The 72,089-nt window shown below is 41.3% G+C and overlaps 1 protein-coding gene across 1 annotated transcript; it reads left to right on the top strand.

Moving 5' to 3' along the window:
- The first annotated feature begins 50,127 nt into the window (after window positions 1–50,127).
- Window positions 50,128–71,252, top strand: LOC145391987 (uncharacterized). Its single transcript, XM_080266489.1, has 4 exons — window positions 50,128–50,555; window positions 50,867–51,050; window positions 57,224–57,292; window positions 70,034–71,252. The coding sequence occupies exons 1-4, from the start codon at window positions 50,128–50,130 to the stop codon at window positions 71,180–71,182; spliced, it is 1,830 nt and encodes a 609-aa protein (XP_080122615.1). The 3' UTR covers window positions 71,183–71,252.
- Window positions 71,253–72,089: the final 837 nt, after the last annotated feature.

Here is a 72,089-nt window from a genome sequence, read left to right as displayed (position 1 = left end):
TGATATGTTATCATTCGAGGAGTAAGTTCAAATTGCACAACCAAGAATACAGTATACTCTGTATATTTTCATCTCAGCGAGGTCGGGTGCCCCTTGGGCAACTTCTCCAGAGAAGGATAATGCTATTGTCGCTGCGGCTGTAGAAGACCCCGTAACCAACGCAGTGGCCATTCGTGATAACCTACACCTGGAGGTTTCAGTAATGACCGTCAGACGCAAATTTCATAATGCAGGTATACATCACAGGACTCCTGCGACGAAGGAGATCTTGACGGACCGACACAAGACAGGAAGGCTGGAGTTTGCTGAACGTCATGCTGAGCAAGGCATGGAGTTCTGGGGCCGGGTTGTGTTCATGGACGAGAAATGTTTTTCGTCCACCGCGCATGGCAAGCTTCACTGTTGGCGGCGAAATGAGACACGGTAAGATGACTCTAATTACGTAGTCTCTATAAATTTGTTCCTCTTTGTTGCATCATGGCCTGTTTCTTTCGACATATGTAATTGGATATGCTAGCTTCCTTATACATGTTTTTCATAATACTGTGGAGGGTGTTCTCTGTTCAAAACCTCATTGCACACATATTACCTTACTGTGAGTGTGTGTGTGTGTGTGTGTGTGTGTGTGTGTGTGTGTATCTATCTCTGTCTCTATCTCTCTCTCTATATATTTTCACCTGTATCTATATCTATATCTGTCTGTCCATCTATCTGTCTATCTATCTATCTACATCCATCCATCATCCAATCCTACGTTGCCCCATGAGGAGCGTAGGAGCCCGGGGCTAGTCAGTTGGTCCCGACATTTAAGATGAGAGTGACCAGCCTCACTCATCCCTGCGTGGCATTACATGAGCAATCAACCCCAACCATCCCTTGGATATAAACCTTCACCGGCTCAATCCGATTGCAGCGCAATAATTACCCACTAAACCACCAGGTGCCAAAATTTGGTTATGTGGTTACCACCCGGCGTAGTAAGTGGTTTCCTGGTGTACAGGAAATCATTTGGCTTGTCACTCAGTGTAGAGTCACCCACAGGCAGAAGGAAAAGGAAAGAATGAAGGAAAGAAAGACAGAACGGGGAGTGTAAAGTCACCCGTAGGCAGAGGGACAAGGAAAGAATGACCGAAAGTAAGAAAGAAGAAGATGGAAGGAAAGAAGGATGGAGAGGAAAGGGCAGACAATCGACACCAGCACTACATCGAGTGAGGCTCACCAACCACCAATCTATCTACATATATATATATATATATATATATAACCTTTACCGATTCCCCATTATTTTATAATTACACATTGGTTTCTTACTTAGATACGACCCCGCAAACATCGTTCAGGTAGCCCGTTCCGGTCACACCACCTGCAGTGTATGGGGTTGGATGTCACTACATGGCATGGGGGGCGTCTTCCACATTGAGGGACGATTTACAGCAGCAAAATATGTGGAGCTGTTACAAACCTCCTTCATGCCTTCTCTTAAGGAGAAAGATTACCCTTTCCCAGAGGGACCCATTTTATTCACGCATGACAGGTGCCCCATTCACGCCGTTCATCATGTTAAAGAGTGGTTTCAGGAACAAGATAGCGTTCAACTTCTTGACTGGCCAAGCAAAGAATCTGATATAAATGTTATTGAACATATATGGGCTCAAATGGTAAATACCTGGAAAATGGGGCACGAGGGAACACCTCAGCAACTCATGGATCACGTCAACGCCCAGTGGGAAATTTGCAGAAATAGGCCTGAACAGATCCGCACCCTTGTGTATTCCATGCCTGACAGACTGAGGGATGTTATTGAGAAAGGAGGTGGATGGACGCAATATTAGTATTACAAATAAAGGCTGCATTTTGTTTCACTTAACTGCTGTAGTTACGTAGGATTTCCTCGGGAATTAAATAACTCTTACTGTCTGTATAGAAGTTATGTAAATATTTTCACGAATATTAATTATGTTTCACCCGTATTATTAGGTACAGTTTGTCACCCTTCATATGATCATATTCAATTGACGTCTTGATTCGGTTCACACTGTCCCGTAAAGAGGCTCGACTGTGTGAACTGGTGGGCGGGGCTAAACTCAAGTACTCGCCGCACAGTAAGGATGGACCGGTTGCGGTGCCCCGATGTGAAGTGTGGTACCAATTTCTGTGTTTAACTGTACGTCTTCAGCCTTCACGGACATGAGAATGATCTCTCTTCAGAACACGATGTTGCTGGGATGGTAGCTAGCAGCTTGGCTGCCATTGAGAAGTGGGGCAATGTGGAACACAAAGAATTGGAGACCAAGTACTTCACGACTTCACTAGCAGTTTTGGATTGACGATCAGTTTCGAGGTTCTGATAAACAGCTTGTTTAGCCTTCAAACTGTCCTCATCCAACATGTATGAATCACCTACAACTTTGTAGTTCTCATCATTGGCATCTCTTGTCACTATTTTCACCAAAGACGTACTGTAAGAATGACTGAGCCTCAACTATTGAATCTTTCTTTTATATCTGTGACAACCTTGTCCAGTACATCATAATAAAGCTCACATCTTACTCTTTGCTCATCTGGCATCGTATCTCTGTGTCCTTGGCTCTCTCCTGTTACAGCCTGCATCCTCCTTGATGGCTTCTTCTTTCGGGGAGCGACATTGCCACAGGTTGCATATCAAATGTATGGTGGTTAATCGTTTCTGCGATTGCCTGTGCCTTATTCAAGAGTAACAAGCTGCATTTCATCAGTGCTGTGATGGTAGCTTCGCCAGCAACTTTAGCTGACATGACATTAATGTTCTGCCCCTGTAAGTGCCTTGAAAGCGCATTGGTGTTGTAGAAAATGACCTTCAACACTTCTAAGCCAATGATAAACTGCAAGTCACATACAGACGTCAGTAGGTACCTGGCATGAACAGATGTCTTCGCATCTTTCATGTTGCTGAGTTCCATCAAGGCTAGTACTATTTTCACAAGTTGTTGCTCCACTGCTTTTGCAGCTTCCCACGGACACATCCACCTCGTCTCACTCATTGATTTCAGTTTAATGTATGGCTGGCACTCACCTTCCAGCAAGGCTATGCTCTCCAGGACGTAATGCCTCTTTGAATAGTTGAAGAAGTTGTACAGCAATTGAACACCTCCAAGGGCATTTCTTATCACATAATTCTCCTCGAGTGTGTCCTGAATTACCAAATTCAGCAATGTCCGTAACAATGTACAGTCGTGGTCATATATAATCACCTATCCTCCAGTACCCCGTGCCTCAGGGTGCCTCGTTTATGCGCAGCAAGTCACAGTGGAGCAAGAGGGGCTGGGAGGGAGGGGCCAGAGAGAGAAGGGAAGGTGGGTGGGGGGACGAGAGATGGTGCTGGGGTGGAGTGAGGGAGGGGAGGGAGGGGAGGGAGAATGAATGCGAAGTGGTGGTCATATTTTTTGTCTCAATTTTTTTTTTTTTTTTCATTCAGGGCATGATATAAATGAGTTAAAGTTCGGTAGATAAGGATGCACTACACCTTATTACCGACGTCAGAAAACAAACTTTAGATAGGTGGTGATATCAACGGCTGGCTCGTGAGAGAAATATACTGACTTGACAAATCAAAATTAATATTATTGCAGAGCCAGATATTTCTGTTTATCAATATATTTTGACTTCGGACACAGAATGGAGTCTGGATGGCTTTGACTTCCGTAATGTTTAAGAAACCTCCTGTACTCTTACGTGTAGTTAATTTTGAAACTAAATATCATATGCAACCTGTGAAATGGCTGTGTCCTCAGTAAATATGATCATCCTCTCGGTATACACTCCCTTTATACAGTCACCATCATGTCAACTATTTTATGGCATCTCATATGGAAAGGCTGTTTCAATTAACTGTGAATAAAACGTAAATAAATTTGATGTCTGTGCTCATGGGTGGATATAAAAACGATATCTCCCATAAAATGTTTGAAGGAAAATGAAACAAAATCCTACCCAAACTCTCAAAATATATTTATGTCAATGTTTCCTGACACTGGTAAAGCCAAAGCAACCAGGAAAGCCTTAGTAAGTAATCCAATAACCTCTTGCAATCTTCACGGCACCGAGGAAACAATGTTGTCGATGGTTTGCTGGTTTCGTCTGAACAGCTCCCACTCGTCCTTGGTGTGCTGGAGGAGGCGGGCCTGTGTCATCTCGTTCTCAGGCACCCACGCGTTGACAATCTGGGCCCACACAGCCTCGATGGCTCTGCACTGATGTTTGTCACAAGCCAGCCATTGATATCATCACCTGTCTAAAGATTATTGTCTTACGCCGCAATACAAGATGTAATGCAGCATTATCTACCGAATATGAACTCCTGTATATCATGCCCTGAATGAAAAAAAAAACAGACAAATAATGTGACCACCACTTCCCATTTCATTCTCCCTCCCCTCCCTACCCTACCTCCCCTCCCCCCCTCCACCCTTTCACCATCACTCGTCCCCCCACCCACCTTCCTTTCCTGGTTGCTTTGGCTGTACCAATGTCAGTAAAATTGACATAAATGATATATTTTGGGAGTTTGGGTAGGATTTTGTTTCATTTTCCTTCAAACATTTTATGAGAGATATCGTTTTTATATCCACCCATGTGCACAGACATCAAATTTATTTACGTTTTATTCACAGTTAATTGAAACAGCCTTTTCATATAGAGATGCCATAAAATAGTTGACATGATGGTGACTGTATAGAGGGAGTGTATACCGAGAGGATGATCATATTTACTGAGGACACAGCCATTTCACATGTTGCATATGATATTTAGTTTCAAAATTAATTACATGTAAGAGTAAAGGAGGTTTCTTAAACATTACGGAAGTCAAAGCCATCCAGACTCCATTCTGCGTCCGAAGTCAAAATATATTGATAAACAGAAATATCTGGCTCTGCAATAATATTAATTTTGATTTGTCAAATTAGTATATTTCTCTCACGAGCCAGCCGTTGATATCACCACCTATCTAAAGTTTGTTTTCTGACGTCGGTAATAAGGTGTAGTGCATCCTTATCTACCGAACATTAACTCATTTATATCATGCCCTGAATAATATATGTATATATATATATATATATATATATATATATATATATATATATATATATACTGTATATATATATATATATATATATATATATATATATATATATATATATATATATATATATATATATATATATATATATATATATATATATATGACCACCACTTCGCATTCATTCTCCCTCCCCTACGTACCCTCCCTCCCCTCCCTTAGTCCACCCCCGCACCATCACTCGTCCCCCCTCCCCCCACCTTTCCTTCTCTCTCTGGCCCCTCCCTCCCAGCCTCTCTTGCTCCACTGTGACCTGCTGCGCATAAACGGGGCAGCCTGAGGCACGGGGTACTGGAGGATAGGTGATTATTTATGACCACGACTGTACATATATGACCAGTGGCGCAACCTCTTGTATTCTCGCAGCAACACCCATGTTTGGGCCACTCATATTTGATGTGCCATCAAAACACTGACCTACAATATTCTCCATAATGAGACCAAGAACTTTCAGTGCTTTCGGTATCAATTCAAATAGCGCATCTCCTTCTGATGATTTTGTCTCATGAAATCCTACAAAAGTTTCAGGGATTTCACCATTGTGGACATACCTGAGACAAATAGAGACTTGTTCTTTATTGCTGGTATCAGACGTTTCGTCGATGATGATACAGTATTTGCCAGCTTCTTGCACAGTTCCCGCAATATCTTGCAATACAAGATCAGATTCAATCACTAATATTTCGTTTTGGATTTCAGGTGACAGCCATCGTGCATGATTCCTCCCATCACCAAGCAACTTATCTGCAAGCCAGGGAATGTCTTTGTAACAGAGATGCATAAGTTCCAGAAAGTTTCCCTGGTTCACTTCAGACGATACAGCTAGGTTGGTTCTATTTTCTTCGTGTCCTCAAAGAGATAAATTTTGTGCCATGAATACCAAGTACTTGATTATTACTTTCAGATAGTCCTTGTTCTTTTTAACAATATCTTTGAGCATAACTCAACAGTGACAGAATGGATATGTGTCTCTTGTGGTTGATTAGTCTGTGATCCATTGTCATTGCCAACTTATGGATTTTGCTTTGAGCATGCTTAGCTAATCTTTTAGGCTTTTTCCAGTTGCAGAAAGAAAATGAATCATCATTTCCATCTTTCTGGCAAGAATAACACCCTATTGTTTGTGCTGACTGGTTGAAGCTAGTCCATGGATACTTCTTATACAGCTCAGGATTGAAGCCTTGCGTTCGTTGCTCGTTGCCAATTCTTTCCCTCGTGCATTCACTTAGAAGAGGTTGATTTGGGCCTTCCAGAAGTTCTGCATTGCAGATTGGATGTGGATCTGATTCCAAACGAACTGATGATTCGCTGAATGAAAAGCCTTCATTTGCAGCTTCTTGGGTCACTGAACCAACTGAAAATTGGTTGTGCTTGGCTTGCTTTTCCAGAGACTCAGTAGGTATTTTATCACTGTCTGGATTTAGACCACTGGGGAACCTCTCGAATCGCATTCTTCAGCCTGTTGCTCTTGGTTCAGTGCACCATCACCACGGACTGTGATGTTTTCTTTGCCAGTTGGCAGAACTTCCATAGATGCCGTGTTATCTTCAGGGGCAAGCTTGGATGCTGGATCTTCATTGGGGTTACTCAAAGACTCATTTGGTAATTTATCACTGCCAAGATTTAAACCATAAAGGGAACCACTAGTATCACATTCTTCAGCCTGTTGCTCTTGGTTCAATGCACCATCACCATGGAGGGTAATGTTCTCTTCACCAGTTGGCAGAACTTCCTTACGTGCTGTGTTTTCTTCAGGGACATGCTTAGATGCTGCATCTTCATCAGGGTTCCTGTTTGTTTGTGTTTGTTGAACACTCGTCAGTGCACTAAAACAGAAGGATAATTACCGTTGCTTTGAGTCAGTTACTGGCACAAATGTTACATCTTGACCATCATGTGCTCTTCTTATATGCTCCTTCTTATAGTCAGAATCAATTTCTTTTCCACATTTAGAACAGGTAGTTCTATTCCTGTACAGTCTTTTCCTGGATTTCTTCATTTTCAACAAATACTCCTGTAACTCCTATGAAATAGCAAGAAGAGATCAGTCAGGAGGGGTTTTAAAAAGTGTCAAGTATGACTGCTATCTGCCACCAGGGGCCTTGCTGTTGCCTATCTGCATTCAGCTGACTGCGGAAAAAAACATTAAAATAACAGTTCTTCACAAAAATAAGCACACAAAATAGAAACTATATTTAAAATACAAAATAAACTAAAGTCCTATTAAACTTATGCATCTGGTGTTTACTAATTAGTATTATAATCTACTAGAGACGCAAAAACGGCGTTGCGTGTTAATACTGTATTTTACACAAATAATACTATGACAAGCTTAGTATAAAACACCGTTTTTAAAGTTTACTAAAGTTACACACAAAATTTTAGCATTGTTTTATACGTACTATTTTAAGATTTTATTTAGTTGTACATTTTTATTCAAACAGTGCATTAGTATAGTTTCAGACAACCAATTTGATTAGTAAATTATAACTCATAATGAAATTCTTTTGAACATGCCCTGGTTATTAGAATAAGAGAGTCTAGTCCTGATTCATTCCTATACTAAACCAAGCTAAAATCACTTTATACAAATCATAACATCAGCTATTGGAATCATCTCGCCACCATAAACTGGCCTTCATTATAAGTTATTCGACACTCAAATCATCATCAGTTTCATAATTTGGGAATGAAACAAATGCACATGATAAGAAGCACCATGCTGTGCTAAAGATGTGCAACGAAGAGTACAGAAACTTGATAATCGCACTTAATACTCTGAAAATAGGTTTTCTGCTTAACTCTCAATTATATTTTTATAGTTAGGAGACAGAGTTAAGGTTGGCATCATGCAGTACATCAACTGACTAGATAGGGGACACCAGAAGCTGAATGAAAGTTCAGTATAATTTGGATTTGGGCCTATAGGCAACGACCTTTCCCAGGAGGACTTGATATTATATATGTGGTCTTTGAATCAAAGTTCAGTACTTTCACATGATTGTAAAGCTCTGTAATGCTTTCCTATACACTATATCACCTAATTTGATACACCCCTTCCCTCAGCGCTACTATATATAATTAACAAACCTAAGATTACTAAAAAATCCTAGTAAAGTTCAATTACTGGAGTAAGCAAAACCAAGCCCAAGCAGAAAATAGTATCATATATAGACAGGAAGTTTGTCAATGTCGGTTTCATATAATTAGAAATTCACCAGATTTCGCACAAATGCTTGAATCGGTACCTACACTACAAACTGTAAACCTTTAGTCAACATTTTGTGGTGCTCCATTTATGGAGAAATATATAAAATACGCTACAAAAGTTTAAAGAAATTGGCTATCTGCATCATACTGTGTCAGAAGAACTGGCAGCTCTAGATTGGTAAGGTATATCGGCACCATGTATTATACCTCATAATCATTTATGGGCTCACATGACGCAATAAAACACACCAAACAACATTGGAATAACCCAGTCAAGCGAGGTTAGTTTACAGAAAAATATCTGCCTGAATTTTTGGTGAGTTCTGTCCGAATTTAGCTCTTGATTAAAGACTGGGGGGCAATTGCCCCCCTGCCCCCCAGCTTTCTACGCCTATGGATGGCACTGAAGGCATTACTAATATCCGTTGTTGCGGAAAGTGTATATTGTACGGGTGTTATGGAGTTGATCCTGTCTGATGCTTGTTGTGTGAGATTAGTCAGTAAGGTGTTTGTTGAGTGATGTGTTCTAAGTCCGTGTTGGGAGGGTATAAGGGGGACATGGGGTGTGATTTCGTTGAGAATGTGTTGAACTATTTTCGATGGTGTGTTAAATAATCTTATGGGACTGAACGAAGGGTGTGTTTGGCCCTTGTTTGGTTTAAGTTTAGTAATAATTCCTTCATTTTGCCAAGCACTTTTTTTTTTTTTTTTTTTTTTTTTTTTTTTTGCCTGTCGACCATTGAGGCCGGAGCCCCTGGTCATTAAGACAAAATTATATATATGTATATATATAGACACATATATACGTATATATATACATGCATACATACACACATCCATGCATATGAACATACTTTCATGCACACGTACATATATATATATATATATATATATATATATATATGTATATATATATATATATATATATATATATATATATATATATATATATATATATATATATATATAATAATTTTTATTTTATTTTTTTTATTTTTATTTTTATTTTTTTTTGTATATTTTTATATTTTAACCTTATATTACTTATAAACAAAAATGCTTAATATAAAGACCCTAAAACTAATCACCTAACAGACAAATCGCTAACCTATACAAAGTCCTAAGAGACAAATAACTACACCTACACTAATGGTAAAAAAGCCTCGACGAAGAGAACACCATCGACTGCAGATATGTAATGCCTTTCTACATTACATACCTGCACTCATCACATGGTGACTGTCAGTCGAGGCACAACCTAATATAGGGGACATCAATATATGAAAGGGAACCAGACGAGTCAGGGACATTTCCACATACGTCAGCTGTCGGCCCTAATTAGAATAACTTAAGCAAGATGGTATAATGTATTTACATAATTTGTACAAAAAGTGTAGAACCTCGCCCAGCAGACCACCATCGACTGCAAGTGCCCAATACCTTCCTATATTGCACACTTGCACTCATCAGCTGGTGACTGTCAGGCGAGGAACGTGGCTTAATGTAGGGGACATCTATATTAGAAACAGATCAGTGGGAGGAGGAACTATTTCAAATATGTCAACTGTCAACCCTAATTAACCCTTTAACCGTGGGTGTCATCCCAGAATGACATTGCAAAAACTGGACCAAACCGCGGGTGTCATTCTCGAATGTTTGTGAATATTTTGAATACCCCGCGTTTTTTCTGTGCGCCAATTGTTTCAAGGGAGAGTAGCTATTAAGTTCTTTCACTCCAGTCGACCCCCCACCTCCCTCCTCCCACCCCCCAGGCCCCCCACCCCACCCCTGACCAACACGCGTCAGTATCTGTCCAGCTGTGAGTGACAACACCGCTGATGTGGCAGTGAAGTGCAGGCAATTACAGTGCCTTTTACCTGCCTCAGTGAACACAGAGTGGGTGTTTATCGTATGTGCAGTGTTCATATATGTTTATAGTATTATTATCAGAATGAGGTTGGCATTTGGTAATGGTGTGTGAGCAAAAAATAGTGATTTCAACACCGCTGATGTGGCAGTGAAGTGCAGGCAATTACAGTGCCTTTTACCTGCCTCAGTGAACACAGGGTGGGTGTTTATCGTATGTGCAGTGTTCATATATGTTTATAGTATTATTATCAGAATGAGGTTGGCATTTGGTAATGGTGTGTAAACGAAAAATAGTGATTACAACACCGCTGATGTGGCAGTGAAGTGCGGGCAATTACAGTGCCTTTTACCTGCCTCAGTGAACACAGAGTGGGTGTTTATCGTATGTGCAGTGTTCATATATGTTTATAGTATTATTATCAGAATGAGGTTGGCATTTGGTAATGGTGTGTGAGCGAAGGTAATGGTGTGTGAGCGAAAAATAGTGATTTTAGATCGCTCACTTCTAACGGCACTGCCCATCCAGTGATAGTCAACGAAATCATGAAACCTACATCATTGCAAAGCCGAAGGTTAGTACTTTCTAATGGTACCTTATTTTTCGCTCTAGATTTATTCTGTGCAGAGTTAAAATGGTTTAAAGTTTGTTTACATTTTGGCTGAAACCCCCGCGGGAGAGGCCAGTCGGGGTAAAACAATGCCTGTGGTTAAAGGGTTAATATTACACTATATACATATTTACCGTTGATAAAAACCATAACCACACAGTAAAAAAGTCACATCACTCTGATCAGTCCGGTCTCTCTCAAGAAAGCCATCAATTTATCAGTCATAACAATGTCCCCATCACCCAGGATGGTGGAAAGGGTGAAGGGGGACGTCTACTGCGCCGTAATAATTTATAAGTGAAGCACGTTCACGAATAAATTGCCGATAGCGCAGGATGATATGACTGATAGATAACACCGCATCACAGATGTCACAGTGTGGCGGGAATCGTTTTTCCATATAACGTTTCAAATGTGTTAATATGGTGGCATTAAGCCGTAAACGAGCCAACACCTTTTCTTCTAGGCGACTGGGATGGTTGGCAGTGTCCCAGTCGCCCAGGTATGGCTTACAGGTTGGAATATTAAGTCTGGCCCACTGACCTTGCCACAGAAGATTTATTGATTTCTTTCCGAGAGAGAGAGACTTGACCGTAGATCACGAGGAACGTCCCAAGTCTCCTCGAGCTCTACAGCCGACTTTGCAAGTAAGTCAGCCTCCTCATTGCCGTAGATACGACAATGACCAGGCACCCAGATCAGCGTGAATGACTTGTTGCATGAATGCAACTTATTAACGATGCGGCCCTGGATCTCGTGAGAGTCCGTAGTGCAAGATGCAATTGCCTGAAGGGCTGATTTTGAATCTGAAAATATGACAAATGAGTCATGCCTAGAATTGAGAGCATAGTCTATGGCTTTGTCAATAGCGAAAAGTTCTGAGGTAAACACAGATGTATGAGTCGGCAACCGATACCTGAGGGCACATTCAGTCGACCACACACTTGCACCCACACATGCACTCGACTTGGAGCCGTCGGTGTACAAGTGGTGGGACCCCAAGTGACGAATGATGATGTTACGAAACAAGTGGTGGACCTCTGGCTCCGGCGCCTTGGCCTTTGGTGCTGGGAGCCATGTAACATCAACTGTAAAGCCAGGTGCCTCCCAAGGCGCTATATTTTTTAACACCAACTTGTCACAGTCACTGGGGTCCACACCAAGCTCCTGAGTCAATAAGTGGAGGTGAACGGCAAGTGGCCGACGCACCCCCCGCAGAAGGTGGTGATATTGACGCAGGGGGGTACAGGCCACATTGCCGATATTACTTTTCCTAAATGTCCTTACGCCGTAGGACAAGGCCAGGTGGTCACGGCGAATACGGAGGGGAGGCACATTCGCCTCCACTTCCATACGAGCCACACGGGTACACCGGACGGCTCCAAGACACATTCGCAAACATTTATCCTGTAGCACATCCAATTCTTTCACCATGGCATCAGATGCCGAGCCATACACCTGTGCGCCATAGTCTACCTTCGATCGAATAAGGGACTTATACACCATTAATAAAGATTTTCTGTCGGCACCCCAGGTAGTACCCGCTAGGTACTTGAGGATATTTAACGGTTTATCACAACGAGCAAGCAAAGTATTAATGTGAAGTTTAAAATTCATTCTATGATCAAAATGTATTCCTAAAAATTTTACAGAATTTTGAAAAGGTACCACCTGATTATCCAAAGTTAAGCACAAATTAGGTACGTTACGATTAGTGGAGACTACGGCGGCACACTTACGGACAGAAAACTTAAATCCCCACTGCAAGGCCCATAGGTGGACAGAGTCAAGCGCTGCTTGAATCCACCCAGCCGAAAATTGTGCATTACGGGAAGAGTACCATATTGCACAATCATCAGCGTAGAGCGAGTATTTAAGAGCTGATGACAGAATATCATTGATCATAATACTAAAGTAGGACCAAGCACACTTCCCTGCGGCACCCCGTTTTCCTGGATAATTATATCCGATGTTACGTTACGGGGCAATTTGACAGAGAAAGTCCTGTCCCTTAAGAAATTTTAAATAAAGATAGGCAAATTTCCTCTTAACCCTTTAACCGCGGGTGTCATTCCAGAATGACAGTGACAAAACTGGACCAAACCGCGGGTGTCATTCTGGAATGATCGTGAATATTTTGAACACCGCATGTTTTCCTGGCACGTAAATAGTCTCACGCAAGAGTAGCTGTCGAGTTCTTTCACGCCAGCCATCCCACACCTCCCTTCTCCAACCCCGAGGGGGCCCCCCCCACCCCTGCCCTGACCCGCGTCAGTCAGTATCTGTCCAGCTCTGTGCGTGATAATGGCGCTCCGTCCCGACTCATCGTCGCTCGCTTCCTCCTCTACAATGATTAGTGCTAGTGTTCCCTCTACCTCTACACCGGTAAAGGAACTGCCGACGGCGAGGCAGAAGGGGTTGAGCACTCCTGAAATTAGAACTGAGCTGGACAAAACTGTAAGTACTACTCTTGATTGTGGCAGTGAAAGTGACACACTCACAGCAAGCAGTGATGATTTGGCAGTGATTGGTGGTGAACCATTTTCCATTGATAGTGACAGTGATGAAAGTGATCGTGTTGATTCCCCCCCACCACCCCCAACTTACTCTGGGAAAGGAAAGGCTCCTATGGGCAAATCTGGTATTGCACGTGGGAAGGGAGTGAAGCGCAGGCTCACGTCTCCCACACCAGGGCCTAGTACGCATTTCCCATCAATTTCCCGTTCCCCTAGCCCTATTGCCCTCACATCATCATCATCATCATCTGTCGTGCCCTCTCCTCAGTCTACATCATCTGAGGAGTACGAATTACCAAAGCCTGCAAAGCGAGGGAAGGCAGGCCGTGCAGGCAGGCCTAGAACAAAGGGGATGCGTGGCAGTTGGAGGGCAAAGCTGGGTGATAAGCGAGGTGATAAGCGGGGTAGAAAGGGTCAAGTTTCACCACTCACCAGGTCAAAACCCCCCCCCGCCTGCCCCCCGCTCAGTTCCCTCACCCGTGCCACCCCCCCACTCACCGCCCCCACACTCACCCCCCTCCCCGTTGCCTCCTGCCTCACCCACCTCCCGCTTGCCTCCTGCCTCACCTCCTGCCTCACCCATTGCCTCCACATCAGCTCCTTCTCACGGGGAAACGAGTGGAATGCAACCTGCCCCTGCCACTGAACCACGCACAGGGCAAGTGGATACATTTGTTTGGTCTGACGGTGGAGATTTCCAGCCACACAATCCACCGTTTGATATGACAAATGCTGGAATACAGCCTGCCTTCCCATGCAACGCAGGTGATGAGTTTGTTGATTACTTCCTGGCCTTCCTTGATGATGAAATTGTGCAGCATGTCAGCGATGAGACCAATAGGTATGCAGCTCAGTGTGCAGCAGAAGGGCTGGGACCTATTGGCTCACCAAAGCAAGTGTCGTGGTTGCCTGTTGGGATCAGAGAGCTGTATGTGTTTTTTGCACTAATGTTTTTGATGCCCCATATAAAGAGACATGAGTTGAAGGAGTACTGGCTCGTGGATGACATAACTACTATCCCAATATTCTGGAAGTATATGTCATGGGATCGGTTCCGACAGCTGCTTGGATACCTGCACTTCGCTGACAATGACAACCCGTCCCAAAATGACCCTTTGTGGAAAGTGAGGGATTTTCTCAACAGGATTAGGGATCGATTTATGCGATTTTCCAGGCCTATGCAGAAAGTCGTCATAGACGAATCCCTGGTATTGTTCAGAGGACGTCTCAAATTCATGCAGTACATCCCCAGCAAACGCCACCGCTTTGGGATAAAGTTCTTTGTGCTGTGTGACTGTGAGACGGGGTATATCCTGGATTTTGTCATTTACTCGGCTAGCACAATGGATGTGAACAGGAAAGACCCCCTTGGCTTCTCTGGCTCCGTTGTAAAAGTGCTGATGGAGAGGTATTTTGGTGGTAATCATGTGCTGTACACAGACAATTATTACACAGCACCGAAACTCTCCAAATACCTTGCTGAACATGGCATTGGCACTGTTGGCACTGTACGGAGCTATAGGAAAGAGTGGCCTAGTTTCCCCGAAGCATCATCATCATCCAGGGGAGATGTTCACCTGAAGAAGTCAGACAAGCTTCTTGCGATCAGGTGGCATGACAAGAAGGTCGTGAATATGATCAGCACCATCCACAAGGGGGAATTGAAGAGAACTGGGAAGGTCAGCTACAGGACGGGAGAGCCAATCATGAAGCCTGATGCCGTCATTGATTATAATGTAAATATGAGACTTGTTGATAAGTCTGATATGATGATTGGCGAAATCGACTGTCTCAGGAGAAACACCTGATGGTACAGGAAGGCTTGCCTGCACATGCTCGATATGTGCATACTCAACGCCTTCATTCTCTACAAGACACAAGTCGGGGGCATAAGGCAACCATCACTGAGACAGTTTTCCAAGACTGTCGTGCAGCAGCTACTTGCACGATTTGGTCAGGTGACGGCATTGATCCCGAGGTGACACTCTGACACACAACCTGACCGTCTTGAGTGCCGCAGTTACATGAGCCAGCACCAGCTTGTGAAATTGCCTCCTACAGCTGGCGGCAGGTTGTCACAGGTCCGCTGCAGAGTATGTTCTACCACCACACGGAGGCCTAGGACGAGAAAAATGAGCACACACCAGTGCCTTGAATGCCAAGTCGCTCTATGTGTAACTCCGTGCTTTGCCGAGTACCACTCTCTGAGTAAATACTGAAAGTGACAGTGATATATAGTGATGCGACAGTGACGTGCTTTGCCAATAATTGTATAATGGATAATGTAGTAATAAGGGATATTTTGCCTAGAAAAAAAGGAAATATTGGCCAGTATAATAAGTGATATTGTAATAAGAGAATCTGCTGCACTTGTGGAATTCTGCGGCACTTATGTAATTCTGTGATGCGCCAGTGACGCAATATAGTAATAAGTGCATTGTAAATATAATGTATATTGCCCATATTATATGTAAAATAATATTAGAAGTTAGAAAGAATGAAAAGATCGCATGAAACGTCAGTGAGCGGGTGCTGCCGCAGTGAAGTGAGGCGCAGCCGCAGTGAAGAGCAGGCGCAGCCGCAGGGAAGTGACTTTTACCTACCTCAGTGAACACAGAGTGGGTGTTTATCGTATGTACAGTGTTCATATATGTTTATATTACTATTATGAGAGAGTGGTTGGCATTTGGTACTGGTGTGTGGGGCGTAAAATAGTTATTTCACACCCCTCACTTCTAACGGCTCTCCCCGTCCTGTGAAAGTCAACAAAGTCATGAAACCTACGTCAATGGAAAGCTGAAGGTTAGTACTTTCTAATGGTACCTTATTTTTTTCTCTAGCTTTATTTTGTGCAGAGTTATTAAGGTTTAAAGGTTTGTTTACATTTGGCTGAAACCCCCGCGGGAGAGGACAGTCAGACCAAAACAATACCCGCGGTTAAAGGGTTAAACCATAAGCATAGAGCTTCATTAGTATACCGTGTCGCCATGTCATGTCATAGGCTTTATGGATGTCCAAGAACACCCCTATCATAAATTCTTTATTGGCAAATGCCTCTGCAATACAATGCTCCAAATTCATTAAATGATCTAGTGAACTTCTGTATTTACAGAAGCCACATTGTTGATCGTTTAACAAATTCTTCGACTCTAAAACAAAAAGAAGCCTATTGTTTACTATACGTTCCATGACCTTACATAGACAAGAAGTCAACACAATAGGACGAAATGAAGTGGGATTCATAAGACGACCAGCCTCTTTGGGTATCGGTATGACGTGCGCAAAGTGCCATGAGTTTGGGAACGTTCGAGACGCCCAAATCTCATTGTACAATGCTAACATCTTAATCAGGTTGTCCTGATTAAGATGCTGGATCATACCGTACGTGATGGTGTCTGGTTCAGGGCTGGTGTCTTTGCAGGATTTCAGGGCAAGGAACAGTTCATCTAGCATACACACTTTGTTGTATGGGGAGTCTATGTCTTCTGTGGCAAAGTCTAATATCTGTAGCTCAGCCGTGCGTTTATGGTGTTGAAAACGAGGGTCATAATTGGCTGAGCTACTTACATGAGAAAAACTCCTGGCAAGGATGTTAGCAACGTCCACGGGCTCGTCATAGATGTTATTATTAACCTGAAGAGTGGTGATCGGGAAATATGGGCCTTTATTATTTAATATTCTTATGTTGAACCAGACTTTACGTAATGGTGTTGTACGAGTCACCGTGGACAAAGGACCGCCAGGAGTCACGTTTGGCCCTTCTTATTATTCTCCTTGCCTCAGCCCGTGCCTGTTTGTATGCAATAAAATTTTTCTCAGTGGGCTGACTATCAAAAATCCTGTATCTCCTATTGCGTTTTCTTAATGCTTGTCGGCATTCCGGCGTCCACCAATGTGCTCTATGCTTTGCATGAACTGTAGAAGTCTTGGGAATAGCAGCCTCAGCTGCGTGTAATATAGATTGGGTTATATTTTCGATCTTAACATCCATGGTCTCCCCACATATATCTAAATTGGCGATCCTTGAGAAGATCCCCAATCTGCTTTCTTATAGTTAAATTTTGGAGGTGCAGGGTCCGAAACAATGTCGCGTGTATAAGAAAGACAGATGGGTAAGTGATCACCTCCCAAGGAGTCGTCATAAGGATTCCATAAAAAATCTTGATGTATTCCAGGGGAGGCCAAAGATAAGTCAATGGCCGAAAAGTTACCAGTACGATCATCTACACGAGCCGCTCTACCATCGTTCAGAAGACAGAGGTTGGACTGTAGTATTAGGTCGGCTACTTGCTTCCCACGACCATCAATCCTCAAGCTACTCCATTGATAGTGATGAGCGTTAAAATCGCCCAACACTAACTTATTCCCAGGGAAATGTTCAACTAGTGAATTTAAATCATTACTCTTAATGGGGCCGTGTGGAGGACAGTACAGAGAGCAAATAGACTGATACGTGTTATTAAATTTTACTCTGCACGGGACCGCTTCCAGAGTAGAATTTAGAATCATTTCCGTTTGTGGGTGTGATTTGTGTGTGTATTTGGCGACTCCGTGACCTTCATATCTTCTATACGAGTGGTAGTGTTTTAACTGTGGAGGATCATGGTGATCCTCCAGGCACGTCTCCTGTATACAAATAACGTCTGGCCTGTGTATAGAAAGCAAGATTACTATATCTTGTAATTTATTCCCAATACCTCTACAATTCCACTGTAATACAGTGAATGCGGTGGTTTAAGATTTACCTTGGGGGCCAGTGTGCTTGGTCTTTTTTTGTCGCCCGCCAGCATGCGAGCGACTACCGGGGGACCTATCCCGGTGCTTGTTTACGGAAACCTCCATATTGTCGTCAATTATTAGGTTCCCTGACTCCCCCGAGGAAGAGCTAACCTTCCTCTCCCTCGCTGGAGTGGGAATTGGAAGAACATGAGGACGAGACTGTTTTGTGAGGGTGGTCATGTTACTTTTACTAGACTTGTTGGGCTTCGCTTTAGGCCGTACTGATGGAGAGGCAGCAGCAGCCTGAGAATAGGTTGAAACCTTAGGGATGTCAGTGAGAGAGTTGGAGCGGACGGGAGGTCGAGGTGGAGAGGTACTATGAGTGGCAGGAGGGAGAAGGACAGGATCAGTCTGTGTCACACGTCACAGGATGGGACATTACCGCCGAAGCATAGGACCTATTTGGCGTGGGAGTTGCATGCAACTCCTTCACCTTTTTCCTAGCTTTGTAATAGGAAATGCCCTCAGTTGCCTTCATTGAGCAGACCTCCTTCTCCTCCTTCCACTTGGGACAGTCCCTAGAGGAAGTGGAGTGATTGCCCTTGCAGTGAAAGCAACATACCGTCTCAGATGTATAGTATTCCGCATCATGACCTTGGCTTGCACACTTGCCACACACTGGCTGGGAAGCCCGACAAGTCATTGCACCATGCCCATATAACTGGCATTTCATACAACGGAAAGGGTTGGGGATGTATGGCCGGACATGAACAATTTCGTAGCCGATTTTTACTTGGCTAGGCAGTGACACTTTACCAAAAGTTAGAATGATGGTTGCAGTCTTTGTCCTGACACCTTATGAAAATCTGGTGATAAATCTAGCATCGATGACATCTTGCTGAGCGAGTTCCTCTATGATCGCTTCCTCACTCATCACCATGAGATCCCTGCAAGTGATAACACCCTTTGCAGGAATTTATGGAAGTTGGGATCTTGGCTTCGACATCATAGATATGAAACTTGCGCAGCTTCAACAAGTCCTTAACCTGGGAAGAATTGCAAGTCTTTACGATTAGGTCTCCGTTTGCAAGTTTTTTTTACTTGTTCCACCTCCCCAGCACAGCCATCAATAACCTTCTTAATCATGAAGGGATTGAGACTGCTCAAGGGAGTGGAACCTAGAGCATGGACGAGAACGAATTCAGCATTATTTACATTTATGTCACGGGGCAGACGAGTCTGGGGCCGTTCTGTCTGGAGGCTGTCAGTCCGTGGTTCAGTCGGGGGTCGGTCAGGACCACCTCCCCCCCTTAAGGGGGGGGGAGGCAGTAGGGGCGTCCGCCAAAGTACCACTCCCCCCTAACGGGGGAAGTGGGAAGGAGGAGAGAAAACAAGCAAGGGCCAATCAACCTGGGATCAGACACCTATGTCTGAGGTTGCCCTTTCAAACCACTCCAGGGAGGCCCGACCGTGTCAATTCACGCCCCAGAGCGATCACTGGGGGGGACCCCTCCGTGGGCAATAAGCAAAGGTAAACTCAGTATAGTAGAACAGACACCTACTGTTCTAACTAACAGGGAGAGGAGGAAAATGAGTACTAACTATCCTATCGACCAGCAGAAGGGTGAAAAAAAAAAGAACTGAAGCCAGTGAGGCAACCCTACAAACTAGAGAAGAGCTCAGCACACGTCCGCTCTCTTCACAACTATGCATCAAAGTCGCACAGTATTAGAATTGCTACTGTATGCGTATGAGTAGGTGCTGAAGTTTGTTAGAGTTTGGATAAGTTGTGGTCTTAAATGTTTTAGGTGCAGAAACTGTTGATGCCATCTGGCCCTGTGCTTGTATTTTTTTTTTTTCTTTATAATATTGTGTGCCTCTTTTGGAGTAGAGCGTTGCATTGTGAAAATGTTGATAATTCATGCCACAGTGAGAGGATCAGTGCTTAATTGTCTGTTTCTGTTGATTAGTGTATTATACTTATGCAAGGGAAAAAATGAAGACAATGCAGTAGTATCGATTTTCAGTGACAATGCCTGCAATATTTTATGTAGTATTCAGTTTGTGTATTTGTTAGATTTGTTCAGAGATAGATAGAAAATAGGTTGATGACATTTTACAGGTTTTTGCGAACATGTACAGCTTTGTTATGATATATTAATTTATTTGCTTTTATTTATTTAGGTATATTTTTGGGTAGGTGCTTGAAGTTGGTTGTGCGGTAAAAGTGTTAGTGCTTTGGTGACTGCTTGTACTGGATTTTTATTCAATGATTTACATGGCATTTCAAGGAATTTGCTTTTTATGCTCGTTTAGGGATGTATTTTTAAGTTTTTACAATGTTTCACGACCTTACAGGGCCACTGCCCACTTTCTCCTGTGGAGAGCACTTGAGCATAGCACTCGAATCTCAGTTATTTGCAGCTACATGGTTTCAGTTGCAATCATCATGCAATTGCAACAGAATGGCTGAATATATGGGGAATCTGTTTTCGCAGCAGAATATGCAACATATCACCGGTGCCAAGGATGCAAAATTACATTTTTACATTTTAATATCGTGGCAAAGTTGTGAGTTGAAGATGACCAGTTTTCTGTGATTCATGTTTTCCCCTTGCCTGCTGGTAGGTGTTCCAGTTACAGACGACTGGCTCAAAAACTGTGTATCTATATGCTATAGATTTGCACCATTGCAAGCAGATTTGTACATCGATATTAGTGATATATATTTTGTTTGAAAAAAAAAAAAAAAAAAGTGCGGCATTTGACTTGGTCAATTAAATCCGTTTTCAATCAAGCCTCATGTTGCTCGAAAATTGAGGGATAACTGCGTTGACGCAGGACAACCCTGCTCGATGCGTTCTACTTCATGTAAAACCAATGGAGACAATTACTAAAAAAAAAAAAAAAAAAAAAAAAAAAAAAAAAAAAAAGGAATACAGAAATTGAAGTAGGCCCATCTGTGACAGAATTACAACCATCCAGCCTAATTTCATCCCAAATCCTTTTTCCACTTTCTACTGTGCTACACAGACAGACTGACAGATTGCCATGACAAGACTTACAGAATAATAGATTCAAATATCCTTTCTTATTTTTTCAGATGGATATTGAATACATTTTTGTAATGAATTAATTAGTGCGTAGGTGTCTGTCTTTTATAAGAAGTACCAGTCTGCCAAACATGTGCAGTAAATAGAACAGTGTGTTTTAGTTACTTTTGTGTAATTTACTCTGGAACATATTTAAAATTGGTTGAATCGTGACAGGAGTACCACTGTCACATCTATTTGTCATTTCTCATATTTACTCTCATAATAGTTTTTTTTTTTTTTTTTTCTCCCACAGAACAGATGTTTAAAATCATCTGTGCAGTGAGAGGGTTACTGCCTCGGCATCTGTTGGCGCTTAGAGATGTACCCAATTTGACCCCGCACACCCCTCACATCCACACCCACACATCCAGGTAATGGCCTCTCTCTCTTTCTCTCCCTGGGGAAGGGAGGAAGAATGTTTCTCTAGTATCCCTGCTTGTCAAGAGGCGACTAAAAGGAGCCCTTTGAGTTCGTACTAGAAAAACTAGGGACCAATACTGACGAACGTGAGTGTCTGGCATGCTTGTTTTTAGTTTCATAAACAAATCTGCACTTCATACCTGGCATTCATAACCTGGTTAAAAGAGTATTGAAATGTGACGGGTAATGCCACCAGAACTCTCCCCCCCCCCTTTCATGTTACAAACTTAAATATTCATAAATAATAACTTTCATTTCCATTTATAATCACTGAATAATTCAGAAATAAAATTATCCATGGGTGACTAAATATCTGAGAAATGCAGGGCTATTTAGAGAATATACAAAACGTTTCTGTGAACGAATACGAGTAGGCTAAACAAAATATTCGTGGTGTGGTGGCGCGGTGGCGGCGTAATGCTCAGTTAGTTATATATGCTTCTATGTCAATTTCAGACTCCTTGTGTAATTTCTTAATAGATTTTTGAAACGGCAACAGTCGTAAAGTTTGTGTTAGCCAAGTCAGTGCTGTTGTTACCATATTTGAAGGGAGGCCAATAAACTGCCTCCAGTCCAAGAGTGTCCTTGTGTAAAAATTTTGGAATTGAAAAATCATGAAACACTGAGTAAGAAGAGGACAATGAGCGCAAATATGAACAGCATCTTTATTACAAACGTTTCAACATTTAGAATGTCATCATCACTGATCTAAAACGAATGATAAAATAATAAGACTAAACAATAAACCATTTTACAAAAAAAAAGTATAAATAAAGATAACCATGATTTGAAACCAATTTGAAGGGGGAGGGAGTAAAGCAGAGTTATGCACCATAAAGGGATACTGCAGATGTAGTGTTGATTCGAGATGGGTCATGGCTCTAAATATGCAGTGACTCAAGCAGTCTTGAGCTACTATTTGATGTACAAAATAATATTTATAATACTATTATTTTAAGTATAATACCAGTGGGTACATAGTGATTACTTACTGCTGAGTGATAAGGGGACCTGAGTCTTCCACCTGTTCTGCTCGGTTGACCCATAGATTTGTCCTGACCTGGAAAGCAATGGTTGTGCTACCAGTATACCCGCCCTGGCAACCTGGGCAAGTGAAACAATAGACAGCAGACGAACATAGGTCAGTCGGAACAAGATCCTTAACCTGAAAGACTAGTTTAGGGTGCCATACGTCTGGATTTTCCCGGACATGTCTTGCCTTTAGTTGTCAAAATCTTTGTCCAGGAGGAATTTTAAAATTTCTCCAAGGGTTCGGAATTTCAGCTTCCGTCACTTTTTCTTTAAAAAATTAATATATTATTAAACTCTGTAAAGTTTAAAGAAGGCACTGCAATCGATTTGAGCTTGTGCAGGTTTATATCCAAGGGATGGTTGGGGTTTATTGCACACGTAATGCCACTCAGGGATGAGTGAGGCTGGTCACCGTCATCTTAACCCCTCCATGGCCGCAAGCGTCAAATGATGTTTATGCGATAAATGGCCGCAGGCGTCATTTGAGCGCGGTGTATAAAAAACTGCAAAAATTTTGGTGAAGTGAATGAACGTTCTGAACGTCCTCAGACTGACCTACACTACACTCCCATACACCTCATCAAGCAGTTCAGAGCCTGCCGCTGTGATGAGTGGATTCTCGATTTTTTCGCTCATGTCAATGCCTAAACAAGCACAACTACACCCATTATCTCGACTCAGGTAGAAAATATCATCTTTGTCCTCTCTTGCAAAACACACACAACCACCTGTTTACGATTATGAATTAATACAGGAACAAACACAAAAACATGATAATAAATTAAAAATACATTTTTGTCTTAGTATCTTTACCTATATGCTCAGGTTTGTTGTAATGGTTTGGATCATTTGATGCTGTGCAACTTGTAGAAAACTGTGAAAACTTTCGGGAAGTGAACAAACATCTGGGACATGAGACTGACCTTCACTTCACCCTCTCGCATAAAATCTGTCAGTTCACCACCTGCTGCCATGATGGGTGGATGTACGATTTTTTTGCTCGTGGCCATGCCTAAAAACATAGTTACACCTATTATCTCGACCCAGACAAAAAATATAATCTTTTTCCTCCCTTGCAAAACACACACAACCACCCTGTTAACGAGACAGCAACATATATTGTGAAAATAAGGTAAAATGATAAAGGTGAACGTGTTGTTATGGAAAAAAAATACGTTTCCCCCCGTCTGTAAACGTATTTATTTCTGCTTGGTCTCTGTATTCGTAGTAATTAGATTTATTGGTAGTTTTGAAACTGCATTACAATTCTATTTTCAGCCATGCATGTGGTGTGGTGGCTGGAAGTTGCGACTCAACTTCTGTGTTGCTAATCAGATATGACCCTCCACTTTCACCTCCCGTGGGAGAGCCTAGCATCGGAGGACGGGCAGTTTTCTCGTTTCGGACTGAAAATTTAACCCTTTCACTCCCTTTTCCAAGCATGGGCACAACGATAACCTAAAAAATAACTCGAAACTACCATAAACATATTTTATATAAAAAAGGTAAAAAATATTCATAATAATGAAAAAATATTCATAATATTTTTTTTCAGCCATTCCTAACATATTATGTACTGAAATTATACAATATCATCATATCTCATATATGTGCAACATTTCTGCACCATTCGCATTGTTTTGGGGGGTAAAGAAAAAATAACAACACCTGCAAAATTGCACTGTGGCAGCACCTCTGGGTGGCAGATATTGGTTGCCGATATTTCTGCAACTTTCGTGCTCCATTGCAAGCCACAGAATGGGTCTGGGAAGCTGGGATTTGCACTGTTAGGTGCGTCTGAAATTTCTCTTCAATATGGCAAGGAAAAAAAAAAATCAAATTTCAAAACTTTAGAAAGTGGCCCCCACGTCAGACTGGGGTGCACGTAAAGTTCCGGACCCACAGCCATGGAGGGGTTAAATGTCAGGATGATGGATCATGGATGGATGGCTGCAGTACAGTGGCATTGATGTACAGTATAAACATATATATATATATATATATATATATATACAGTAATCCCTGTACTATCCGGACGCCCACTTTCCGGACACCCCACTTACCGGACATTTTGGTCCAGGGACCTATATTCCCTAAATTGCCCAGAAATCGCAAAAAAATAGAAAAAATTCGCCTTTTTCCCCCCCCGGTAATTTGAAATTGCCACGCAGCGCCGAGCAGCTGTTAAACCATGGCCCCTTCACCCCTTCCTCCTTCCTCCCCCCTCCCCTGTCAGGGTTGCCATTTGGTATTTTTCATTACCAAATGTGGGCCAATATGGTAATGAAAAATTCGTTTGGTAATGAATCAGAATAATGCATTACCAAATGGATTTTTCACATGTATGAGGATACACAGGGTGAAGATGGTGGATTGTCTGCTCTCTGATTAATATGCAAGCCTACATAGCGTGAAAATAATCAACATGCTGTTAATTATAAGGAGAGTGAATTCATGTATTTCCACTTGTATATATACTTAGAGAAGAATAAATGCTAGCTTTACGAATTTGGTAATGAAGAGTTAAATTTGGTAATGAAAATGGAGTGGTTTGGTAATGTGGCTGTTGCGATCTGGCAACTGTGCTTCCCCATCAACAACAATGCCTGCTTAACTTCGATGGTGAGTGGATGTTTATTGTAGTGGATGCCAAACGTACTCGTTTTTTTTGTGTGTGTGTGTGAATAAACTGCAATACCTCGCCACTAGAACAAACGGGAATTTACAGTGTTGTGCAGTGTTAAGAAATTAGAATTTAGAGTGCAAAGGATTAACTGTGGAGTGCAAACCTGGCCTTTGAAATTGGCGGTTAATGCTGGCATGGTGCAATCAACAATGTGCAGTGTTAAACAGTTATAACTCACAGTGCAAAGAATTACTGTAAGTGCACCACAACACTGGATTACTGTACGTGCTTCAAGAGCATTTTCACCAGTGCCAAAGCCTTAAGAAGGTGGCCATAGACGTGCTGTAAGTACCCTGGCTGTGGTACAGTCACTTCTGTTTCCTCATTCTTGGGTTCCTTTTAATTTATTTCATGCTTTATGTCCATTATTGGTATGAATAGGGTCTTAAATAGGTGCTATGCATCTCCAGTAGGGAGTTATTTAGGTGGCTTTCAAAGTTAGGCTGGATTAGGGGCCCTGAAGTACCAGTCAAATAGGCAGGTGACCACTGTCCGGATGGGATCATTTTCCGGACATGCCTTTGGCTCTATTACGTTGGATAGTGGAGGGATTACTGTATATATAGATATATATATATATATATATATATATATATATAAACATATATATATATATAAATATATATATATATATATGTATATATATATATATATATATATATATATATATATATATACAGTAATCCCTGTATCATCCGGATGCCCACTATCCGGACACCTCATTTACTGGACATTTTGGTCCCGAGACTTGATAATCCCAACACTGCCCCAAAATTGCAAAAAATTAGAAAAAATTCGACTTTTTATTTCCCCCCCCATAATTTGAACTCGGTGCATGGCATGGACCAGCTGTGTTTTGGTGTGTAGTTCCGCCGACGTCCACTAGAGATGAACCAGACTTCAAGGCATCTGAGGGATGGCTCTTTGCGTTCAACTTACGGCATGGCCTTACCAACCATAAGGCCCATGTCAAAGCTTTGGTCGCCAATGAGGATGGAGTAGAGGAGCTTCAGCACAAGGAGAAAGGCTTGATTGACAGGGAGGGCCTCACTCATGGTCAAGTCTACATCGCTGGTGAAACTGGTATATTCTGTCACTCTTTGCCAACGAACACTCTAGCCAAGGAAACGGAGAAGCATGTACCTGGCCACAAGTTTCCAAGCAACGGATAACTGCTCTGTGTTGTGCCAATGCTAACAGCATGCACCGGCTCAAGCCTGTTATTATTGGCCGTGCAAAGCAGCCTCGGTGTCTTTGTGGGGTGATGGATGTCCTTCCTGTCATTTGGTACCATTTTGTGAAGGCTTGGTTCACAGCCAAGATCTTCTAAGACTGGTTCCACCGCCATTTCATCAAGGAGGTCGTCCATTACCAGACAGAGAAACTGGGAATCCCGTGAAACCAGGTAAAGACCATCCTTCCCTTGGACAATGCACCTGCCCACCCTTGAGACAAGGAGTTGGTGGTTGAGAATTACCTACGTTTGGTGCATGTTTATGCCACCTAATACAACTGCTCTCATCCAACCAATGGACCAAGGAGTGATTATGGCAGCGAAGAGGCTGTACTGAAGGAAGTTCCTGGACGAGGTGATGATTGTTTTCGGGGATGAGGACAAGCGCAAGGAGGAACGGGACACGCAAGGACAATGGACTTTGGAAAACCTTCGCCGCTACAGCATCAAGTCTGCAATCTACACCTGGGCCAGTGCATGGAAGGAAGTCCCTGTCAAGGCTAGAAAATGGTTGGTCTCATCTGCTTCTTGGAACAGATGAGGAGTACGATTTTCTAGGTTTCGATGTGGATGACTTCCATGCACGTCTGCATGTGCATGGTGACGATGTTGATGCGGACGAAATGTGTGAATGGTTGGATGACAACGAAGGTGATCCTGGGTAGCAGACCACGTCTGATATCGAGATCGCATCTTCAGTTGCAGGTGTCGGTACCCAGCTTGAAGATTCTGACGAGGACAGTGACGATGATGTGGACTCCTCTCAGTGTGACACTACTCCAGCCATCTCCAAGCTGATCGCACTCTGGGAACACATAGAGTTCGTTCTCAACTACCTGGAACACCTGGACTGTGACAGGGAGATGGGGCCCTTGGGACATATGGAGGATGTGCGCGCTTTCAGGCAGTGCATCATTATCGCCAAAATCGTCGTTCCTTGTGTCAGTCAACCATTGACAGCTTTTTGCGTTCCAGTGTGTGCATCTTTTTCCGAGGTAAGCATTTGACAACACTGTGACTGCTCTGATGAAACAATGCGTAGCAGAAATATCTCGGTATCTCATGATCAGCTGGGCAGGAGAGTAGCGCAGCTGTCAGCATCCCTTTAAACTCGCCATTTTCCCCCTCCCACCCGAGGCAGAAGCCACTATTGAAATATTGTGATTGTACAGTGTATTTTACTATAATGTGAAGTGATTGTGTCTGTGGAACATAGATATATTGCCTGTAAATCATTGGGGCCCGTTATCAGCCGTTAAACCTACAGGCAGGAGTGTGGTTTGTTATAACGGGGTTTCCACTCTGCTTCACCCTGCCCATAAATGATGTGAGTATTTTACCTTTATAAAGTGAAGCCAGTACTTATATTTGTGAAACATATAGTGCCTGGATTGGTGAAATAACTGACCTACCATAGCAGGCATTATGCACGTCATAGAGATATGCAACAGTCACTAAGGAAACAGGCGGTCACGTACGACATAGTCGGGAATAACAGACGAGGTTGGGATGGAATCATGTGATAGTGTTTTATATTGCATATGGTTTAGTGTGAAATATACATATAAAATAGTGCAGCGAGTGTTCACAGAGAAATATTTCATGCATTGACTGACTTAGCTAAAGCATAGTGCAAGTGTCAGAAACAAGAAATAAGGCACATGCTGTAGTAAAGGCACAAGCGCCATAAAAAAAAAAGAAAAAAGAAAAAAAAAAGAAAAACTCATTTAAAGTTTTGGAACAGTCAGATCTTCCAAACCAACCATACGAATTCGATCAACTTTGCACCAGTTTAAAGAAAATTTATCCCTCTATTACGTATCCCAAAATCATTTCATTATTAGGCTTTATGCCTTTGCTGCAGCATAAAATGTCAGGTAATGTCGCTCTGATAATTTGCAAATCATATCTTTTTCTGCTGAAATCATATTTTTTCCATCTATTACAACACATCAGAATAGATGTTATAATAATGCCATAATAGTAGCATACACATGATAATCTATCTATCTATCTATTGCCAGACGCCATAATCCCGTACGGGGTGGCCATTTGACTCTGAGTTACTTGTTTTACAGGGAGGGGCACTAACCCTCCACAAACCCACTTGACACGTAGGGAGCACGTATGGTTTGGTTATATGGTTACCACCCAGCGCTGCAAACGGTTTCCTGGCTCACAGGAAACCATTCGACTTGTCACTCAATGTAAGGCCACCTGTAACGGAAAGAAAAGCATTAAGTAGTGACAGGAAAGATGGGAGAAATAGGAAGAGAGGAGGGCAGGCACAGAAAAATAATGATAAAGGCTAAGGAAAAAGTAGGCAGCACTACATCAAGTGAGTGGATGATGGTCGCCACCACCTACCACCAGTAATACTCACCGGTTAATATTAATACAGTACAGTAAGTGGTTACAGGATAGGGGTTCAGTTGAAATAAGAATTGAGTATATCGAGAGCAAGAAGCATGTAAAGAGACTAGTGAAGAGGAAAAAGGAGGTAAATGATGATCTGGGAAGAAAATGAATGCGAACTACTCTGAAAATAGGGAGTTATTCTGGAAAGAGGTGCGGAAGTGTAGAAGTGAAAGCGGAAAGAAATGTGATGGTGTGAAGGATGCAGGTGGCAGGTTACTAACCCATGAAGTAAGGACGAGATGAAAAGAATATTTTGAAAACCTGATGAATGGGAATAGAGAGAGCAGAGCTGCTGTAAACATGATTGGTTTTGAGGGGTGCAGAGAAAGAATGCAGTGCCAGGAGACGTGACACTCGCACAGGTGAAGAGCGCTGTGAAACGGCTGAAAAATGGTAAAGCAGCTGGGATTGGTGAGGTGTATGCAGAGATGCTTAAGTGTGGTGGAGAGAGTGGAATGAAGTGCAAGTTGGAGATATGTAAGAAGGCATGGATGAGTGAAACTGTACTTGCAGAGTGGAAAAAGGCTGTGATTGTACCCCTGTACAAAAATAAAGGTGAGCGAAGTGAGTGCAAGAATTATCGTGGCATAAGTTTATTGAGTGTGGTAGGGAAGGTATATGGAAGAATTATTATAGAGTAAGTAAGAGAGATATCATAAGTCCTAGTTAGTGATGAACAGGGTGGCTTTAGGAGTGGCAGAGGATGTGTGGATCAAGTATTTACAGTGAGACAGGTAGCAGAGATGGCTCGTGAGAAGGACCATAAGGTGTTTATGGCATTCATGGATCTGGAAAAAGCATACGACAAAGTAGACAGAGAGGGATTGTGGAAAGTTTTGCACATGTATGGTGTAGATGGTAAGCTGTTAGGTGCTGTCAAGAGTTTTTATGATGGTAGCAAAGCATGTGTAAGGGTTAATGGGCATCTGAGTGAGTGGCTCACGATCGATGTGGGTATGCAACAAGGTTGTGTGATGCCCCCATGGTTGTTCAATATATATATATATATATATATATATATATATATATATATATATATATATATATATATATATAAATGGATGGGGTGATGAGAGAAGTAAAAACACGAGTAATGAGAGAGGGATGGCGTTGGTAATGAGTGGTGATAGATGGAATATCTCAAATTTGTTGTATGCTGATGATGCAGTACTGCTTGCAAGTACAGGACAAGAACTTGGTAGGCTAGTGCATAGTTTTGCTGATGCCTGTGAGCTTCATGCCTTGAGAGTAAATGTTGAGAAGAGTAGAGTGATGGTTATTGAGAGAGAAGGTGACTCCCAGTGTGATGACACAGTGAATGGAGAGAGACTGGAACTGGTGAGAGAGTTCAAATGCCAGGGTAGAGTGATAGAAAAGAAAGGAAAATGTGCAAAAGAAGTTGAAAGTAGAGTGACACAAGGAAGAAAAGTGGCTGGTGCAATGAAGGCCTAGATAAGAAACTGAGGCTTGAGTGTTGCAGCTGCACAAGGCTTACAAGAGGGAGTGTTAGTGCCAACTCTAACATATGGGTGTGAGACTATGGTGTGGCATGAAAATGAAAAGTCAAGAGTAAGAGCAGTAAAGATGGGACTGCTGAGGAATGTATGTGGAGTACAGAGGGTGGATAGGATACGAAATAATGTGATTCGTGAAAGGTGTGGAGTGAGGAAGTCGGTGGACATCAGAATCGAAGAGTGTCCTAAGATGGTATGGTCATGTGGAAAGAATGGATAACAATAGAGAGGTGAAAAAGGTATACCTGAGCAAATTTGAAGGAGGGAAGAGGCGAGGTAGGCCAAGGAGATGGTGCAGAGATATGGTGGATGAGTGTGTGAGGAAGAGAGGTTTGGAAGTTGGTGAGGCTAGGGCACTGACAAGAGATCGAGCTGGCTGGATGAATTTTGTGAGAAGTGCATGATCATAGATTTTGGCACCCCTTGTGAGCATGGCAGCGTCCGGATTGACTCAATCGGATACGTTTGTGTGAAGCTGCAGACTGTGGTGAATGTTTTTGGCATACCTGGTAGAGCCAGGACTCCATGGGGTTGAATGATGAGTGAATGATAATCATTCCTATAATAATGGTATATAATTATAAAAAAAAAAAAAAACGTTTCACCAATGCGCAGAATAATACCGCAATGTCATAATAATAAAAAGATTAGAATAGCATAATAGGGTGGCAGACATGCAAAAAGAGAGACAGACAGACAGACAGATGAGTGAGGATAGACAGAAAGACAGACAGACAGACAGACAAAGGAAGGGGAGTGTAACACTAATGCAGTGCTCACGAACCCTGCCGACTATTCTCCGCTTCCTAGTCACTTTATTGAAACAACCATCAGCACATGGAGGTCCTATCTTTCGTGCTTCCACCAGTTTCTTAGTCATACAGGTGGTGTAAGCTTTACCTTCATTACGAAGTTTTTTTTCACCACACTGGCTTTCCACGTGTCTGGCTTTGGTTTACGTTTACGGCCACGGGAAGGTCCCAGTTCAATACACTCACTATTCTTACTAACACCAGACTCATTTTCACTAACAACAGCCTCCTGGTGCTCACTGTTATCACTCTCATCACCCATGGCTACCACAGTACAACACAACGGAAACACTCGCAAAATCAACAAAAATAATGAAGCATTCAAAGTGTTCTGTTAAAAAAATGCGCGGGGAAGAGACTGGTGTTTTGATTGCGTTTATACTGGATGGTGGCATCAGTCACCCAATAACAACGCTAGCTCAGTCAAAGGAAATTTTCATTGGCTGCCGAGATCCACCAGCGTGGTGCGTGGGAGAGACGTGAGTGTGAGAAGGAAGCACGGCTGCCAACACACACCAAAGTATCCTGGTTTAAAGGGAAAGTGGTGTTTGTGCCCTTACTCCGGCGCATTCTGGCAGAGCTGTAGTAGGGTGTATACAGTTGATAAATCATGGGTGTTTCAGGGCTCACTAGACCATAAGAAAAATAATCAGAAGGGCATATACGACCTACTGTTGGATAGAGGAAACCCTGAGAGAAAATGCAGTACTGGCAACTCGGATTTGGGTGCGGTGTCGCTTGTGCCCTGACTATTGCGTGCACCTCAAATATGCCACAGCCACATATACATACGTATGTCGTGCAGCGAATGTTCGTGGAGAAATCTATTGTGTGCATCGTATGTGTTTTAGGCAACTGTATCGCGAGGAGAGAAGAAAATACGCCCCCCCCCCCACCACACTACATAACTCCTCATCTTGAAGTACTGCCATCATCTCAACACCTCTGGAGGAAGTGAGTTATCCGTATTTTGTTGATTTGTATATTGACCTATTTCTATAGTGAAATATTTTTTACACAAATAAGTAATGTTTTATATAGACACACATATGAGATAGAAGAAAGTTCAGCTTCAATATCAGAATCTAGCAAAAAGACTAGTGGTCATGTCGAGTTTCTGACAGCACTATTAAAAACCTTATATTTTATGTGTATACTTTGAGTAAAAAAAAAGAAAATAAAACGTAACGAGCAAGAACATGTAGCCGTGGGTGATGCAGGGAATGTTTTTTTTATTGCGTGCGGGTGAGGAGGAGTATTCTACGTTTGTTGTCCAATTACTCTAAAACTATTGGACGTATCGATTTCCCGTGAGAACCATGATAAAGAGCAGTAAATTCTACGTATGCTCATTAGCAGAATATAAGCCTTTGGGAGCATTTTCTGTTGGAAAAATTGGGGGAACAGACTGCTTTGGTAAAGTCGAAAGTGATCGGAGGAGTAATCTCACTTTGTCGGCCAATTACTCGAAAACTATTGGACGTATCAATTTCCTGTAAGAACCATGATAAAGAGCAGTAAGTTCTACGTATGTACAAGACATAACAATGTAATATCTATGATAAGAATTCGTTGTTACGTAGGCGGGAATATTGCTTATGCTGTGTGCACATCACGAAAGTGACGTACGGACGTGAGTTCACAGTCGTTTTTGGCGATTTACTCAAAAACTATGAGGCGTATTAAAACCATTTTTAGGTCATTAGAAAGCTCGTGAAATTCTGCATAATATTATGCAATAAAAACATGTGTGAGAAAAGTTCAGAATTAGAGCTCCTTGATTTTTTTTTTTTTTTTTCAAAAATGGCTTTCAGTTTTTGGCTGTTTTCTCAAAAATTACAAATCGTATCACAACTGGATTTGTCTCTTTAGAAAGCTGATGAAATTCTCTATCAAAACAACTAATAAAATTTTCGTGTGTGATAGAAAACATTCGAATGGTGATGTTGGGAAGTGAACGTGACAGCGAAATGTTTATTCACGGCCGCCTAATGTTTTATTCGTGTTTTCCTGTTTTTTTGTGGTGCTTATCAGCTAGAACAAACATCGACGAATAAGATGACATAGATTTCATGGCAGTATATTGATGTTTGGGTGGCGAAAATAAGGAGACAATACGTGTTATTTGCCGCACGCGGGCAGCCGGGCCGGGCAACCTCACAGAAAAAATCATGCGCTGGAAAACATACTGAAACTTATCGTTCGCGAGAGGGTTAATGACCTCTAATCTGTCACCCACAATCCCATCCACTGATATGCAGATGACTCAACACTACACAGTTCATTCACACTCAGACACCCATTTACAAACTCTAATATCTCAAACTCTCAGCTCAGTACAACCATCTCCATAAATCAAGACCTATCTACGATCAGTGAATGGGGACAAAACAACCTTGTTCCATTTAATGCTAGTAAAACTATTTATGTACAGTATGTATATATATATATATATATATATATATATATATATATATATATATATATATATAACTATATATATAACTATATATATAACTATATATAACTATATATAACACTATATATATATATATATATATATATATATATATATATATATATATATATATATATATATATATAACTAAATCAATCAATCATTTCCTGTGGCACCCTCGGGGATGCATAGGGCCTCGATGAACTCACACCACCACATCCTATCTTGTGCTAACTTCTCAAGATCTCCCCAACACTCATCTCCAGCTTCCCGTCTCATTGTCCTCACCCACGTCTCTTTTGGCCTTCCTCTACCTCTCCTACCAAGTGCCACCCACCCTGGTGTACCTCGTACTATTCCCTGCCTCCTATACACATGTCTTAGCCACTTCCATCGTGAGAACCTAACATATTCATCGACCGGCTGCACTCCCGTTATTTCTCTAATTCTACTATTTGGTATCCTTTCCCACCACTTAACTCCTAATATTCTTCTAAGTGCTTTGTTTTCAAACACCAAGAATTTATTTTCCATAGTCACTGTGCTGTACCAAGACTCGTGTCCATAAATTAAGATACTCCTAACCATTACCTTATAAAGTTTGATTTTTGTATGCACAGAAAAATTTTTATTATTCCAAATATTTTTAAGCATTCCCATTGCCTGATTAGCCTTCTTTAACCTTTCCTCGAATTCAAAGTTCAAAGAACCATCCTTGGCTAAATAAGTACCTAAATATTTGAACCTATCAACTTGCTTTACAACCATACCTCCAATTACACATTCCTGCGCATTTTCCGTATTCATATTGATTATTTCAGTTTTTCCACAATTAATAACCAAACCCACCTTGCGACCTTCACTCACCAAACAGTCCAACACTTCTGCATCTCTTCTGGCCCATCACAAATCAAAACTATATCATCTTCATAATCTAAATCCAAAAGTTTCCTGTTCTCTCCCCTAAGTATACCTGCACCGGTTTCTGTTCCAACGCGTTTCATAATGTAATCAATGACCAATATAAATAGTAAAGGCGATAGAACACCACCTTGAATTACTCCGGACTTGACTTCAAACGAATCACTCAGACAACCATCAACCATCACTTTACAAAATGTGTCCTCATGCATGTTCATAATGACCCTCACAAACTCCTCTGGTATTCCATAATGTCTCATGATCTTCCCCATAGTCTCTCTCGAAACACTATCAAAAGCCTTTTCAAAATCAACAAAACAAAGACTTAACGGTACTCTCATTTCATTAACTTGCTACATCAAATGCCTAACTATAAAGATCTGATCATTGCAACCACGTCCCTTTCTAAAACCAGCCTGTTCATCCCTCAGAATACCCTCAACCACCGGCTCCAACCTATTTAACAACACTCTACTGAAAACTTTCAAAGCTATCGGTGACAAAGAGATTCCCCTCCAATTACCACATTCACTCAGGTCTCCCTTCTTCGGAACTTTAACAATTACACCATTCTTCCAAACTGATGGCAGTAACCCCGTCACCCATATCTTATTGAATAGCTTGGTCAAGATCATTATTAATCTATCCCCCTCCACTTTAAACATTTCCGGAAATAAACCATCCTCCCCTGGTGCCTTATTATTCTTTAACTGTTTTACTGCTTTCTCCACTTCTGCAAGCCTCAACTCTCCTGTTTCTATATTTAAATCTTCCTGAGCAGACGGTATATCCTCTTCTGGTGGTATTGGTCTATTAAGAACTGTCTCAAAATGCTCTTTCCATCTATTTTTAATAGATATATATACACGAAATAATTTCCCACGAATTTGAAGCAGCAGATAAAAAAATAAAAAGGTATTTCTTTAGTAGGTGTCCTTGTTACCATAAAAGGAGGATATAAATTAAGGTATAAGCCACAAGTGATTTACCAGGTAGAAACGATGTACCTCATTAATAGTTTCAGCTATTGATAATATTCCATATTTCATATATATATATAAAATATGGAATATTATCAATAGCTGAAACTATTAATGAGGTACATCGTTTCTACCTGGTAAATTACTTGTAGCTTATACCTTAATTTATATCCTCCTTTTATGGTAACAAGGACACCTACTAAAGAAATAACTTTTTATTTTTTTTATCTGCTGCTTCAAATTCGTGGGAAATTATTTCGTCCCTGTCACTTCATCATCCTTTTTAGTACTCCCAGAATAAGTAAATCTTTAAGCATATATTCAATGGGTGTAAATTTCACGCATGAAATTTCGTAAAGTGACAATCCGTACCAGATCTGGAGTATTGATTCAACTGATCTTATCCTAAAAAGGTTCCTCAATTTAGAGTGTACCACGTTCATTTGTGAAAAAAAATGCACTCTACAGAGGCATTAGAAAAGAGAAGATAAAACGAGGCTAGTGCAAGAGAGGGAATATTTGGGTACTTTTGGTATCCTGCAGAATCTCGTTTCTCTCTACTTCACCCCAAAAGCTAACACTATCTTTAAAGCATGATTTGGGCCACTGATCTAGATTTAAAACATTCCACTTATTCTCCACTTCATCTAAGTCTGTATAGGTAGACTTATTTTACAAGCAACTGGTACAATGGAATCTTTGCACTGAGAAGTAGCAGTGGTTGGGTGCACTTTCCTAAGTATGATAAGTATTTCAACATTACTAGGCAAACGCATCTATACCTGTTTCAATAGTTCTAGAACAAAACCTCTGCAACGCTCTTTCACATAGCTAACTTGGGTGTTGCTAAGAGAGCAATCATTGGCAAAGCTTGAGAATTCATAGCCAAAGTTAATGGCATTCAGTGGCAGTAGATAGCTACCAGAATTTAGGTTGGATGATTTTCTTTTGAACACTTTGATAGGAAACCTGGTTCAACTACTATTTGCATAAGATTACTGTACATCTCAACAAGGTCTGTGAATTTGGTGACAACTACATTTTGTCCTTGAAAAAGCCTCTCACAACTTCCTTTCGGGTTTTACGAACAAACAGAATATATTATTTGTTCTGGGAATCATTGTAGGCATGACGAAGTTTCTTTGTTGTATGACAGAGTTCATTTGTTGCTAACATTTCAAAGTGAAGCATAAGGGCATCCCATTGACCAAGAATGACGTTTATTGCCTCCAAACGTGACAGCCAACGTGTGCTAGACAAACCAGGAACCTTCTTTGGTAGAGTGTTACATTATACAGCTCATTATAAGTGGTTATTCTCTTTGGATTATTTGAAAACAGTGTATGGGTCTCTTTCACCATGAAATCCAAGATTGTTATCAGATGCGTCGTTGGACGGGACCGCGAATTATGGCCGTCATCGCTGTCTGTGAGTGACTCAGTTGATGCCTAAAACTTTAGTTATACAGATGTGTGTCCTTGTGTAAATATTATATAAATTCAATTACATTTGGGGCATATTCCCACAAAAATCCCGCAAATTATAAAGTTCCCACAAAATATCCCATGTGTGCTAAAAATTCCCACAAAAATTCCCACAAATGCAGTTCCTACAATCTCCTCCCACAAAGGCTCCCACAAAAGGCAATTTCTCCTACAGAATTGTGGGAATTTCCCACAAAGTGGCAACACTGGATGAACAATAATAGAAATAATGACACAAATAGAATGAGTACTTGAAAAAAGAACTTACCTTAAATACTGTAGGTTTGTGGGTTGTTGGTTGTAGAGTGGGGGGGGGGGGCAGCCAGCGAGTACGAGGGATGCATATCTCTCTCCCCTCCCTTTCCAGGTCAAAAGTAAACATTGATAAGCAGTCACTGTCTCGGAAACACATCTTCTTTCTATTCTTGACTTTCTTGCTTTCTTATTCTTACACTAACACTTGAGGGGAGCAAAAGATGGACATCCACTCATGACTGATTCATGAAATGTACTGAACACCTGGATGATTTGGAGGGCTGAGTACGTCTGTACCAATATTTCTCAGACCTTCGTTCACTTCCTAAAATTGTTCACAGTTTTTTTTTTTTTTTTTTTACAAATGCGCAGCGTTGACTGTAACTACAGGCCACGCTCCAGTAAAATGTCATTCGATGCCGATGGCCCTTTTGAGTTTAACTCTCTCACATGGCAAGGAAAACTTTTCTCTAATTCTACCAATGACAGACGATTTTATTTCGTTGAGAGTGAGTCATAGGAGCCTGAGTGTTAAACCGAGATGCATAGGTTCCAAGTTAGCCAAATGAAAAAGAAATAACCATCCTGAAAGGATTATGGGCAGCATTATGAACACTGAGCAAGTGAAGGCATGGACGAGACCTCATTTTCTGTTTTTCTTAATTATAATTTTCAGAATCGTGCTATGAGATATAAAATGTCTACCCTCTCTGTATCGTTATTGACTATACTCTGCTATGTAGGATACAGAATAATGACATCTACCAATTACAAGTGTGTCATAAAAGTCCGGCAAAACTTAGAGGTTTGCCAGTTTGCTTACATCTGCATTCTCTGTTTTACGGGGGAGGCGGTAGCTCAGTCGGTAAAGAGGTGACCTGGAATCCTACTGGACCCAGGTTCAAATCCCCGCTGGGACAGGGAACAGTTTAAGGATATGAATATAATAAAAAGCCGACTTTACTGGTCTACCGGAAGACCCGCCAACATATCGTAAAAATACGCCCGCTAATATCAATACACCAATCCTGTATGAGACAGCCCTAGCATGTATTCAATATGGATGGTGGGTGTTACCGCCGAAGTGGTGACATGTAGAGGTGTATGGTATGTAGGAGGACTACTGGGCCTTGGGAGCAGGCTGTAAAGCCTATGCCCAGAGTCGGACACATTAAAAAAAAAAAAAAAACACGATTGAAACAACTCTCAAGTATTCTGTTCCAGCCAATGTCAGACTACTTTATTCAGCTAAAAGTGAGTCATGGGTGTCAGAGTATATTCATAAGAGAATGAAAGTGACAAATATTAATGCCATTAACCTCCAATGGCCGGGACAAGACTTAGTGTTCTAGTTCAATAATTCTTCCCCTCCCCCCCCTTTTTTTTTTTTTCTGCCGAGAAAGCATCACAGAAGGGTGATAGTATTTTTTGTGCATTAGTGTCAATTCTGTTACCATTAATTCTCATATTATACGGGCCTCTGTAGTATAATCCCAGCAAAATGTCAGATGTCTAATCAGTTAAGATAGTCATACTCTTATAATTTTTATTAACAGTAAGTTTTTCCTCCATCCCAGAATGAGCACCCAGAATGATGAGGGCGGTGAGTGGCTGTGGCCATTGTCGAGGGATGCCCACATATATGCTGCTTGCGACCGTCTTGGCACCAGGAAGGCAGTGCTGGCCCTCTCCATGAGCACAGCCCTCCCTCTCCAGCCATCCACATTCACCCAGGCACTCACACACCTCTGCCGGTAAAGATAACTGGATTACTTCTTACCTGAATGCCTGGTGGCTCAGTAGGTTAAGCCACTCCCACCTGATGTGGTCAAGAAGTGTTTGAGTCCTGTACCTCAGGGGGCATTATTGATTTCGCAGCAGTTTTTAACCGCTTTAATATTTTTTTTATGCGGTATAATTCTTACGTATATTGTGCATTGAACTGCATTAATATTGGCATAGTTTGCATCATTAACACTCAGGAGGGTACAAAGGCATAGTATGTGGAATAAATCGCAAATGAAGATGTGTTTCAAATTCTCCAACGCCAATTAGAACATGATATCCACATTGAAGAGAAGCTTGGACTGATTACTTACATGATGCCACTTTGAAGGGAGGGACTGGTCACTCGTCATAAATGCTTGGACAGAAAAGCCAAGCCCCGGGCCCCAGTGGACCTGGTGGGGCAATAAAAGACTGCAGGATACATACATACATATATCCATACAGGGAGTAGACTGTAGCACCAGTTGAATAGGACAGTATTTCAAAGTTGTATTGGAATGTGATATGGAGACCACGATCTCCCGTTTCATCAGTCCCCAGGACTAGCTTCTGATCATCTTCATTTGCTGAGTAGACCAGCATTGTCTCCTATACATTTTCCTCAGACTGTCAACACCAAATTACATGCACATTACGCACCACACTTCCTTTTCTAAAAAGAAAAAGAAAATGCATCTCACCACCCAGCTTCAGATTCCCCGTGGGGGGAAGGGGGGACCATAAAAGCCCTCACCATCAGCCCCTCTCCTGGTGGGGGCCAGGAGAGATGCCTGGAACCACTGACTCACTTCTTCATTTCTGCAACATTTGCAGCCTTTCCTCCAATTTTCTTTCTGTCGAACACAGCCTCTTTTCCTCTAAACTTCTCTTTCTCTTCCTTACTGAGACTAGGCTGTCTCAGGTGACTGATAGCACACCCTTCTTTATATTGTCCTAATTTCTCAATACAGTACTCAAAAGCCTAAGGTGACTTATGTATATATACGCTAAAACATACTTTGCTGTCGTGTTTCTGAACTTAAATCTTTTGAATTCTCTGCTCTCTGGCTTTGGATATTTTGTCAATCTGTGACAAAATATCTGTGTTGTTTACCTATCCTCAAACTACGAACATTCTTTGACACTGTTACTTCTAAGATGGAAAATATTATCTCAATTTCTCCTTTCTCTGATATCTCCATTATTCGTGACTTCAGTGTTGACCACCACCTTTGACTGTCCTCTCCTTTCGCTAATCCACCTCGTGAACAGTCTTACACATTTTCTATCCCTAATTACCTAAAGCACCTTGAATAAAGCAGCTTGAACAGCATCATACCTGTATCCCTGACTGCCTTTGAGAGAGTTCCAACATACTTGACCTCATCCTTACAAACAGTCCTTCTGCGTATGCTGTTAATCTTTTCTTACCATGGGGCTCCTCTGATCACAACTGTATTACCTTAACCTGTCCTATTACTCAGTTAAGATCTGTGGACTCTCCCAAGAACAGGCAGCCTCGACATTTTGCAGCTGCTGATTGGCAGGCCTTCAGGATATACTTCTTTGATTCTCCCTAGAATGATTATTGCTTCCATGGTTGAGAGCCATCCGAGTATGCCTCGCACAATACGAAGTTTATTCTCTCGGGCATTAAAGCATACTTTCCTTTCTCTTATCCTGTGACCAGTGTAAAAAACACCTTGGTTTAATCACACCTTTTCAAATGCTGTCCACAAGGAGAGGGCCTTTAAAAGGTACTGGAGCCAACCCAAACCCTGAATCTCATTCTTTTATACTTCTTCCTGGAGTCATGCTAAGTCTGTCTTTAGCTCTGCTAGAAAATAATTTCATTTGTACTAAATGCTCCGAACTCTCTAATCCGAATTCATCCTGCTCTTTCTGTCACCTTGTCAAAATCCTTTCTACCAACTTTACTTTATCATCCTTTTCTTTTTTCTGCACACATAACTTTGTAGCTGCTGCTACTGATAAAGCAGAACTCTTTGCTCAGACTTTCTCCTTCAGTTCCACCTTAGATGATTCTGTTGCTGTTCCTCCATCACTACTCCTCTTTGACATTCTCATAGCTGACATAAAATTTCTTTAAGTCAAGTGTTTTCTGTTGTATCTGGTTTCATTTCTAACAAGGCATATGGGCCTGATGGGATCCCTCCTGTTGTTCTCAAGAACTGTGCTTCCGTGCTTACACCCTGCCTAGGTAAACTATTTCGCCTTTGTCAACTTGTACCTCTCCTTTTTGCTGAAAGTTTACTCTCATTCATCCTGTCCCAAAGAAGTGACCATTCCTAGCCCTCTAACTATCACCCAATTGTTTTAACATCATATTTTATTTTCTTTTTTTAAAATCTATTCTTTAAAAATAATTTAATGCACATTTCCTATCATAAACGTCTTCCGATCGTCGGTGTGGGGTCCACCAGGGACGCTTCACTGGCGATCTTTCCATCCTTTCGGGATTTTGCCACAAGCGTTGCCATTGCACTTAACGTCTCAAAGCCTTTCAATCGAGTCTGGCAAAAATCTTCAATTTCCAAACTGCCCTCTTACTGGTTTTATCATTCTGTCTCTTCCTTCAGGTTTAGCTTCCTTTCTGGTCATTCTGTAGCTGTTGTTGTAGACGGTCAGTGCTCTTCTTCTATGGCTATTATAGATCACAAGTATGAGGAATCACATTATATGCCAAGATTTGAGTGGTGAAGACATCGGACTGAACTTATGATCGCAACAAAATAGATCTGATAATAAAATTATCACGGGTAAAGGAAAGCTGTAATAAACCAATACTTTTACTTATCCAAATCATTTACACACCATCATTATATATTGTAACCGCAAAACTCATGTGTTCAACTTCCCATAATCATGTATCAGTCAGTTCACAGAGTAATGTACAAATTTATCGAAGAAATAAAGAAAAAGAGGGGAAAAATTATAAAACTTAACCAGATTAGTAGATCAGTCAGCCTCTCCAGTGCAGTTATCAGCAAAACCAGAAGACGATCAGGCACTGGTATCTGACAGTCACAACACTGAGGGGGGGAAGGTCCAGAGAGTAGTCGTCCTTTGCAGGCTAATCCAGAAGAGCAACTGCCAAGAGCGTGTTGTACTCGTCACTTGTTGACTTGGTTGAGTCCTCAAATATCCGGGAATGTACCGAAGTAGGTGCAGAGCAGTGAAGCCTTCATTTTGGTAGGCAGGGACAAACCAGCTTGTGACAATCGAGAGAAACGAAGCAGTCGGTGATGAGTCCACAGTATCCGGCTCGGTGAAGCAGTGAAACTTTATGTCTGCAGGATGAAGTAGGTCCAAATGTAATACTGTCAATAGTTGTGTTCCTTAGGGCTCTGTCCTATCACCAACTCTTTGGCATCTATTCATCAATGACATTCTAACGAGTACAATGGGTGGTGTGTTCGGTGAAATGTGGCACCACTGTGTTTGTTTACATCGAAGTAAGAGTAAGTGAATGGGCAGACCCGGCAGAGCCTCCCCTCCACTACAGTATTTAGTACCCACAGAAATGAATGATCTGTCAAGCCATATTTTGTCTGCAAATTCAAGTGTTTGCCACGTAGGTATAGTGGAAGGTAGAGAGAAAAACAAATAGGCTTCCATTGTTTCTTTGACAGGAGGTGACTGTGAGGCGAGGTGGAACGGAGGAGAGGGGAAACAGGTGATGGAGGCACATGAATCGAAACTTTGCCGTATTTCATTAAGAAAGATGCAGGCTGTGATTATACGGATGTTCTGAGGGATCTGTAACTCCGTATGCAGTAACGTGTATTGGATGAATGCTGGAGTCTTAATGTTCGTCATACAATGTGTTGGACAAATGAAGTTGTGCAGAAATGTTAGAAGGTGCGATGTCCGGTGTATTGCAGCATGGTTCACCTGAGTATACTGAGTGTGCTACTCCACTGCTGTAACATTTTTGTGGCTGAACCTGGTGGCCACAAATGATCCATGATTATGGATGTGCATCATCCAATTTGTTTTATTGTGAGGAAAAGCAATCATTATATTCGCAAACCATGGTATAAGTAGATGTCCTGTTGCATAGGATTACAGCTACTTCTAGTGCTGGACAGCTTTTGGCTTGTGCGAAAATGGTGTGAAGTCATCATACTAATGGATCACGCAGAGGTAATGAGCTACTGTAGTTGCATAATGAATACATATCTTATATTATAGTAATTGAAATAACGGTGTTACGGGTGTCCAGTCCACAAATGACGTCGCATAATTCGAGTGCTATTTCATTAGTATGGGTGGTTGTAACACAACGTCCACAAACATTGATCATCGTTTATTATATTCTTGTCAAACCATTCATACATTAGTTTTTCACAAGTATTACACATTCATGCCCTCCTTAGCCCCAGAAGTATTACATTATTAAATCGTGTGTCTACATTCACACACTGTTCATCCAGAGGGAACAACATTTCCCTTACGAACACCAAACATCACATATGTTGGTGATGACCCTACTCCCACATGCCCATCTTCTCACTCGCTCCTACTCCACACCATTCCGCTTCCACACATACTGTACCTTCCCACTAAGCAGGGTGGTCAAGCCCTCCCACCCTCTGTATTCCTGCAATTTTTCCTTCCTTGCCTAACACCCCGTCCCACTGACTAACCTATCCTCACGTACCCCCTTACCCACCAGATATTCTACTCTGTTGCTAACTGCCTTGGGAATATTGTTTTTAATGTTCAAGGTCATGGGACACGGCTTAATGGATATCTGTAATATCAAAATCTACTGTCGAACTTGAAGTTATTATGAATCTCGTAAGACGGCTCCAAACAACTATATATACTGTGATGTCGTCTCGCCTCCAGTCTACAATAACCACCACCACAGTGCCCAAATCACATTACGCATCATGATATTTTAAGTTCTGCTTCGATCTGTCCTGCAATTATATACTATGTGTGACCATTGTCTGTGATGAAATTGCTAGGATAGTATGGGTCCAGTATTCACTGTTACAGAGGCATTTCGGTTGTGTGGTGTTGCCAGGAAAATTGCGTAGTGTAGCTTTGTTTGTGTAGGAGTCCAGTAATGCAACTGGCCAATCCAGATCCCCCTTAACACATTATTTATTGTGTGTTTACATTCACACTCCCTTCATCCAGAGGGAACAACATTTCCCATACTAACACCAAACCACATAAGTTGGTGATGACCCTACTCTCACCTGGCCACCTCCTCACTCGCAACGTTTGTGTGTGATAAACAGACATAAAACGAACTGCAACACTGGCCACAGCATGCATGTCTGTCCATTGTCTGCCATTATAACACAAGGTTTTAGTATGTGGCCACAGCTACATAAAATATATTGGTGGCGTGGTGCTGCTGGGAGAGTGTAATATTGCGTATAGTCTACGTGTGTTTGTGCAGGGAGTCTGGTAATGAACTTCACCGTCTTATCCACACTCATGCCAAGATAGCAGCCAAAGTCGCTGTTTTGGTGGCTATACCGACTGACCATTAAACACACTTTCATTTCCCAGCAGTCTAAATGAGGTGGAGTTTACAACTGACAGAAACATTAAGTAATACAGTCTATCTATCTATTGCCAGACACTTCAATCCCGTAAAAGGGGTGGCCACGAATCGCCTCCATATCGCCCTGTCCCCCGCCATTTCACTGCCCTGCTCCCAGCTCACACCCCCCTCCCTCGTATACTTCTCCACTTCATCCCTCCATCTCATCTTCAGCCGTCCCCTTCCTCTCCCCCCCTCCACCTCACTCACGTACACTCTCCTCGTCAGTCTCTCACTCTCCATCCTCTCCACATGGCCAAACCACCCCAGTGTGTTTCTCCTAATGCTTCCTATCACATCCACATCAACACCACAACGCTCCTTCACTTCCTCATTTGTCAGTCTGTCTCTCCATGTGACTGCACATGCCCCTCTCAAATAACATATTTCCACTGCTCTCACTCTTGACTTGTGTCCCTCCAACAAGGTCCAGGCTTCACTTCCATACGTTAGAGTTGGTATCACAATACTGCCATGTAGTAACTTTTTCACTGCCATGCTCACTTCCCTGTTTCTTATCACTGCTTTCAAGGAACCAGCAACCTTTGATCCTTGTTGTACCCTTTCAAGCACTTCACCCTTTAAACCTCAATCCTTACTCATCACACTACCCAAGTACTTAAACGCACTTACATTTTCCATTTCCTCCTCATCCAACCTCACTGTACATTCACTAACTTCACTTCTCTCGAAGACCATCACTTTACTCTTCCCTACATTCACCTTCAGATTCTGTTTCTTACACACTGTTGTTTGCAGATGATACTGTGTTGTTAGGTGAAGACGAAGGGGCGCTGCAAGGCTCGGTGGATGAGTTTTGAGAGTGTAAGTAATACAGTCAACAATGCAATATTCAGTGTTAAGTACGTTGTGTTTTATGCACTGTGTCATCATACAGGTGGATATAGTATAACATAGCAAAGGATAAGCTGGACCCATGGTAGGTTAAAGGTTGAGTGCTGCTGGAGCGTGCAAGTGAATGTAAGGAACATTGGTGCACCAGTACCGAGATGGTAAAACCCAATCACCGTCCTTTAGGCAAAATACCCCAGGATTCTGAAGCTACCCCACGTCATCCAGTAGATTTACACAAGGTAATCGGTAAGGCTGCAATCTCGTCGTAATGATGCGATATGATAAGGAAGTCAGTAACAGGTTTCGTTACTCGTTATACGAGGAAGAGCCGGAGTTTTGTGTGTGTGTGTGTGTGTGTGTGTGTGTGTGTGTGTGTGTGTGTGTAAGAGAGAGAGAGGGGGGGGGAGAGTCTCTCTTTCTCTCTCTCTCTCTCTCTCTCTCTCTCCCTGTATACTGTATATGTATATACATTCAAAATGGCCTGCAAACAAGGAGGCTTTTTATACTCACACTGTCACAGGTGGGTGATATTTGGCTACCGTCACAGTTGAAGGACGCCCAGGGAGACAAGGCCTACCCTATCCTTTTCTGGGTCTGCTGTGTCGTATTGTAGCAACTTGTAATGACACCATGAATGCACCACTGTCTCTCTCTCTCTCTCTCTCTCTCTCTCTCTCTCTCTCTCTCTCACACACACACACACACACACACACACACACACACACACACACACACACACACACACACACACACACACACACACACAAAACTCCGGCCCTTCCTCGTATAATGAGTAACGAAACCTGATACTGACTTCCATATCATATCGCATCATTACGACGAGATTGCAGCCTTATCAATTACCTTGTGTAAGTCTACTGGATGACGTGGGGCAGCTTCAGAACTCGGGGGTATTTTGCCTAAAGGACGGTGGTTGGGTTTCATCATCCAGGTGCTGGTGCACCAGTGTTGCTTACGTTTACTTGACGCTCCAGCAGCACTCAACCTTTATCCTACCGTAGGTCCAGTTTATCCTTTGCTGTGTAATACTGTATCCGCCTGTACAATGATACAATGCATAAATCACAACTTACTTAACATAGAATATTACATTGTTGACTGTATTATTTATAGATTCTATCAGGTACAAACTGCACCTCATTCAGACTGCTGGGAAGTGAAAGTGTGTTTAATGATCAGTCGGTATAGCCACCAAAACCGCGACATTGGCTGCTATCTTGGCATGAGCGTGAATAGGTCGGTGAAGTTTATTACAAGACTCCCTGCACAAACATACGTAGACTATTTGCAATTTTACACTCTCCCAGCAGCACCACGCCACCAATATACTTTGTGTAGCCGTGACTAAATACTAAAACCTTGTGATATACTGGCAGACAATGGACAGACATGGATGTTGTGGCCAGTGTTGCAGTTCGTTATATGTCCGTTTATCACACACAAACGTTGCAGACGTCATCTACTGTATTAACAGGGATCTTGATTATCTTGTTGCAATAATGGACCCCTGTACATACAAAACTAGACTACGCAAATTTCCTAGCAACACCACACAACCGAAATGCCTCTGTAACAGTGAATATTGGCCCGATGCTATCCTCGTAGGACAAAGGCAAGCAGAACCTAAAATATCATGATGCGTACTGTGTATCGGGCACTGTGGTGGTGGTGATTGTAGATGGGAGGCGAAAAGTCGTCATAGTATAGTTGTTTAGAGCCATCATACGAGATTCATGATAACCTCAAGTTAGACAATAGATTTTGATATTGCAGATATCCGTTATGCCGTGTCCCATGACTCAGAACTTTGAAAACAATATTCCCAAGGCAGTTAGAAATATAACAAAATATTTGGTAGATAAAGGGAGACTTGAGGAGAGGTTGGTCAGTGGGACGGGGTATTAGGAGAGGAAGGAAATGTTGCAGGAATGCAGAGGGCAGAAGAGTTTGACCACCCTGCTTGGTGGCAAAGTATGTGTGGAAGCGGATGGTGTGGAGAAGGAGCGAGTGAGGAGGTGGGCATGTGGGAGTAGGGTCACCACCAACACATGTGATGTTTGGTGTTGGTAAGGGAAATGTTGTTCCCTCTGGATGTACAGTGTGTGAACGTATACACACGATTAAATAATGTAATGCTTCTGGCGCTAAGGAGGGCATGAATGTGTAATACTTGTATGAAAACTGATGTATGAATGTTTTGAAGAGCATATAATAAACGATGATCAATTTTTGTGAATGTTGTGTTACAACCATCCAAACTAATGAAATAGCACTGGAAGTATGCGACGTCATTTGCAGACTGGACACCTGTAACACCGTTATTTCAATTATTGTAATACAAGATATGTATTCAATATGCAACTACAGTAGCTCATTACCTCCACGTCATCCATCAGTATGATGGCTGCACAACATTTTCACACAAGCCAAAAGCTGTCCAGCACTCAAACTAGCGATAATCCTATGCAACAGGACATCTATTTATACCATGGTTTGCGAATTTAATGATTGCTAAGTTTTCCTCACAATAAAACTGACTGGATGATGTACACCCACAATCAAAAGTTCGTCGACAGTCCCTGTCAGGCATATGTTTCTACAGGCTGCCGATAGGTGGCGCAACGATCTAGCACGAGCGTAGTGGGAAGTGGAGTCAGTCAACGAAACTTGCGAGGGAGAGGGAGGCGGCAAGGGAGGGGTACGAACCCGTGGCGATCGGAATACAATGCATCTCGTGTGTTTTGCTGTTATCAATAATACATTGTTATATCCAGACTATTATACAAAACTTATTATAATTCACCTTAGTTTACGTAAATAGATCTTCCACAGCTGAAAATACAAACAAATTAGTGGTGTCTCGAACAAGATTCCGACTTATTCGAGGCATCTCTGCTGCAATTACCGTAGGTTGACCTGGGTCTTTTGCAAAAGGCGGCCCGATGGTAGGAGACTTCAAATTAGTATTTTTCTCGGCATGTGTGTCTAGGGCCATTTCAGGCCAAGTGTCAGGCATGCGAACTCATGTCTACCTTATTCTTTCTCACTCGTTTTGTGTGTGTGTGTGTGTGTGTGTGTGTGTGTGTGTGTGACGCTTTTTGCACTTCCTGTCTGCGGTTGAGCCTGAAAGACGCTCGTGTAATAACTCTTAAACTTACCACAAGCTTTTTGTTTTTTCATGATATTTGAATATTGCCCATAAAAACTGCAAAGCTAAACTGAACATATCTTTATCTTAAGCCAACATGACATAATATTTTTTAGTACCCGAAGCGAGCGAGCACAAACTAGAATATGTCACAGTCTTTGAATTTACGTCTGCGCCTTGCCCATTAGGCCTGTGGTTATCAAATGGCTGATATGATTAGATACCACTATGGGATCGATATGTCACTTGTGAAGTTTGCAGTATGTGCTATAGTCAAAGGTTTTAAGGCTATAATGTTACCAAGTTGAGAGGTTATTGTATGATATATTAAAGTGTCATGAAATACTGTTTGTTTTTATAAGACAATAGTAACAAAGATAAAAGTAATTCACAGAAGTGAACAGTAAAAATTATTATAACTGTATAACATTTACATACAGTATAATATATTAGTAGGCAACATTGTTGGATTATACAAGCAGTGCATATTACATATTATATTCTATTAACCAGAACGAAAATATTGCCAAATAGTATCATCCCAATCATGGTTGTCACTTTTCCATTTATCAACTCCGTAGCCCAAATCACTCAGAGACTTTGGATGATTTAATAGGACGACCATCCTCCTTGTGCATCAATCACTTCATTAAGTCTGTTTGGCATTGACCTCACAAGATTGGTACATATATTTGGACGTCGATGTATGCCTTCCTATACGTCCTGAGCGTGACGCACAATGGCAGCTTTCGTGCGCTCTTGCCCAATATCCCACTCCTGAACCATCATTGCCCACAGGTTTTCGATGGGGTTCATATCACATCCTTTGGCTGGCCAGTCGATGAAGTTACATTCGGGATGAACATCAATCCACTCTCTTACCATTCTGCTCATGTGGACGAGGCTGCAGTCATGCAAAATATGGATAGTGTGAGGGGCTGGGATTGCCATCACATGCACTGTGGGCAGGAGAACATCCTCAAGAATTCTTATATATTGTTCATTTGTTAATTTACCATTAATTTCCAACAGTTCTCGGGGTCCGTAAGCCCACATTCAACCCCACAGCGACGTAGATACACGTCCACTTTTTGCTTTGGTAAAAATGTGTTTGTCTAAGTATCTCGTTTTCGTGACCCTCCAGCACACCCCAGGCCCTGCCTTTACAGAAGAAAAACACTTTTCATCTGTAAATATTACATTCTTCCAAAATAACTCGTCTTCTGTTGAGTACTGTAGGGCAAACCCCAGTCGATGATATATATATATATATATATATATATATATATATATATATATATATATATATATATATCCGTTTGATGAACGATTTGCACCATGAAAACCTTAAAAATGCATGTTTACATATATATATTTCTTTGTATTTTCAATATCAGGCAAGATGGCAGAGGGTCGTGCGAATTCTTCGCGAATCATCGCCGATCGTGGGCGAATAATTGGACTATGGGAGGGCGGCATTACTTCAGGTGCCATTGCTCAAGAACTCGGCCTGCATCGGTCTACAGTGCATAAGTTGATCAAGCGCTGGCAAGAACAGGGGTCAGTCAGCTCAAAGCCTCGTAGTGGACGGCCAAAAGCAACAACTCCCGAGCAGGACGAGGCAATTGTGGAGAGAGCACAGGAGCGACCGTTAACACCTGTCGTGAACTATCCACGTGATTTGCACCTGGCCTGCAGTGTCCTCACTGTGCGTCGACGGCTCCACGCAGCTATTATCAAGTGTTATGTGCCTGCCGTAAAAGAAGTGTTGACCCCTTACAACAAAGATGATCGACTGGGGTTTGCCCTACAGGACTCAACAGAAGACGAGTTATTTTGGAAGAATGTAATATTTATAGATGAAAAGTGTTTTTCTTCTGTAAAGGCAGGGCCTGGGGTGTGCTGGAGGGTCACGAAAACGAGATACTTAGACAAACACATTTTTACCAAAGCAAAAAGTGGAGTGTATCTACGTCGCTGTGGGGTTGAATGTGGGCTTACGGACCCCGAGAACTGTTGGAAATTAATGGTAAATTAACAAATGAACAATATCTAAGAATTCTTGAGGATGTTCTCCTGCCCACAGTGCATGTGATGGCAATCCCAGCCCCTCACACTATCCATATTTTGCATGACTGCAGCCCCGTCCACATGAGCAGAATGGTAAGAGAGTGGATTGATGTTCATCCCGAATGTAACTTCATCGACTGGCCAGCCAAAGGATGTGATATGAACCCCATCGAAAACCTGTGGGCAATGATGGTTCAGGAGTGGGATATTGGGCAAGAGCGCACGAAAGCTGCCAGTGTGCGTCACGCTCAGGACGTATAGGAAGGCATACGTCGACGTCCAAATATATGTACCAATCTTGTGAGGTCAATGCCAAACAGACTTAATGAAGTGATTGATGCACAAGGAGGATGGTCGTCCTATTAAATCATCCAAAGTCTCTGAGTGATTTGGGCTACGGAGTTGATAAATGGAAAAGTGACAACCATGATTGGGATGATACTATTTGGCAATATTTTCGTTCTGGTTAATAGAATATAATATGTAATATGCACTGCTTGTATAATCCAACAATGTTGCCTACTAATATATTATACTGTATGTAAATGTTATACAGTTATAATAATTTTTACTGTTCACTTCTGTGAATTACTTTTATCTTTGTTACTATTGTCTTATAAAAACAAACAGTATTTCATGACACTTTAATATATCATACAATAACCTCTCAACTTGGTAACATTATAGCCTTAAAACCTTTGACTATAGCACATACTGCAAACTTCACAAGTGACATATCGATCCCATAGTGGTATCTAATCATATCAGCCATTTGATAACCACAGGCCTAATGGGCAAGGCGCAGACGTAAATTCAAAGACTGTGACATATTCTAGTTTGTGCTCGCTCGCTTCGGGTACTAAAAAATATTATGTCATGTTGGCTTAAGATAAAGATATGTTCAGTTTAGCTTTGCAGTTTTTATGGGCAATATTCAAATATCATGAAAAAACAAAAAGCTTGTGGTAAGTTTAAGAGTTATTACACGAGCGTCTTTCAGGCTCAACCGCAGACAGGAAGTGCAAAAAGCGTCACACACACACACACACACACACACACACACACACACACACACACACACACACACACACACACACACACACACACACACACACACACACACACACAAAACGAGTGAGAAAGAATAAGGTAGACACGAGTTCGCATGCCTGACACTTGGCCTGAAATGGCCCTAGACACACATGCCGAGAAAAATACTAATTTGAAGTCTCCTACCATCGGGCCGCCTTTTGCAAAAGACCCAGGTCAACCTACGGTAATTGCAGCAGAGATGCCTCGAATAAGTCGAAATCTTGTTCGAGACACCACTAATTTGTTTGTATTTTCAGCTGTGGAAGATCTATTTACGTAAACTAAGGTGAATTATAATAAGTTTTGTATAATAGTCTGGATATAACAATGTATTATTGATAACAGCAAAACACACGAGATGCATTGTATTCCGATCGCCACGGGTTCGTACCCCTCCCTTGCCGCCTCCCTCTCCCTCGCAAGTTTCGTTGACTGACTCCACTTCCCACTACGCTCGTGCTAGATCGTTGCGCCACCTATCGGCAGCCTGTAGAAACATATGCCTGACAGGGACTGTCGACGAACTTTTGATTGTGGGTGTACAACATGGCATGACCGTTTTGTCACATCCATAATAACGGATCATTTGTGGCCACCAGGTTCAGCCACAAAAATGTTACAGCAGTTGAGTAGCACACTCACTAGACTCAGGTGAACCACGTTTCGAGACACCGGACATCTCACCTTCTAATGTTTATGCTCAATTGTCCAACATATTGTATGTGTCAGACATTAAGACTCCAACATTCATGCAATACACATTACAGCATACGGAGTTACAGATCACCTCAGAATATCTGTATAATCACAGCCTTTATCTTTCTTAACGAAACACGACAACCTGTTCCCCCTCTCCTCCGTTCCACGTTACCTCACAGTCACCTCTTGTCAGAAAAAAAAATGGGTGCCTATATTACTATTTGTTTTTCTCTCTACCTTCCACTATACCTACGGTACGTGGCAAACACTTGTATTTGCAGACAAAATATGGCTTGATAGAACATTGTTTCTCTGGGCACTAGATACTGTAGAGGAGGGGTGGCTCTGCCGGGCCTGCCCATTCACTTATTATTAATATTATTATTATTATTATTATGCAAACAAACACAACAGTGCCAAATTTCACGAAACACACCACCTGTTGTACTCGTTAGAAGTGGAGGTAACTTTACATCAACCCTATTCACACATATGCTGATGACTCCACCCTTCACCCCTCCATCCACTCCCTGCAGTGTGCATCTGAGCAGTTTTTTCAACAAACAAGGGTTGAGGCTATGGCACACTTAATGTCTGACTTCGCTCATATCTCTGATTGGGGCAAAAGCGATTTTTTTTTTATGCAATAAAATCTCAATTCTTACATTTTTCAACTCGTCAAAACCTACCGCAGGAATATACGCTATTTTTTAACAAATCCCATTTCAATCCTAGATTATCTTTGAACTTACTTGGGGTCTCATTCTTTTTTATTTTATCCTGGAAAGTTCATATTACCTCTCTTGTAAAATCTGCTTCCAAGAAATTAGGTGTGCTAAGCCGACTCCATACCTTCCTTATGCCTACACAGTTGTTGACTTTATACAGTGGTTTTTATTCACTTCTGTGTAGAGTACATATCTATTGTGTGTGGAGACTCCCCACATACAGCTCTTCACGACAAAGTGGTGTCAAAAGCCTTTCATTTCATTACCAGTCCTCCTGTCACTGGCTCCCTTCGACATTTATTTCTTTGCTGCACTGTTGTATGTTTATTTCTTTTTTTATCGCTACTTTAACCCTTCGTGAGCTGATGGGGTCCCTGTGAACCCCACCATGTTTTTAAAATGATGTCATTAAGCCATTTTTTTATTTTTTCGACCTGGCTGTCCCTGACTTATATGTACATATTATTCGAGCAAAAAAAGCTTGCAGCATGTAGGAGTGACAGTATAAAAAATGTTTGTGGTGTCTGCTGGGCCCCACCTCGCCTTCTGTATGACTACTTATTTTTTCCGTATTTTAAAAATTTTTGACATCTAAAGACAATGTCAATACCAAAATCAATGATTTATGGCAGAAATTTGCTGGCAGATAATGACCAGCCCGTTTTTTTTTTTTTTTTTTTTTTTTTTTTTTTTTTTTTTTAAGATACTGATACAGGCAGCGAGTTACCTGACGCTGTTGAATATGAAGTGGTTGAACAATCTGACAGTAACATTCTGCCGTATTATCATTATTAACTTTGTAGGAGTCACTATTCTTTGTATTTGTGAGAATGGTACTGTCATTTAGCGGTTTTCCCGTGATAAAAACTAAGTTTTCTTGATATTTGTGTGGTTCTGAAAACAAAGTTTTGTATCTAATTTGAACATTATAAGGATAATTTTTTTTTTTTTGATTATCAATCATACTATGTACTAGAGCTTGTGTAAAGAACCTATACCATGAGTACTGACAGTGAAACATTCAAATAAGTGTAGGTTCAGTGCATCCATACTGAAACTTTCGTATATTTCTGATATGTGTAAATAATTTTCTTAGCATACAAAAACAAACAAACAAACGGGATGCTGGTGGATTGGCTCCATGTACCGTGTCCTGGGCAACATATGCACAAAATTTAAATGATGTAGCTCTATGCATACGGCAGAAATCCACCAAAAAGTTTTGGGGCCCAGTGGGATTCTATCAGCCTCCCGTGTAATTTGGAAAGGCTCAGCTCATGAAGGGTTAATGGTCACTGCTCCCCTGAACTGTCTTCTTGGATCCCTCCACCATTATGCCGGGTGCCTTGCACCCGTCTAGCGGCAGTCACTCACCCGTTTTCTGTCCAACACTTTAATGTTAGAGTTACCCATTACCTCCAGTCCGTCATGCATGCAACCTGTCAGCTCGAGAACTGTCTTATCTGTCTGTATTTCCTGCTGCCCGTGATCTCCAATCTTTTAAATGCAGTGTGTCAAGACATTTCGAAATGCACGGATCTTGAATTAGGCACTCTATTTTGCTTTTTCTTTTTTCTTTTTTTTTTCTTTTCCCTTGGGGAGAAAAATTTCTGGGCTTCTGCCCTTTAATATCTCCTTCTTTGCATTAAAAAACAAAACTACATGCATGCATATATGCACAGGTAGAAAAAGACAAAGATAGACAGATAGATAAAAGTTAGATATAGACTTTAAAATAACACGAATTAGAAGCTCATTATGGTCAGACTCAAATATGAAGTCCGTTTGGGTGGGGCCCGCGTGGGGATTTCCCTCTCTACAGCTCTGCCAAACCTCCTCTCTCTCTCTCTCTCTCTCTCTCTCTCTCTCAGTTGATTGAGAAAGTTTTTATATATTTATAAGTTGTGTTTTCTTCTATATTGTTTCGACCTTTTTTCCACACCACCACTGAGCAAAAAGTCTTGGCGCGTTATTTTTTATAGAGGTTTCCCCAGTAGGCATAAGTCCTCTCTCTGATCTTTCTTCTAGAAAATACTTGTTCACATTGTAAATAAGTTCTTTCTCCCGACTGTGGAGCACACGAGAGCGAGTCGGAGTAGCTGCCATCGTGGGTGGGGATCAGGGAGGAAGTGACCGGTCACCTGTAGTCTGAGGTGGGTGTCCTTGACCTCTGGCAACGTCGGAAAGCGACGTTGTCACGTGGTGTGGAATTTATACAAATCATTGCTATTATCCTAAAAAGCGACACATTCATAGCACTATATAGCCTTATTTAATATATTCAATAAGTACAGAATATTTAATATACAATTTCAAATAGTAAGTAGCTGACATATGACCAGAGAGAGAGATAGGTACTGGGGTTGATGCGACAGAGCTGTAGAGAGGGAAATCCCCTCTCGGGCCTCACCCAAACGGACTTCATATTTGAGTCTGACCTCATAGTGAAATTAATCGGGAAACGTATTTTTTATTTATTTATTTTTTTTACCGACAATAGTTTGTATCATCCTCACATAACTGTTCTCATACCTAAGCTTGTCAAGAGTGTATCAAACGTAGGTTTTGATTCTATCTATCTATCTATCTATTGCCAGACGCCTCAATCCCGTTTGGGGTGGCCACAAACAAATCGCCTCCAAGTCGCCCTGTCCCCCGCCATTTCACTCCCCTGCTCCCAATTCACACCCCCCTCTCTCATATACCTCTCCACCCCATCTCTCCATCTCATCCTCGGCCTCCCCCTCCCTCTTTCCCCCTCCACCTCACTCACATACACTCTCTTCGTCAGTCTTTCACCCTCCATCCTCTCCACATGGCCAAACCACCTCAGTGTGTTCCTCATAACGCTTCCTATCACATCCACATCAACACCACAACGCTCCTTTATATCCTCATTCGTCAGCCTGTCTCTCCATGTGACTCCACAGGCTCCTCTTAAATAACTCATTTCCACGGCTCTCACTCTTGACTTGTGTCCTTCCAACAACGTCCACGCTTCACTTCCGTACGTTAGAGTTGGTATCACAATACTGTCATGTAGTAACTTTTTCACTTCCATGCTCACTTCCCTGTTTCTTATCACTGCTTTCAAAGAACCAGCAACCTTTCTTCCCTGCTGTACCCTTTCAAGCACTTCACCCTCCAAACCTCCATCCTTACTCATCACACTACCCAAGTACTTAAACGTACTCACATTTTCCAATTCCTCACCATCCAACCTCGCTGTACATTCACTGACTTCACCTCTCTCAAAGACCATCACTTTACTCTTCCCTACATTCACCTTTAGATTCCGTTTCCTACACACTCTCTCAAACTCATCCACCAAGCCTTGCAGCTCTCCTTCGTCTTCACTCAACAACACCATATCCTGGATTCCCTGTCGTATCTGAATTTTTGCTTTTGGTAAGAAGGTTAAAAACGAGAGTGCATTAGCTTCCCTGCTGACATGTCTTCCAAAAACGTAATTTACAAGAGTAAATTGTTGATGAGTTTTGTTTGATCCTTCCCTGGATAAATCACCTCATTTTGATAACGCTTAGGGTCAGTTTCTTCTTGTTCCAGCACTCCAGCTGGAACATTTTAACCAGTTAATCACCAGGCAACCATAAATAAGGTGATACAGACATATTAAATAAGAAGGCACAAAGTTCCTTCAGCCTGACGAAGATTTTCATCATTTGGATATTATTTCCAATAGCTGAGTGGCAGAATATAACATCATTATGGTTCTCCATCCTTTTCATAACACTTCATCATGATTAACTCCATATTCTTTTGATAATTTCTTGTTACTACTCCGCATTCAAGATGCAGAGGTGACAGTTTCAGGCCAAAAAAAAAATATATATATATACAGTATGTTGGATTTGACTCTTTGCCTACAGGAAGGTGCCGGTCTTGCAGATTGTGCTGCGTCAACGAGGTGGCACTCTGTGGTACTACAAACCAGCAACACAGGCTTTTGACATTAAGGTTTGCACACCTCATCTTTATGTAGCAGATTTTTTTTTTCTTTTTATCTGATGGGAATGAGCCACTTGCTCATTCGTAGTTTGTGGTTGTAAGAAAGCGATGAGACCTATTAATGACATATGAACGAGTCACCATGTTAGTAAGAGTCGGTTTGGTTTAACTGTAAGAGTTGGTTTGTTTTAACTGTAAGAGTCGGTTTGGTTTAACTAACGGAACTGGACCACTCACAATCTTAAAGTCATGGTTGCATGAAAACTGATAAACCCTAGTTTCTGGGTATGAATGTCTCCTTGGTTATTGGCCAAATAGACCTTCCCATCTGAATTATAAACTTGATAATTGACTTCAATGATACAGGCATGAAGCCTTGGCAGGGATAAAACAAACTCCCTATGGCAACTGAATTTTTGATACTTTTTCTCAGAGGATGACATATATAAACAATAAAAATTGTTTTTCGTTCCAAGTGATAAGTGAGAGATGTTTCAATTTACAGTCAAGTCATTTGCACTGTAAATTGAATGGGGTGGAAGGGCTGGGAATCCACTTTATAAGTAACAAAGGAACTTCACGTCTGCAGTTGCTGGGGACTTCCTAGCTGCCAACAACCATCTCAGCTTTGTATTTTGTCACAGAATTACTATGTTTATACTACACTGTAAGGAAACGAGTTCTAGCATACTAGTATTCTGAATCAGATTTGTTTTGATTTGAATTCATTGATTGAGTTGACTGATTAACCTATTGCTATTTAGAACAGTTGGTTAATGGTCACGGTCAAATGGCAATGTCAGCTTAAACGGTTTTGAATCGGTTTAGGCCAAACGTGGTGAGACGGTTCAGGGTATGGGAATATTGGAAAGAATCATATTTTGGGCCACTCAGTCAGTGATTAAGGTTGCAGGGCAGTGTCAAAGAGACGGCATTTCATTTGGGCACAAAATCTAATTTGCTCCTATTTCATTTGGGTGCTAGTATACCACTTCGTTTGGAATCCAGCATATCGTTACTAAACCTAACCTAAACTGCTCATATGTTAGCAAATGATTATTCAAAATGGTTATGACCCATTCTAGTTTATTATGGGTAGTTTTAAGATTATCTATTTCATTTTGGCGCCCAATACCCTAATTTAACTCTGCACCCACATAAAGTTTAATGTAGTGCCCTAATGAAACGTCTATGCAGCCAAATTAAATTCGCCTGTCAGAGTTTCTGTTTGTTTGCATGTATGTGTGTCAACAGAGAAACCAAAACAGTTTTGATCATATTTAGACTAAACTAAAATGACTTAGGATCAGCCAAGAAGTTGATTTTTTGTTTTTTAAGAACTACACAAATCAAGCGATCAAAAACGACAAAAACTCCAAATTTCCTTATCAGATTTCAAACACCCTCTTAAAACATCTTTGTTCCACGGCAATAAATGCCCTTGATGCAATTTTCAGCTTCTGGACCGACAATCAAATTCCTGATATGTGGAGGAAGGTAACCATCACCCCCATACTCAAACCAGGAAAGCTACGCAGAGTTCCCGCATCATATAGCCTAGGCCAGTATCACTACTCTGCACCATCCCAAATCATGGAAATGTTAGGTTTAGGGATTATCACCCCCTACATCCCTCTCTGTGACTCCCAGCATGAATTCCAACATATTCACTCAACCAACATCCACTTTTCTGGATTAATTCAACTCTGCCTTGATGGTTTCATCAAAGACCGCCATAACCCCCATAGCAGCTGTTGACATAAACAAAACTTTTAATACAGTACCAAAACACGTCCTAAGTACCATATTCCTGGACACAAGAATGGAGGATGATAAAAATAATAATTTTCCGGCAAACTTCCCGTCAGGTAGACAAGTCTTGGTACACAACCAAAACCTTAGTTCACAATTTAGAATTCTGTCCAACGGTGTTACACATAGGTCATTCTCTTCACTCTCACTATTTGCTTTTTCAGCCACAACCTGCCAACCTTTCTTTCTTCAGTAACAGAACTGTTCTATGCTGATGACTTGGCAGTAGTTTCACAGTTCTCCAAATCTCAACAAACAGCATCCCAACGCTAACTATACTTAAACTTACAAGAAACTTGGCTAAGACAAGCCAGAATGACCCTCACAAACCAACCATTATCCTTTTCACTCCATATATTCTGTTCGTGAATCCAAAATTTACCCACAGGTTTCATTCTGTAACCAACCACTCTCACTGGAAAGACACCCACATAGTTTTAGTACTTACTCTGGACACACACACACACACACACACACACACACACACACAGGGATTCAATCGAGGCGGACGTGCAACATCGGCGCTCCGTACCGAACCAACATGGCCAGTGGCATTACCTAAATTAGTATCTTTGTATGAGTCGCTCTGTACCAGGTTAGACTAAATGATTTTTCATTATTAAAAGGAAAAAAATAATAAGTTTAAACAAGACTTGTTCAAACAGGAAAGAGAACCAAGACGAAAGAATACGCTGAGTCATCTAAGGTTTTTTTAGACTACAACAACACGGAGATTGTAAGTACATACTCTGCACTTTTAGTATTGCTAAATGGATACATACTTTAGTAAAGCAAATTTGGAAAAGAAAAGGGATAAAGGTAAAAAGCAAAATGATGATTTCTACCAAGAACTGGTTGGAGACTCACAATAGACTGGTTGAACGTGTAAACAAACTAGAAATGGCTTTCAAAAATGAAATTGATGAAATAAAGAAGCAGATGCACTTGCAAAAGGAAGAAATAGAAAAACTAGGAAGGGAGGCCAGTAAGAAAGACACAACCATCAGTGAACTAACAGTGGAATTGAGTACACTTAGGAAGAAAATGAGTGAAATGGCAAGTACAGTAGTCAATCACGAGAGTGTTATGGAAGAGTTCAGAAATGACACAGAGACAATTAGGCAAGTAAGCAGTCGTATAGACCAGAGCAGTGATATTGAGGAGAAGATAACACAGGTGAATGAAGCTGTGCAGAGCTACAAAAATGATGTGGAAACCATGTATGCTGAAATGGTGAAAGTAAAGAAAGACTTAGAAACTAGGGTGGAGGAAGAAAGCATTAAAAAGGAAGTGAAAAGAATAATCCAAAACATTCCAAAGTTAGTCAGAGATTCAGTAGATATAAACAAATCTATAGTAATCACTGGTATAGAAGAGGAAGAAGTAAAAAATAAGATCACAAGAGACAAAAAAGGAGATGGCAAATGTAATGAGCTTACTGAAAGAAGTATCAGAGGAAATCTGTAGAAAAGACATAGAGGAACACAAAAGGTTAGGGAAATATGAGAAAAGCAAGACAAGACCTCTAAAGGTGACTTTCCAGAGTGTAAACACTGTGGAAGAGATACTAAAAAAGGCAAAGAATATTATGGAAAAAGAGGAGTTCAAAAATGTATGGATAAAAAGATGCCTAACACAAGAGGAACTGGAATTACTGAAAGAGAAAAGGGAGGAAGCAAAAACAAAAAATGAGGGAAGATCAGAAGAGAAGAAATTTTTTTACAAAGTAATAGGATTGCAGGTACGAAAGTGGTACACAAACAGGATGGAATAAAAAGCAGGAAGGTAGTAGAACCATGTCATGACAAGTATATAAACAAGATGATAAAGTTGATGTACTCAAATGTGGATGGAATGGTATCTAAATTACTAGAGATGAATGATTATGTCAGAGAAAATGAACCACAAATAATATGCCTAACTGAAACAAAATTAACACCAAGGATATCCAATGACATACTAAACTTAGAGGAATACAATATATGGAGAAGAGACAGAAATTTAAAAAAAGGAGGAGGAATTATAATATTAACTAAGAAAAATCTAAAAGTCAATGAAATAAAACTAGATATACCATCACAAGTAGAACTGATTGCAGTAGAGATCAACACATCTGAAGGTAAAGTAATTGTAGCCAATTTGTACATGCCACCCAGATCAAACACATGGGAAAGAGATGAATATGAGGACCTGGCAGAGAGTACAATTCAGAGTTTAAGATCATTACTACATAAAATGGAAGAGAAATCAGAAACAATTATACTAACTGGGGATTTCAATACAAATATAAATTGGAATACTCTAGATATAATTAGCCAAGAAAGCTGTTGGGACCAAAAGCTCCTGGATCTAGTACAAGAGTTCTTCCTAACGCAACATGTGAGGGAAACCACCAGAAAAAGAGGACTTGATGTACCTTCAGTGCTAGATCTAATATTTACTAGGCAGGAAAATGATATTGACAGTTTAATATATCACCCTGCACTCGGCAAAAGCGATCATGCAGTACTAAATTATAACTTCAGGATAGCATATGACATAGTAAACAGCAATGTTATACTAACTGGGGATTTCAATACAAATATAAATTGGAATACTCTAGATATAATTAGCCAAGAAAGCTGTTGGGACCAAAAGCTCCTGGATCTAGTACAAGAGTTCTTCCTAACGCAACATGTGAGGGAAACCACCAGAAAAAGAGGACTTGATGTACCTTCAGTGCTAGATCTAATATTTACTAGGCAAGAAAATGATATTGACAGTTTAATATATCACCCTCCACTCGGCAAAAGCGATCATGCAGTACTAAATTATAACTTCAGGATAGCATATGACATAGTAAACAGCAATGACAGTTACAAAAAGAGCCTAAACTATAAAAAGGGAAATGATCAAGACCTAAAGAAGTATTTCTTAGAAGTTGATTGGGAAAATGAGCTTAGAGGACAAGATTTAAATGCTGTATATAAAAAATTCTGTGAATTTTATGAAATAGGAGTCCAGAAGTACATCCCACAGCACAAAGAAGCAGATAAGAAAATACAGAAATGGTTCAATACAGAATGTAAAAAATCAAAAGAAAGAAGAGATTTGTTGTGGAATAGATACAGAAGACATAATAGTGAAAGGGCGTATAATAATTACAAACAGGCAAGAAACGATTATACAAGAATAAGGAGGGAAGCCCAAAAACAGTTTGAGGAGGATATAATAAATAAAAATAGTGATCAACCAAAGCTGTTTTACAGCTATATCAGAAGCAAAACCAAAGTAAAAGATATAATATGATCAATTACGGACGAGGGAATCACTGATACACAAGAGAAAGATATCTGTGAAGCACTAAATAAGAATTTCCAATTAGTTTTTACAGAAGAAAAAAATTTTGAGAGGGACTATGTGGAACATGCATGTCCACGCATACTACCAGATATACAAATAGCAGAAAAAGTAATACAGGAGGAGTTAAGTAGATTAGACAGAGGAAAAGCAAGTGGTCCTGATGAAATTTCATGTTGGGTACTACGAGAACGTGCAAAGGAGGTAAGTAAACCATTATTTTTAATTTTCAAGAAATCCTTGAGTCAAGGTAAACTACCTGATATTTGGAAAAAAGCAAATATTGTCCCCTTATTCAAGAAAGGAAATAGACAAAATCCACTCAACTACCGACCAGTATCACTGACCAGTGTTGTAAGCAAGGTATTAGAAAAGCTTGTAAGAAAAGCTTGGGTAAATCATCTAGAAGAACACAGTATGATAACAGAAAGACAGTTTGGTTTCAGAAAAGGAAAATCATGTGTTACTAATCTGTTCAGCTACTATGACAGAGTAACAAACACAATACAGGAAAGGGAAGGATGGGTGGACAGTATCTATTTAGATTTCAAGAAAGCTTTTGACACTGTACCACACTAAAGACTATTATGGAAACTGTATCATCAAGGAGGAATTCGAGGCAAACTGTTTTGTTGGATGCAAAACTTTCTCATAAAAAGAGAAATGAGAACAGTACTAAGAGGAAACTACTCATCATGGAAAGAAGTGACTAGTGGATACCACAGGGTTCAGTGCTGGCACCAATCATGTTTTTAGTGTATATAAATGATATAAACAGTAACACTGGAAATGAGAGCTATCTGAATATGTTTGCAGATGATGCAAAAATACAAAGGAGAATTACTAACACAGACTTTTGTAAAGAGCTACAAGAAGAATTAAATAAACTTCATGAATGCAGTAGTACATGGCAAATGGAATTCAATGTGGACAAGTGTCATGTAATCAAGTTTAGTAAAAGTGGAAAAAGACCTGATTGGGATTATAAGTTAGGAAATAAAACCCTATACACATCAGAAAGAGAGAAAGACCTAGGTGTGATTATCAGTAACAGACTATCTCCGGCTGACCACATCAGCGAGAAGGTACGGAACATGTATACACTGCTTGCAAATATGAGAATAGCATTCACATACATGAATGAAGACATGCTAAGAAGGATAATAACATCATTCATTAGACCAACCCTGGAATATTCATCAGTAGTCTGGAGTCCTCATCTCAAAATGCACATAGACAAGATTGAAAAAGTTCAAAGGACCGCTACAAGATGGATACCAAGCTTAAGGGACCTAAGCTACGAAGAAAGACTAAATAAACTGAATCAACCAACACTACAGGAGAGAAGGAAAAGAGGTGACATGATAATGCTATGCAAGTGCTTATCAGGGAAGGAGAAAATAGATATAAATGATTACTTAACATATGGAGAAGCATCAGCAAGAGGACAGTGCAAAAAACTGCATAAGAAGAGAGGCGATAAAAACGTAAGGAAATTCAGTTTCCCAAATAGAGCAATTGATCAATGGAATGCACTACCGAATGAAACAGTGTGTGCCAAAACAATTCACAAATTTAAGGATATGTACGATAAATATGGTTTAAGACACGGGACAGTACGAGCTTGACTCATTCCTGCAAAGATACAATTAGGTAAGAACACACACACACTCACACACACACACACACACACACACACACACACACACACATAACCTTCCCTTAGCACTGAAGTAACATCAGTGCAATGGCATCTCATAAACCCAGTGCTGTCAAGACACAAACATAGACAGTATTTTTCGACAAAGGAAGATTCCTGGAAAACTGTTTACAAACAAATCGTTAGTCCAGCTATATGTTATGCAAAACCAGTGCTGAGCCCCATCCTCAGCCAACACAAACATAGATAAGTTCACACACACACTCACACACACACACACACACACACACACACACACACACACACACACACACACACACACACACACACACACACACACACAAAATTTGCCCTACCAACAAAGACAGAGCACCTACTTAATAAAAATATATATATATTTCCAATAAAAGATCTTATAAATATGACAGGCACACAGTTCCTTCCGACATCTCAAGACCCATCCCGCCCTTATAACTAATTTCATGCTCCATCACCTGCATCGACAATGAAGCAAGAAACGATTTTTTTTTTTTTTTAACAGGACAGAGGAAGGAAAAACAAATGAAAAAAATAATAATCCATACACCAGATTACTGTGTCCTCTGTTCATAAAATATCTGTAACTGTTTGACTTGAACAACTGTAGGTTGAAGTTTGGAGGGAAACAACTCTGGGAAAGCGAGTTCCAGAGAGATGCAGTTTGAGGAATGAAAGAATTCTGATAGGCAGAAGTTCTGCAATATGACTGAGTGACATTCCAGTCGCGAGCGCTACCAGATGCCCGTGTAGCACGAGGAAAGGCATGGAGAGGTGGCACTATGGCCGCAACTTCGTCTGAGCATTTGCCGTAAAAATACCTGTAAAATAACGCAAGGGAAGCAACATTCCTTCTTACTTGTAGGGGAGGTAGTTTATTTGTAATGACAGGGTTGTTAATAATTCTAACAGCTTTGTTCTGAATATTGTCTAGTTGTTTTAATGCAACCTCTCCACATCCATTCTACAAGGGTGAGCAATATTCAAGCTGAGAGCGCAAATGACTCTTATAAATTATAGCTAACTGCTCGTCAGTGAAGAAGTCATAGACTCTGTACAATAATCCAAGTTTCTTTGAGGCGGCTTTAGTAAGTGATCTAACATGAGAGGTCCAGCTGAGGGCATTGTTAAGTGAGAAGCCAGGAATTTGAATACTTTTGGAGATGGGAATATTAATAGCACTGAAGGTAATATACGAATCTGGCAATATCTGTTAATTAGTAAATTGTATATATTTAGTTTTACTAGCATTAAATGAGACAAGGTCGTTTTGTCCCCATTCATTGATCATAGATAGGTCTTGATTTATGGAGATGGCTGTACTGAGTTGAGAGGTAGAGATATTAGACTATGTAAATGGGTGTCTGAGTGTGAATGAACTATGTAGTGTTGAGTCATCTGCATATGAGTGGATGGGATTGTGGGTGACAGATAAGAGATCATTATTATGAACCAGGAACTAGGTTTGGGCAAGAACTGATCCCTGCGGCACGCTGGTGGTAATTGAGTGGAAACTGGAATATACATCATCTACTTTTACTCTTATTTTCCTGTCACTGAGATATGAGGAAATCAAAGGAACAAAAGACTTTAGTCCATAGCAAGGGAGTTTGGACTGCAGGGAACGGTGCCATACTCTGTCGAAAGCTTTAGAAATATCAAGGGCTACTGCATGAGTTTCTCCATGTAGGTCAATTGATTGATGGATGGTATGAGTTAGGAGATTGAGTATGTCAGTGGTGGATCTTCTGTCTCGAAAACCATATTGTCTATCACTAATTAAGTTGTTGGATTCAAGATGTTTAACAATGTTAAAGTTTCAAATACCTTACCAAGAGAAGATGTGACAGCTATTGGTCTGTAATCAGAGGGGTCAGAACTTCCTTTCTTCGGAATTGGGTGGATAATGGCTTCTTTCTATGAATTTGGGATGAAGAAGAACGTATGCATAGTCTGAACAATTTAGCTAGAACAGAGGCAAGTTCAGGGGAACACTTTTTCAAAACAATTGGCGGAATTCCATCTGGGCCTAGAGCTTTGTTGGTAGGTAAATTGTCTTGGATGGATTTTACATATCTTGTCTGTATATTATGTGGAACAATTTCGGGAGTGTCAAGTTCTAGTACTGGGACCTTCTGACTGGCATCCTGTATGGTAGAATTTCTGGCAAATGTACTGGCAAAAATATCTTTCCCATGCGGGTCATTTGTAATGTTGCCATCTGAAGATTTTAGTGGGGGAATGGATGATGATTTGTTAAAGTTATTATTAAAAGAATTAAGAGTTGACCAGAATATCCTATTGTCATTAGGGTTGTTAAGTAGTTTTGATGCTTGCTTTTGAAGAAAGTTTGATTTAGCTAGATTTATTACAGCTTTAGCATGATTTCAAGCAATTTTAAATTGAGAGATTCAGATGTTTTTGATTTTACGTAAGAGTTATATGTTAATGACTTTTGGGCTGTTGCTTGGGCACAGTTGCCATCAAACCAGTTTGCAGAGTTCGATCTTTTAGTGAAGTGTTGATTTGGTATAAGTAAATCCATACCAGCTAGTATTAAGCCGCAAATGTGGGACTGGGTAGAATTGGCATCACTAGAGAAGAAAGACTGCCATGGAATGTCAGCAAGATAATTTCTAAATCCATCCCAGTTTGCCCTATCAAAGTGCCATCAGGTCACCCTGACAGGTTCAGAACGGGGAGGTGTGGGGGGTTAACTGTACAGAGTATCTCAGCAACATCCTTCTTCCATCCAACATTACAATGCACAGAGACATACATAAACATATAACCACCTCAGCCATCCAAAATCTTCAGCCATATAGCATCATTTAGAACCACAGCCAGACACCTTTCAGAAACTACCTTGCGCAAAGAGACAAGAGTTCACGTAGCTAGACTGTAATGCAGCCATCACTCTTCTCAGCTAGAATACCAACTTCAACACAACAATTTACCTCACTCACAAATCAGTGTAGCCCCCAGATGACAACACACTCACCACATGCACCACATTATCACAACACAGACATTTCTTAAACATAACCTCAGCAAAAGACATTTGGCAGTAACCAGTTGAAATCACAGATTTCCTGTGGTCCATGCGTAAAGACCACACGAAACTTTTTTTACTGATCACTGTATTGTTTGAGATTCGAACGCAAGACCTTGCGCCCCACGCAAGCGCACTTTACATATGAGCCAAAGAGAGGATCCCCACGTTGCCTTTGGTAATACGGGCTTATATAGACCCCACTAAACACTGGGCTCACAACGAGATGGGTCTAGGGTTGCAACATCAGCAATACTGATGACAAGGTGAACTTAGGAAGTGTTTATCTGTTATAGACCAAACATGGCAGGAGGGTTCAGGGTTAGCCGAGGAGCAATGAATTCGATTTGGAGAAGTCAAAGGTAGCCTAAAAGTCAGAGAGTAAGTTAAAATGCGACCTCTGTGTAGCAGTGTACTGCTGTTTGCTTAACTAATAATATCATTTGTTTTGCTTGTCTGCAATTTTTTTTTCCTGTTCACGCATTAATGGCAACTTTTCTCAAAATAAGGAGGGTCTATGATCGTGACAGAGTTAGTGATTCTAAATACCCAACTCCTGTACTTCGAAAAGTCTCTCGGTACCTAACTGAGTCCGTCCTATGGCAGCAATCTGTTCATTCATCATCATCATCCGGACGTCCTTTCCCACCTAAGGGCAGGGTGAGGAGTAGCAACGTCCAGACAACCTAAGTTTGCCCAATTCAATGGGCCTGGCTTCCATTCACACATCTTTCAAGCCCACTGGATCCTGGCTCCATCAGCTTGGCCCAAAAAATTTCGCCACGTTCTGTAGCTTCACATATTCCTATCCGATAGAGTCAGTCCGAATCCTGTCACGTTGAAAAGGGGTACCAAATCCATGGTTATGCGCTTGCCGCACAAAAGTCGTCCAGCCAGCTTGGTCTCTTGTCCGTCCCTTAGCCTCACCAACTTCCATACTTCTCTTCCTCACACACTCATCCATCATATCCCTCCACCTTCTTGGTCTGCCTCGCCTTCTCCCTCCTTCAGATTCGCTCAGATATACTTTTTTCACCACTTTATTGTCATCCATTTTCCCCACATGACCAAATCATCGCAGTAAACTTTCTTCATTTCTGGTGTCCACAGGCTTCTTCACTCTGCATTTTTCACGAATCACATTATTCCCTATCCTATTCACTCTCTGTACTCCACATACATTTCTCAGCCGTCCCATCTCCACTGCTCCTACTCTTGACTTCTCATTTTCATTAGCAGGTCGGGGTGCCCATCATCCACTCACTCTATGTAGTGTTGTCTTATGGTCTCTACACTGAGTGACAAGCCAAATGGTTTCCTGTACCCAGGAAAGCATGTACTACGCTGGGTGGTAACCAAAAACCCAGGGTGTCTGGCCGGGTTAAATGTCCACCAGATACCTCTATCTAAAATCACTATATTATGGCAAAAGTTTCACAGCAATCTGCTATACGTTAGTATTGTGTGTGGGGGAGGGTTAAAACTCGAAAAAGGATTTTGATAAAATTTGGCAGGATGGTTGGAACTGTTTCAGATTGGTTAGTTTCAGTGTCATGTCGACTGATTTATTCTTAATGGGTGTTTTAGCCCTTAATTTTCCCAGTGGTTTTAGGAGCAAGTGGTGACTGGTCCGACAGGGCCATTCACCACTTGCTCCTGTTTCTCTGCATAAATCATTGGCTTCTGTCAATACAAGACGTGAATCAGAAACAGCTCTCATTTGAGCAAGTCCTGGGTGGCCCATTGGTTTTATAATACGGGCATGTTGAAGAAGTAGCGGTGCAGTTATGTGGAGTTTTTCATGTCTTTGCACACACACACACACACACACACACACACACACACACACACACACACACACACACACACACACACACACACACACACACACACACACACACACACACACACACACACACATTGTACATCTACACCCTGGTGTCTGTTACTTCATTGATGCTACAGAGACAATTTTATTTATCAGAAAGTGGTGTTAGCTGTGGTGGGGATGGTGGTAGCTATGATGATGACAGTGGAGGTGGTAGTTGTAGTGGTGATGGTGGTAACTATAATGATGATGGTGGTAATGATGGTGGTAGCTGTGATAGAGGTGGTGATGGTGGTACCTGTGGTAGTCGTGGTGATGTTGGTCGGTACGGCGATAACAGTAGTGGTGTTAGCCATGGTAATGATGGTGTACCTGTGATGATGATGGTGGTGGTGTCGGTAGTTGTAATGGTGGTGGTGGTAGTGGTGGTGTTAGCTGTGGTAGTAGTGGTGCTGATGGTAGCTCTGATTATGATGGTGGTGGTTGTAGCTGTGGTGGTGGTAGATGTGATGATGCTGATCGTCATAGCTGTGATGGTTGTGGTGGTAGCCTTGGTGGTGGTAGGTGTGATGATGCTGATCGTCATAGCTGTGATGGTTGTGGTGGTAGCTGTTGTGGTGGTAGATGTGATGATGCTGATCTTCATAGCTGTGATGGTTGTGGTGGTAGATGTGATGATGCTGATCTTCATAGCTGTGATGGTTGTGGTGGTAGCTGTTATAATGATGGTGGTGGTGGTAGCTGTGATGATGATGATGGTGGAGGTTGCTGTCATGATAATGTGGTGGTGGTGGCTGTGGTGATGGTGATGATGATGATAACCGTAGCTGCAATGATGATGTGGTGGTAGTAGCTGTGAAATGATGATGATGGTGGTGGTGGTGGTTGCTTATAAGAAACATTGTCATTTGGGCAAGCGCTCTTGTAATAGCCTATGAAAGACATCAACAGAATGAAGAGGTTAGAAGCAAAGAAGACCTTTAAGGAAGGTGCCATATAATAAAGATATCTTGCATTTAACAGGTGCTGAAGGACAACCGTAGCATGGAAGAAATCTGCAGTGACGTGTGTATGGCACCCATCGAATACACCAACCCTGTTTTCTGGCGAGCACAACTGGTGACACGAGAGGCTGTTGAACCCTGCACGCCTGATATTAAAGCTGCCTTTCCCCACAATTATCTCTTCATATTTTACAGCCATCATGCTTTGGGTGACGGTCTAGATGCTGGCCTTGTCTGTCGATGTTTTGTAGATATTCTGAGCGACTTACTGGATGGCCAAGAAGTGGACGATATTCCAGTGGCAGTATTCCATAATGCAGAAGAAATTGAAAAAATTCGACGACAAGTACAGGAGAAAGTTTTGGCAGATCCTGATAAAATTGAGGCTCTGAGACGGCTTCTTCCACCACAGGGTACTAAACCATTGTTACTGCAAATTGCAGACAAACCCCAAGTGTCCAAGCCAGCCACAAAACACGTGAATCGCACAATCGAACAGCAAGTAATGACGAATTTCATACAAAAGGCCAAAGCAGCAGGAGTGAGTATCAGCTCGGGTTTAATGGCAGCCAACAACACAGCCTTGGTGGAGATGGCAAAGTCTGTTGGATTTAACCAAGATTCCTACTCTGTCACTGTAGGTGTTAATGTCACTCTCCGTCATTATCTACCAAAATCCCCGCTTCATCAAATGGGCCCATACACCAGTCACCTGACTCACTCTACTAGTGTTCATAGCAACATCAAGGAATATTTCTGGGATTATGCAGTGCACCTGCACAAGGTGGTTCATTCAGGTATCAGATCTCGCATGAGCCTCGAGCAAGAGGCTGTGAAGAACATGAATCAGCCGAAGTTGTCACCAGAAGAATATGCTGCTCAGATAAGACCACCATTGCATGATTATGGATTTAGTTATTTAGGAGATCTTTCAGTAGGCATGCCATTACACAGTACCAATTTTCAGATAAAAGGCTTTCACTCATATAATTTAGTTCACAGATTTCTATGGAGTAATTTACACCAAGTGTCAACATTTGGAGGTATTACAACATACACTATCAGTTATGACACTCAATATCTTACTGAAGAGCTAATGAACCGCTTCATTGATCAGCTGATGGTAGTAATGAGGGATGTAAGTGACACAACGACTGCAAAATTATAACATGACAGGAAATTGTGGTACCCCCGTGAGACTGACATTTTGTATGTGCAAATATGAAAATGTACTTCATTCAGCCATGTGTCTTATCGTATTATCATCAGAAGGTTAACTGGTTAATAAAATACTCTTATACGAGTATCATGACTTTTTTTTTTTTTTTTTTTTTAGTCCTTTTAATACTTTCAGGCCCCTGTGAGAAGCTCAGATAAATTCGCCTGGTATGAACGGGACATTGGAATATATTTTACCCCAACCATGAGAGCATTACAAGAGACAGTACTGACACTCCAAGCTCCTGTGATGCATTCTTTGCTGAATGGGACGCGTGGTGGTATGTAGAATAGAATACATCTTTCATAACGAGCGTAACTCTGATACTGCAATGTACCATACAGAAAAATTCAGTTTTCTATCTGCAAGAAATTCTTGGTCGTACCAGAAACAGGTAAGGGTTACTCAAAATAGTTTTTTAATTCTGACTGCTGGAATTTCTCCGCTGAAGAAAATCCCTCGCTATTAGCCTGAGTACAACTTCCAAGTGTGTCAGCCACAACAGAAGAGTTTAACTGGTGTTGTATGATGGGGAGATCTGATCTGTCATATGATCGGCCCACATTTAATTCCTGGGAAGTGTAATACATTATTTGTCTGGGATGATAGGTTATGTCCATCAACTTTCTGCAAGTACTCAGTTCCTTCTTGATCATTCTGGTCTTATTCCAGACAGGGTTAGCCATCATCTTTGTAATGGTTGAGGTCTCCACTCTGTTGTGGAGACTATATTTTATTAGCTCCGTTCCTCTCTCTCTCTCTCTCTCTCTCTCTCTCTCTCTCTCTCTCTCTCTCTCTCTCTCTCTATTCCAAACACTTTCCAGATTGGCACCACTCCATATTTTCTTTAACATTC

The sequence above is a fragment of the Coenobita brevimanus genome, chromosome 2, assembly GCF_032717465.1.
Source record: "Coenobita brevimanus isolate Jiangsu-jjx chromosome 2, ASM3271746v2, whole genome shotgun sequence".
Classification (NCBI taxonomy): domain Eukaryota; kingdom Metazoa; phylum Arthropoda; class Malacostraca; order Decapoda; family Coenobitidae; genus Coenobita; species Coenobita brevimanus.
The sequence above is the reverse complement of the archived record's forward strand: the minus strand, read 5'-3'. Positions and strand labels throughout refer to the sequence as shown.

Excerpts from the sequence above, each read along its gene's own strand:
- LOC145391987 (XM_080266489.1), top strand. The coding sequence starts at position 50,128 with ATGGCAGAGGGTCGTGCGAATTCTTCGCGAATCATCGCCGATCGTGGG. Across the intron at positions 51,051-57,223 it reads GTGTGCGTCACGCTCAGGAC|ATTGTGCTGCGTCAACGAGG; the intron begins GTATAGGAAGGC and ends CCGGTCTTGCAG. Across the intron at positions 57,293-70,033 it reads CACAGGCTTTTGACATTAAG|GTGCTGAAGGACAACCGTAG; the intron begins GTTTGCACACCT and ends TGCATTTAACAG.